Source organism: Camelus ferus, unplaced genomic scaffold, assembly GCF_009834535.1.
Source record: "Camelus ferus isolate YT-003-E unplaced genomic scaffold, BCGSAC_Cfer_1.0 contig385, whole genome shotgun sequence".
NCBI classification, from domain to species: Eukaryota; Metazoa; Chordata; class Mammalia; order Artiodactyla; family Camelidae; genus Camelus; species Camelus ferus.
This window is the reverse complement of record NW_022589126.1, coordinates 828058-899537: the sequence shown is the minus strand read 5'-3', so window position 1 is coordinate 899537 and position 71480 is coordinate 828058. Positions and strand designations below refer to the sequence as shown.

Sequence of the window (71480 nt, the reverse complement as noted above, 5' to 3'; positions counted from 1 at the left end):
GCACGCAGAGCCCACTGCAGGATTCTGGCTCCTGGCAGAATCCTCCAACCATGAAGCCCATGTATTTTATCATCTTCAGAATTGCCCGCAAATGGTGACCATAATAAGCAGCCTGACTTACACTCAGTTTCGTGTGCTGTTTAGTTTTCTACAGACGACACACCCGGTCGCCTCCATGTGTCCCAGGCACCCCCGCTGCCCTGCCCTGGTGCGACCTTGCAGGGGACCTGCTCCATATGGAGCATCCGCTAGGACGACCTCACAGGTCAGCTTTCCACTCCTCTCCCGGGTGAGCAGTGACCTTCAGCCCTGGGACTATGGATGACTTGAAAACCAACTTTTCCCTTCTCTTCACAGAGCCGCTCACCTCCATCAGTAACTGGGAGCAAGCAGGCTCATTATGTACTTCGACTGAAGTGTAGTTGATTGACAATATTGTGTTAGTTTCAAGTGCACAGCAAACTGATTCAGACACACACACACAGAATCTGAAAAATGCACGTAGAATATGTATGTATCACCTAATACACATTTTTTTCAGATTCCTTTCCATTATAGGTTATTAGAAGGTACTGAATACAGTTCCCTGGGTACAGGGTAAATCCTTGCTGTTTATCTATTTTATACATAGTAGTTTGTATCAGCTAATCCCAAACTCCTAATTTATCCCTCCCGTGATTTTCCCCCAGTAGCCTTAAGTTTGTTTTCTATGTCTATAAGTCTGTTTCTGTTTTGTAAATAAGTTCATTTGTATTCTTTTTTTTTTTTTTACATTCTACACAGAAGTGTTATCATGATATTTGTCTTTCTCTATCTGGCTGACTTCACTTAGAATGACAATCTCCAGGTCCATCCATGTTGCTGCAAATGGCATTATTTAATCATTTTTTATGGCCGAGTACTATTCCATTGTATAAATATACCACAGCTTCTTTATCCAGTCATCTTCAATGGACATTTAGGCTGTTTCCATGTCTTGGCTACTGTAAATAGCACTGCTGTGAACACTGGGGTGCAGGTGTCTTTTTGAAGTAGGGCTCCTTCTGGATATATGCCCAGGAGTGGGATTGCTGGAGCATAAGATAAGTCTACTTTTAGTTTTTTAAGTCATCTCCAATACTGTCCTCCACTGTGGCTGCACCAAACTGCATTCCCACCAGCAGTGTAGGAGGGCTCCCTTTTCTCCACAGCCTCTCCAGCATTTGTCACTTGTGGACTTTTGAATGATGGCCATTCTGACTGGTGTGAGGTGATAACTCACTGTAGTTTTGGTTTGCATTTCTCTGACCATCAGTGATACTGAGCATCTTTTCATGTGCCTGCTGGCCATTTGTATGTCTTCTTTGGAGAAATGTCTATTGAGGTCTTCTGCCCATTTTTGGATTGGGTTTCTTGTCTTTTCGATACTGAGCTGAGTGAGTTGTTTGTATGGAAAGCAGCCTGTCACGTGCTACTGACCGAGAAGGAAGACTCCTGCCCACCTCTACTCTGGCCAGGGACAGACTCGGCAAAGGTGGGCTGAACACTGACCTTGCAGACATCACTTCTGTTAACCAGGGGTTTTATAACCTGTAGAGGGGAGGGTACTTACTGAACACCTACCACGTTGCACGGGCTGTTGTCCCCTTTCTATGACAGTAAGTGGAAGCCCTGGTCCTCAAGGACCCCCGGCTAAGAACAGAGGGACGGTCTGGAGGTCCAGGCTGCAGGCCGCCTCCCTGACGAGCGGAGCCCACCCGGGGCAGGGGAAACCACGCAGCCCGCGCATCTCAACCCAAAGCTGCCCCTGCAAATGGCTCCAGGGCGGGGTGCAGGGTGCTGATTTAATCTACTAAGCTGCTCTCCAGCTCCAGGCCAGAGGCGCCACCCCACCCAGCAGGAGAGGTGCCAGGGCCCCATTACTCAGACGACTCCTCCCCGAGGAGGGAGCCGACAGCTGCCCCACTGGCCCGTGGGCAGCGTGGCCCGGGCCCCGGGTGCACACGGCTCCTCCGGGCCCTCTCACAGAGGCTGGGAAGGGATTGCGTGTGTGGGTGGGTTTCCCAGGGAATCACTGAGCCAGGCTCACTTTTCGCTGCTGGGATCCACGTGCCTTTGTCTGCTGGTCTGTGATTCTCTGGGGTACAGGCATCATGCAGCTCTGTGCCCCAGTTTCTATCAGTGCAGCTTATCTTCTCAAAAAAAAAAGATCAAAAAATGTCAAGTTGAATTCATTAAGTGGTTACTTTTTTCTGAAATGTGTCATTTGAGAACTCTGAACCCCTTTGCTCTGGCCTGAGGGTAAGTAATAACCCGCACCCCCCAGCATTTCAGTGTTTTCAGGTCATGGTTTGTAGCCATCCATACTCAGACCTGATGTGTGGAGTGAGATGCACACTGTCCGGGGGCCCCTCAATCAGCCAGTCACCCCACCAGGGCGCAGACCCTAAAAAGAGCCAGCGTGCTCTCAGAGAGTTCCCGGCCACAGAGCGAGCCGCGTCTGACCTCAGCTCCTGGGGCTGGCCATCTCTTGCTGGAAAGGAGCATTCTTGTCCCTAGCTCGCGGGGACTCCCTTGGCCTCCGCCAGCCTCCGCCAGCAGGCCCTGCGCGCGGCCGCCTCGGGCCCACCCGGCCTGGCGGCTCAGAGGGCAGCACCGGGCGGCCTGGGCCCCCTTGACCCCAGCGTCTGTTGTTACAGGGTTACCAACTGTAGATCTGAAACTCTGAGTTTCACATTTTGGCTGGAATAGGAAAACTGAGACCCTCCAGAGTGCATAGAGAAAAGCTGCGTTTTATATTCATTCTGGCAACTCCACTGTTACAGACAAGATAACACTTAAACAAAATAAAAACCCCTTCATTCTGTTCAAAAGCTGCCTTCACTTTGTTTATTGACAAGAAGGCATCCTTCAAGCAGAAGGTTAGATCCAGGTGACTGTCCCTGCAGGCTATGTTCACATCTAAATAGCACCACCATAAAATCACACCGACAACCGCTGAGACACTCCAGCAGCAAATGGTGGCTTTTTTTGAGGTAAGTAAGTTGGGAGAAGCGATCTGTTCCCTGGGAGGTGGGAGTTTCCTGTTTACTTTTCTCTCATTTTACCTGACGAAGTTTCATAGTCTCCCCAGCAAAAGTCCATTTTAAAAACATACATATAAAAACAGTTTTCTTAAAAACGTCTATTTAAAGTAGAAAACTCAGGTGCTGCAACATGCTGCCCCCACCTGCACACACTGGGTTCTGGCTGCCCCCCCCCCCAGGGTTCCCGCCGTCTGTCTGTCTGTCTGTCCGTCCAGACACAACCACACCGGCACTGGTGTGACTGAGTAAAACCACGGCTCCATTCCTGATTCTCACATCAGGGGCAGCAGAAGGTTTACACCCTTTTCTTATCTAGCTTCTTTCACAGGATAGTTCCAGGCGGCAGTTGGTTTCATCACTCGGAGAGTATTTTCATGACTCCACTGTGCTTCATTATTTCAGTGAGCCTTAATTTACTGAACCGCTGTTTATAACCGACGGCTGAGCATTTGGGATGTTTTCCGGGCATTTCCCACCACACAGAATTCTACAAGGAATGCGTGTGTCCCTCTGCACATGAGTGAGTCCTCAAAAGCGGAGGGTCTCAAAGGGGACCGTGTGTGTGTTCCACGTGGCTGGAACTTAAGGTACTGAAGGCTGGACAGAATGGCCAATGTCTCCAAATTGACAACAACTGGTGCCCGGTGTACTCTCACCTACTAAGCGCTCACGTCCAACGTCTTGTTTTCCAGTAACATCAAAGGAAGCTGCATTACCAAGGGCGTCGGTGTCTGCAGCCTGGGAGGAGAAGCACGCTGTTTTGTTTTTCCTACAGTTCCTTAATTACGCGCGAGTCTGGGTCGCTTAGCAAACCTTTGGGTCCCCCTTTCTGTGAGTGTTCCTGGCTCATTTTCTTTCTTTCTTTCTTTCTTTTTTTTTTTAATTAAAGTACAGTCAGTTTACAGTGTTGTGTCAGTTCCTTGTGCACTGCATCGTGTTTTGGTCATATCTACATACACGTATTCTTTTTCAGATTCTTTTCGTTATATGTTACTACAAGATAGTGACTGAAGTTCCCTGTGCTCTACAGTAGGGCCTTGTTGTTTATCTATTTTATATATAGTAGTTACTGTCTGCAAGTCTCAAACCCCAGTTTATCCCCTCCCACCCCCTTCCCCGGCTGGTAACCATAGGATTGTTTAGTATGTCTTCGAGTCTGTTTCTGCTTTGTGGATGAGTTCATAGTGTCCTTTTTTCTTTCTTTTTTCAGATTCCACATATGAGTGATATCCTATGGCATTTTTCTTTCTCTTTCTGGCTTAGTTCACTTAGAATGACATTCTCTAAGTCCACCCATGTTGCTGCAAGTGGCATTATATTATCATTTTTATGGCTGAGTAGTATTCCATTGTATAAACACACCATAACTTCTTTATCCAGTCACCTGTCGGTGGACATTTAGGCTGACTCCATGTCTTGGCTATTGTAAATAGTGCTGCTGTGAACATTGGGGTGCAGGTGTCCTTTTGAAGTAGGGTTCCTTCTGGATATATGCCCAGGAGTGGGATTGCTGGATCACAGGGTGAGTCTGTTTCAGTTTTCTGTCCTCCCTTTTCCTGTCCCCCATCCTCTGACTCTAATGATGCACCCACACACAGACCCTCCATCTCTCTTCTCCCCTTCTGCCACATCTGGTAGGAAAAGTCACAAAGTGCATTTTATTTGGTGAAAATGCACATATAAGAACTCCTTGCAGAGTGTTAGGAGTGGCAGGGTGGCAGGGTGCACAGCATCTCTCGCCTCTGCTCAGTGGAAGCATTTCAACTTTGTAAAGGTTCTGTTTGAAGCAGCCATACTTGTGGTCCTGGCCGAACATCAATGACAAGTCAAAGGAAGCTCTGGGAGGCAGTAGGAAGATGGTGCCAGACTGGGACCCCAGGACTGGAGCGAGAGCACCGTGGCAGGATGTCTGGTGCCCTCTCACCTGGTGGAAGGCTCCCCCCCCCACGGCCCCAGCAACAGAAGGTGGTCCAGGTGGGTGCGTTTCTCACCTGGACTGGACCAGAGACCCTCCCAGAACATCTGACAACCCACACACCACCCCCTGCTTCAGGGGCTGCCCTCTTCACCTCCTGGGCCAGAGCCCCCCTGTTGGAGACACCAGGGTGGGCAGGTGAGCGGAAGGTCCATTCACAGCAAGCAGCCTGGTCCCGGGATCCACTGTCCCCAGGCCCAAGCCCCGACATCGCTCAGACACTAGGGGGTGGCCGGCTGGTGGAGTCCTCCCGGAGGGCAGGCATCCCCTCCGCAGCCAGCACAAGAGGGACCAGCACAAACTGCGATTAAACCGAGGACGCCAACCAGCACGGAGAACACCAGGACTCCCACCAGAACCGCAGCCCACAGGCAGGCCAAGAGCTGCATGCTGACCCTGCCCGGGGGCTGCCTGGGCCCCAGAGCCTGCGTACATTACAGACACGATGCGCAGGGCACAACAGGCGTTCCCAGGGACCAGGAAAACCCCAGCTCGAGTGAGGAAAACGGCCCACCGACGCGTCCACCGCGACGAGTCAGCCCTTGGAACTGTCCACAGGACTGTCCCACAGCCCACGAAATAAAATGCTACAACGATCTATTGGAAATTGTCTTGAAAAATTTTTTTAAAAATAAAAGATCTCAGCAATGAAACAGAAGTTATTAACAAACAAATGGACAATAACAAAGAACCAGCTATGGGATGGGCTCGAGAAGGGGGGAGACACAGCAGAGGACAATGGCGGTGAAACGGGGGCCAGATCGATCAACTTCAGCCAAGCAGAACAACTTAGAGCAAAGAGACCGGGAGGGAACAGAGCCTCGGGGATCCGCGGGACGAAGCAGGGCCAAGCATCCAAACCGAAGGAGGCTCCGGAGAGGAGCGACAGCAGCCGGGGCAGAAAGAGAGGTTAAATAGCTGTTGGGGAAAGCGTCTCAAGTCTGGTGAGCAAGACAGACGTGCAGACGCAAGAAGCGAGCGAGCCCCCATAGGACAGACCCCGACAGATCCATGAATCCAGCCTAAATAAACTTCCGAGAGTGATCGGCAAAAGAAGACACCCTGAAGAAGCCGGGAGGGACAGCGCGGGGCTGCAGACGGAGCCCACGCGGCAGACGCTCCGCGTCCGGGAGCACCAGGACCAGGGGGCAGCGGAGCACATCTCAGAGGCTCGAAGAAAAGTATCGCCAACCACAAATTCCACCTCCAGGGAGAGGGCTCGGCAGGGGCTCAGGGAAAGAAAAGCCACTCAGACGAGGAAAGGACGAGACTGAGGGTCCAGCAGACACGCTCCTGAAGGTCGCCTGACGGGGGCTCTTCCATCAGAAAGGAGAGGATGCAAGACTCGGAGGCAAGGAAGGAAGGAAGACAGCGGGGCGTCGAGAAAGACGGGCGGCTTAGACGCGCCAGCGCTAACCTCGTGAGCTCCAGAACGGCTTTGGTGACGTGGATAATAACCACCACGTTCTACCTGATGCTCAGGGTAAGAAATTTAAAAGTGGGGAAGATAAACGGACCTCAGAGGAGTGCGGTTCCCAACTTCGCTGAGACGACAAAGTGCTGGTGCCGGGGGATGGTCCTCAGTCGGCCATAAGGATGTTGCAAACTCAAAACGGCCACTAGGAAAACTGCACAAAGAGGTGCATCCAGAAACACTACAAATCAACCACGATGCCTCCCTATTAAATGCTTACGAAGCCCGAAGAGAAGCAAGAAACAGAGGAATGAGACCAGAATAAGCAGAAAGCTGGTTGCAGAACGGCAGACTGCAAAGCTAACACTTCAGGAATTACTTTAAATATAAATCATCTACACACACCCATGTAAGGTAGAAATTAATGAAGTGGATAAAAAAGTGAGCCAACTGTATGTTTGCAAAAGCTGTTCCAATTCAGCAACATAGGTTAGTTGAAAATTAAAGGATAGAAAATATATGCCTTGCCAACGTTAAGGTTTTAAGAAGCAGGAGTGATGTTAATAACCACGGGGAGACACAGCCCTACCAGGCACACCTCAAACAGCGCAGCTCGAGTCCAGGAAGCAGAGCGGATGGAAACGAACAGAGAGACTGACAGCTCGGCGCCCGCGGCCCGAGGCACAGCACAGCCCTCTCGGCCGCTGACGGAGCTGCAGGCAGACGGGGCGCAGGACTGGAGCAGCACGACGGGTCCCGGGCTCCAGCTGGTGGTGAGGAGCGCCGCTCGGACACAGTGGGTCACTCGCAGGGGCCTGCGGAGCGTGACCAGGAGGGCCGCGCCCTGGCCCTGGACGACCCTCCACAAGTCTGCGGGGTGGAAGCGGTGCGCTGTGTCCTCTGAGCACAGCGGAACGGAACTACCGATTAACAGCGGCAGACAACAGAAGCTACTCGGAAATTAAACGATATTCTTCTGAATAATTCATGAGTAAAGAGAACGACTTAGGAGAAGCAGAAATATGAACTGTCCTGAATGACAATGAAAACACAGCTCGTCCAAGTGTGTGGGATGCGGCGGAGTCGAGCTGAGAAGGACGTTTACGGCGTTAACGGGAACGTTAGATGTGAGGACAGACCCTAAAGGAAGAATCTGAGCTCCTTCCTCAAGAAAAACAAGTGTGAAATAAACACAGAGCAAGTAAACCGAATAAAGAGGAAAAACAGAAATCAGCGAGATTGAAAATAGGACACACTAGAGAAGATCAGTTTAAAAAGCTGGTTCTCCCCCACATCAGTAAGACTGATCCTGCCAGCAGCAGGGACACAGAGGAAAAGAGAACACGCAGAGCACCGACGCCCAGAGCGGAACGGGGCAGCGCCGCCCGCACAAGACGGCGAAGGCAACCTGCAGGCCGCTCTGCGCTCGTAAACGCCGTCGCTTAGAGCAAATGAACCAGTTTTTTGAGAACCACGAATTACCAAACACAAGCGGGACGGAATGGAAACTCTAAATATGCTCGTAACCATTCAAGAAATCGAATTTATAATGAAAAGCTCCCGGGAAAGGTACTTCCGGGGCCAGATGGGTTCACTGGAGAGATCTGCCAGGCGTACAAATAAAAATTAACATGAAATTAAAAAAAATCTCTCCAGAAAAGAGCGGAGGAAGGGGTACTTGTCAGCTGGTTTTGTGAGGGGGAGCCGCCCAGGTGAGGCCAGCCAGAGCGAAGCGGGAGAGGGCGCAAGGGGAGGAAGAGGGAGGGCGAGAGAGGGAAGCGGCGGGAGAGGAGAGGCGACGGCCGCCGCGAGCACGGTCGCGGGTGAGCGGTGCTGCGGGGCTCGCGCGCACACGAGGGCTGCACCAGCACGTCGCTAACAGCAGGTTGCAGGGGTCGGGGCTGTCACCGTCAGGAAAGCCGTCCACAGACAGCAACAGAGAACACCTGGAGTGGACGCCGCGGCCTCGGATGAGCCAGCAACACCAGTGTAGACACAAGCTGCTTTTCTCGTCTGCATTTAAGTATTCCCTGTTCTAGTAGAAGCGTCCTGTCACGTACCATGGTGTACGCTGGTACCACGTTCTGTGCGTTATGGAAGGTCGCCGACACACACAGACGTGGAAATAAACATGAACGGTGCGCCTGTTTACTCACACCACGTCTGCGCGGCGGGCACACACGCGTACACACACAAGCGCGCACGCATCTCCTCGCCTCGCCCCCCATCTCCTCGCCTCGCCCCCCCGAGGAGTCCTGGGGAGGGGCACCCGGCCGCGGCAAACACCCACGACCAGACCGTCGTCTCTGTTAACCTGCTTTTCGATACACATTTTCAAATCAGTTTTGCATTTACGTACCAACTTACAAAGTTAATATATGTGAAAGCACCTTCTTTGTCAGTGTAGTGCGTCTCCACTCGAGGCGTTTAATACCTGCGATGCTGCTTTGTTGTACCCTATACAAGACACTGCAGATCTTTCAAACTCTCCAGAAGCGAGCTCCTGGGAACAGCAGCTTCTAGTTGCTGCTGTGCTGAGCGCCGTGTTGTTTTGCACGTTTGTTGCTGTTTTTTCATCTTGTGACTGTCACTGTGGTGGAAAAGTGCATTTGACTTTTGTATGTAAAGTATGTGTTTGGCAATCACACACACACACACACACACACACACACTAAGAGTGTGTTAGTCGATCAAACGCTGATCGCTGGAGCTGGCCAGCGCAGACACTTCCTCCAGACCACTTCACATACATCTGTGGGTGAAAACGCACGGTGCGTGTTACTGACACGACTCCTGAATTAGGCTGATTACATACGTGTGCACATAATGTACACACCACATCTGCACGTATGCATGTATGTGTGTGAGAGAGAGACTTGAAACTTGTATTTCTTATTTTATGATACGTTACGCTGGAGACGTTTAGTTGACACAAGTCACCCTCATTCTTCTCCGGCATTTGCTTGAGTTTCCATGGACCGTTTACCTAACGTGGACCGATTACCCTACACGCAGCCTTACGTGAGTCTGTAGGATGGAACGAAGCGGGGAGCCACAGATTCAAAGGGTTTCGTGTGTTCGCCTTGGACAGACATCAGCACACGGTCCCCTGAGCAGAGCAGCGAGAGTTTCTCTGTTGACCAGCGTGTGCTCAGACCCCTTCTCGACTCTGACGAGAACTGGATATTGTGTGTAAAGTGCCACCTTCGCTGAGATCGGTGAAGTAGAATTGGACTAATCTGACAGGTACAGAAAGACATATTCTTTTATATATGTTTTTTGTTGAAGTGCAGTCAGTTACAATGTGTCAGCTCCTGGTGCACAGCACACTGTCCCAGTCACGCAGGTACATACATATATTCATTTCCATGTTCTTTTTCATTAAAGGTTATTGCAAGATACTGAACGTAGTTCCCCGTGCTCTACAGAAAAATTTTGTTCTTTTAACCTACTTTTATGTAATAGTGGCTAACATTTGCAAATCTCAAACTCCCAAAAATATCCCTTCCCACCCCCTTTCCTCCAGCAACTGTAAGGTTGTTTACTGCGTCTGCAAGTCTGTTTCTGTTTCGCAGATGAGTTCATTGAACAGCCCAATCTGTGCCGTCTCTGAGGTCTCTCTTTGAAATGGCTGGCTCTCCTCGAATCGCTGGGCCAGCCGACCTCCTGGGTCCTCCAGCTCTGAGTCTGTGGACGTGTGGAGCTATTTCCACACAGTGCCCCCCTTCTGCCAAATACCTACAAATACCTATCTGAGTAAGAAAAAGATGCACCCAGCCTCCTCTGTGCCCCGTGAGTCCTCTGCAGGTCTCAACGAAGCCCGGGTAATGAGTGTGTTGGCTGATAAACATCATGTCAGAGCCAGCAAAGCCTCTCCACCCTGTGAGCCATGACTCTAGCACGGTGATGAGTTTCTCAGATTCACTCCGCCAGGTGTAGCAGTCCCCGGGGATTTTTGTTTTCCCCAGAAACGTGGAGGACAGGTGACACAGGACGGTGACTCAGCATTCAGTCACCACCGCTGACGTCACCCCCCGCTTCTGAGGACTTCCTTGAGGTTACTCCTGCCTCCCGGCGTGCGTAGTCCCCCTCTGGGGAGACACGCCTGTTCTGGAGCTCCTTCTCGACCGTCCTCTTTCGACACGCGACGTCCTTCTGAGGGCCACTTCAGGGGGATTGGCGGCAACGATGGTCGTATTTCTTGATGCTTGGGGCAGAAAGGTGTGATGGAATGGCTGTGATGCGCAATAAATGATCCTGTAGGTGTATGAATTTTTAAAAAACCCTTCCTTTAGGACTTGAAGAAGGAAAAAATGCCATACATGAAGACCACTAAATTAATACTCACAACACTCTGAGAAGAGAGGGGCTGAGTAACTGATGAAGCCCTGGGGACAAGTGAGCCTGATGCTCTGGGGCACTTACAAAGCGGAGAAGAAACTGGATCCGATTATCGAGAAACACACATACTTCAGTCACGGCTGGGGTTCAGAGGGCGTCATAGGAATTACAGGGATTGGTGAAGAATTGAGACAAACTCGGAGGCCCCCGAGCAGCTGAGGTCCCAGTGGTCCAGAGTGAGGCTCCCAGAAGCTGCAGGCAGACGTCTCCGGTGACCCCAAGCCCCCGCCTCCTGGGCCTAGGGCCAGCAGGCGGGCCCTCCCTTGGGTGGATGCTGGACACACCCGCACCGCATGGCAAGGTTTTAGGAGGCCACCTCGTGGTCAGGGTATAGAAGACTCCAGCTTGCCCCCTGCAAACAGCACCTCTCCATCACATTCTCGATTTCTGGCTTTGATGAAGCAGCTGCGGTGTTGGTGGCACCCAGCTGGCAGAGGACTGAGGGCGGCACCTGCCAGGAGCCGGCACAGAAGCAAATCTTGACAACAACCATGTGAGCTCAGAGGTGGGTCCCTGCCCAGGGAGCCTTCAGATGACCGCAGCTCCGCCAGCTCCTCGGCCTGGGACCTGGCGTGACCAAGCATCTCAGGGGGCCGAGGGCCGAGGGGAGCGACTGCGATGCAGGCCTTGCATTTTCATACCTGGGCCCGTCCCAGGAAAACCATCCCAGAGTGCCTTGGGCTGAGCGCAAGGCGAGATTTTCAAGGCTGAAACAGGGGAAGTCACAGGCAAACTCATATAAGCTGTTTTCCCTGTGCAGGGGACCCAGGGGAGACGTGTCTGGATTCCTGATCCACAGGAGCTGTGAGAGAACGACGCGTGACAGCAAAATTTCTGTGAAAATGTGCCTCCATTAAGAAGTGGTAAAACTTCAGCTTGGGAGTTTGAGATTAGCAGACCCCAGCTGCTGCACACAAAATAGACAGACGGCAAGGTCCCGCTGCGCAGCACAGGGACCTGCATTCCATATCCTGTAGTGACTTACAATGAGTGAGTATGGAAAGGAACACGTGCATGTGTACGTACGACTGAAATATGATGCTGTGCACCAGAAATTGACACAGCGTTGTAAATAATTTAAAAAAAAATTTAAGAACAATAAACAACAATTTTAAAAGTGGCAAAATTCAAGCTGGTACCTTTTATGAAATTGGCTTCATGCTGAAGCATTATTTCATCTTTCTCAAGGTCCGTACGTTTTCCATCCCCGTTTCAGAAACGGGGAGGACAAAGCTCACAAACGTGGAGGGCTGTGTCTGTGGTCACCCAGGCAGGTCTGGGCCTCAGTCTGTGGACGCTGATGAGGCGGACAGACAGACAGCAGAGTCCGTTTAGGACCGATGCAGCTGTCAGGTGCTGACCACGAGTGCAAGCGTATGGAATTAAACGTGCACACCAAGCGTCATACAGTGTCGGATGTGCAACAGATTTCAACTTAAAAAATGGCAAGAAATGTAATAATACTGCTGTATCATCAACTCATTAGCAGCTGTTTGCTGGTACAAAGCAAACTTGGTAAGTCCGCGCACTTGTGCCCCGTGGAATCTGTAGGAAAAATTCAGTTGAGTGGCTGCGTCATACAGCTTTTAAATTTCGATAGAAAATAATTCTAAATATTACAAAACATCTTAAATTTTGCTAACATGAGAGCTAAGACATGCCATCACATCCTTGTTTGAGTCTGACTGCTTTTTTAATTGAGTTCTTTATTTCATTTCTAAATTTTTTTTAAGTTGAAGCGTAGACAGTTACAACGCGGCGTCCATTTCGGTGCACAGCACCACGTTTCAGTCACGCACGTACGTTCGCATCTTCCGTTTCACACTCCTGTGCTGTGCAAGGAGGGAGCGCCAGTCTGTCTGCACGGTCTACCGCTGCCCGCATTCCGGGCACGTCCACGCGCTGCCGGGAGCGCGGCGTCGCGTGAGGGCTCAGAGCCCCTGCCCCCGCCTTTCTGGGTTTCGGAGGAGAGGCGCGTTTTCTAATTTCCTCCATTCTGTCACCCCTCTTTCCACGTTACAGAAGTACTGGCATTTAGTAAAGGTGTTCCCTTTGCTCCACATTTTTGTACCGACGTTTTCCTTTGTAGGAGGTTTAATTTTTCCCCCATATTCATGAGCAAGCACTGAACACCTCTGATTTGTAAAGTCAGGAGTATTTCAGCAGAAATCTGCCTGCTTTTTACCTCTAAGCCGACTAAACACTGCCTAGTAAGCACCTGCACTTCCTTTCAGTCACTCTTCTGTTCTTCCCATGGCTTGATGTGAGGGCGCAGAAGTGCACAGACAGAAGCCACGACGCTTCACTCACAGACCGCTTTCGCCCGTCTCCATTCTTTCAAAGGCACCTCCTTCAGGAACGCTCGGCACCTCCACGTGGGGCCACCTGGCCTCTTGGAGGGCGTTTGAGTGGGACAACACTGGCACCTAGTGGCACGTGTCATGGAAGGAAGAGCCTTCCAGAGAAAGTGCAAATCTCCTCTCGTCATCGGGGCTCGGGTCAATGACACACAATAGAGCGACACAAGTCACGGAATTCTGGGCCTCATACAACACTGGGAAGAGTGAAGACCACTGTGTTGGCTTTTCAGAACACCAGCGCTAGTTTACCAGTTTTACCGTCTGCAGGGCGGCGGGTGGGTGCCACGGGGAAAAAGCCGAGGGCTCTCTCTGTGGTCCGCACCACCTCTTCTGCAGTACTGGCGCGGACGCTGCGAGGAAAAGCGCCTCCCGAGACCCACAGCACTTCATGCCCGCGAAGAACTTAGGGCCTAGCCAGGATGGTAGTTGCCAGCTCCTGCCCTCAGAGCTGTGGCCCTCAGCCCGGCACCCAGCCCCCTCGCGTCTGCCACTTCGGGGCTTTCTGTGAGCGAGGGCAGCCGGGCTTCTCTCTCGGCCTCCCCAGGTGATAGAAACGCCAAGCACCTGTCCTGCCGTCAGGCCGCGTGAACGAGGTTCTGGCTGAGAGGGAGAAGCTATCATCACCAGAGGAGCCTGTGGCTTCCGTCAGCCCGACAGAAGCCCAGGAGGGAGAGCCAGCCCCCAGCCCGGCCAGAGGCCCGCCGGCCGGCGCGGCAGTGGGGCCCGCCCGGGCTGACGGTGCTGTGCGTGCTGGCAGCGCGCTCTGCAGCCCCCGGGTCAGCGTGCGCGGTGAGGCCAGGGTTCCAGGATCCAGGCCAAAGGAGTCCTCGGCCCCCTGAAGGGAGGCCCACAGATGTCCCCACCGTTAAGATGAGTCAAAGCTGGGTCCCCGCACCTCCTGAGGAAGGGGAGCGGCACCACACGTGGATGGCGTGAGGGGAACCAGACCCAGGAAAACGCCAAGGTGTCCCCAGGAAGCTCAGGGAGTGAGGGGGATTCAGCCTCGGGGGAGGGGGAGGGGGAGGGGAGGGTGGGAAGGTGGGGGGGTCCTTGAGAGAAACTCCTTTCCTCCTCCCTCGGAGGGGTTTCCAGCCACAGGTCTGAGGGCTCCAGGGTGTGGCTCTACCGCCCCCCGGTCCCCCCAGCCCAGGCCAGTCCAGTGGATGCCGGAGGAAGGTGGTGCCTGAAGACACAAGGCAGGGCCGGGCTGACTCGGTGCCCTCACTGAGCAACTAGTCGTCGGGGGAAGGACAGGCATCCGTGTGTGCCTGGCTGTCCCTCCCAGACAGTCCGTGGGGAGATGCAGACGCTGCGGTCACCAGCCCAGGCAGCGGTCAGCGGCCACACTCAGACACACACATACTCGGCAGGGCCTGATCTCTGACTTCCCTTCATCTTCAGATCCAGTCAGTCTGTCATCACCAGCCATCCAGTCTCCCTCCACCTGGCTTCTCAACTGCCCCCGGGTCTGCGGCCCCTCCGCGCGTCCCCAACCCTCCAGGGGGACTTGGAGGTCACCACGCCGGCCTCCCCAGCACCTCCTCCGCCTGACTTGGGCCCCTTGGCACTCCTCTCCCCATAGAGTGCATGGTGTTTCCAAAACCTGACCGCAAACGCCTGCGCCTAGACCTCACGGACCGCCCCTTGGTGCGTTTAGAGTCAAACTGAAGGGCTCACGGTGCCTCCGGGTCCCGCCTGGACGCACCCACTCTGACCTTCCTCCGTGGGCTGGCGCTTGCCCCGAGGATAGCCCGTCCTCCTCCCCGCAGAACTGTCCTTCCGCTTCCTGCTGACGCTCCTGTGTCCGCACGGGCCCCTGTTCCCACGCCCCTCCCACAAAGGCCCCTCGGCCGCTTCACGGAAAGCTGTCCTCCAGCCGCATCACCCTGCCGGTCCCGCCTCCCGCTCGCGCATCCTGTGGACCACGTCCTCTTCCTCACGCTTCCTGGGCACCTCCGCTATCGTGCCCCCAGTGTCGGGGGCCCAGGATAACCGTGTGCAGAGTAATGGAACACCCAGGCATCAGCAGCTCAGCAAGGGTCAGCGCCCAGCGTGCGGGCAGGTGCCTCTGCGCGCAGGGTCTGCAGGGCTCTGCGGAGTCATCAGGAAGCCAGGTGCTCCGGTGGCGAGGGACACACGCAGCCGGGGAAGAGGCAGAGGCCGATCAGTCCCCACGGAAAAGGACAAATCAATGGAAGACGGTTCTCAGGAGCAGTGACTCTGAGACGGCCACGTGGGTGGAGGGCACCCGAGGTGGGGGGGCATCTGCCCAGGTGGGGAGCTCCGCTAAGCTGGAGGTTGGGGAGGGGGCTTGAGCAGAGGTCCACTCGTCCCAGGGGAGGCTCTGGACAGCGTCGAAGGTCATCCTCAGACGCCGAGGAGAATGCCCGTCAGGACACGACCCTCAGTCACCCGGGCTTGGAGACCCAGTTACTGGCACCCGGGACGCTTTCAGATCAAAGCGGAGCAGGGGCGAGGATAGTACTTGCTGTGCAGACCCAGACACTGTGAGGGTGAAGGAGACGTTATCAGCGTCGCGCGGGGACCGCAGGCCAGCTCGGACCGGCGGGCGGGCTGGGAACTCAGACCCGGGGAAACACACAGCAGGAGCGGCACCCAGGGCATCCGCTCGGAGCCTGGGCGGGAATCTGCTGTTTTGTCGTATCCGGAGGGAGCCCGTCTCAGCACTCCCTCGTTCCTTCCCGAAGGTCGCCATTCTCTTGACCTCTGAAGCCCCTGTTTTGTAACTCTCTGTAAAGAGGGCTCTCCTTTGTGCCTGGCTTCTCTGACCCCATCCTGTGGCCGTGAGGTCCCCGCGTTACAGCCAGCGGCAGCTTCTGCTTCCCTGTTCCTGTCTGGTACTCCGACGTGCTCTGCGTATCTATCCAGTCTGCCTTAGGGGGACATTTGGGTTGCTTGGATTTGGTGGCCCTGCGAACGTCCCTGTAACGTGTTTTCGGTTCACAGTATTCATTTCTGTTGGGTGCACAGTTAGGGTGGGGACAGCAACCCGACACAACCCACCTCCAAGCTGCTGTGTGGGAGGACGCGCCCAGACGTCGGATTCAGGGCATCAGGCAATTAGCGCTTCAGTGCCCGGGCAGCGCAAGTGACCCCTCCCCTCCAGGTCGGGCCGACCCTTTGGCAGACTCTAAGCCCCGACCTGCGGACCTGTAGGAGTTCGGAGCTAGGCCTGCGGCCCCGTGACTCGAGGTGTGGGCCGCACACTCCTTTTTATTCACCTGCAAAATGTATTTATTCACAAACTTCGGTTTGCTCCTTTGTGAAACACACACGGTCGGCCGAGACAGCACCAATACCTACTTCAGCGTTTGGGACGAGGAGCTTTGCTTTGCAGGCCCCCGTTAGAGGGGGCTCACTACCGCACAGTGCAGACCACCCCACGCCCCAGAGCTGGCGTCATTCGCAGCCCTTTTGGGGGCCTGCAGTCTGTGTGTGTGTTGGAACTGCCCTCGAGCCCTGGCCTAACCCCTGGGCCCCACTGAGGAGTCTGGTTGGCATCGGGCTCCTCTAGGTCAGGAAAAATGCAAGAGCAGTGAGTAAACACGATAAAGCCGTTTTCCTTCCTAAAGTGTGCGCTCGATGCACTTTACTCTTCCAAATGAAAGTATTCACTGCTTCTCCTAGGTGACTGCCCCGGAACCCGGAGTCCCTCAGTTCAGAGGAAAGCTTCCCAGTCCGACGCTCGACTATCAGCAGGCAAAGGTGGGACAGGCTGCAATTACAGGGCGAGCGTGTGACGGTCCCTCTTATCAGGGCCTGACTTCGCCGCAGCTGTGTGCCTGCAAGGTGTCTGGAGGAAAAGGGAACCGTTCAATCGGCTGTCTAGGGGAGGCAGGTGGGTTGCGTGGCTTGGAGAATGACTTTCTTTGTGAGGATGGGGCATGGTTCCTGGTGTCCCGTGATGTTTATCCGGAGCTCCCAGGGCTGGAGCCAGTAGACGTGTGAGACCACACTTTTTTTTTTTAAGTTTTAATTTATTTACCTTTTTGGACACCTTAAGGGAGAAGTTCCCCTTTTCCAGGCCATGACACTAGACGGAGGGCTTAATGTTTCCACACGTTAGTTTTCTCACCTGTAATGTTTTTAATAATTAAAAATAATACAATAAAATTTAAAAATATTCAAAAGCAATGCTAACGAGGTATTTCTTCTCTCGTGTCCCCTAACCCCAAAGTTTTTTGCTTTTTTTGGTGGGAGGGGAGGTGATTAGGTTTACTTCTTTCTTTTGGTGAAGGCACCGGGGACTGAACCTGGGACCTCGTGCATGCTGAGCGCACGCCGTATGCGGAGCCGCACCACCCTGTCCCAGCCTTGCGCCAGTGGTGGAGGCGCGCCTCCTGCTGGGTAGATGAGAGATCTGATGCGAATGTGCTAATGCGGGCGCTGTCTATACTGGCTACAGAAAGCGTATTTTAATTTATTAAAAATCCATAAATTCATTAGACTGCATGGGCTACAGTGAGGAAAACTGAACTGCTGTTTCACTGAAAGGCATCCGGTTATCTTCTGAGTTAGCCGTGACACCATGATCCACTGTTTCGTGGTCCCGTGCGTGCGTGGCGGTCGGTCCCGTGCGCATCGTGCACTTGGAGAAGCCTGGGCTCATTTACCTCGCTCGCTGCTCTTCTAACCATCACTGAGCCGGCCTCCGCCCTCCGGGTCCTGCCTGGGACCAGGAAGGACGGCCTCTGTGACTTCTCTTGTCCCTGCCCCTCTGGCCTCTGATGTTTGGTCTGCTGGGGACCCTGGGACGGTACCAGAGATGCAGGAGAAGAGCCTGGTCCCTCCCTCCCTACCCCTGCCCCTCCTCCACACGGTGGCCGCAGGCCACCCCTCTGCCCTGGCGCCAGCCCTCCTGGGCTCCTTTACTGACCGGCCCTCTCAGACCTGGGTGATGACAGCTCTGCCGCTGATACTCCCAGGGGCTGCCGTCCTTTGTGTGGCTCTGCGGTCCCATCCCGATTCTCCTTTCAGTCTGCCCTGAAAACGCTGTCTCCTGCCGGGCCCTTGATGGAGGCCCACACACGGAGCACCGTCTGTTTACCAGATACTTTCTAAGTAGAAGGGACAGGGCGACACCTAAGCCCCGGCCCTGCTGTAGCTGGTATGTACATGAGGAGGGGAGACAGGCAGGGAAGGTGAACCCACAGGACGACGTGTCAGTAGTGAGGTGTCTGTGAAGGAGCAGTGCTTACACGTGGACGGAGCGGGGGCTGGACTGGCAAGCACCATGCAAGCTCAGGGATGCTGGGGGATGTTCAGTGATGCTCCGTGATGCTGGAGGATGCTAGGGTGTGCTGGGGTGTGCTGGGCGATGCTGGGGTGTGTTGGGGTGTGCTGGGGGATGCTAGGGGATGCTGGGGTGTGCTGGGGTGTGCTGGGGGATGCTGGGGTGTGCTGGGGTGCTGGTGCTGGGGATGCTGGGGGTTGTGCTGGGGATGCTGGGCTGTGCTGGGGTATGTGGGGGGATGCTGAGGTGTGCTGGGGGATGCTGGGGGATGCTGGGGGTGCTGGGGTGTGCTGGGGTGTGCTGGGGGATGCTGGGGTGTGTTGGGGGATGCTGGTGCAGCAGCAGGAACAGAAATGGTAGAAACCCTTTGATCTGAGGAAGCAGCTCATTGTGTGCCAGAGAGATCAATGAGACTTAACGGTCTGAGATGACACAGATAACTTCGAGTTATCTCAGTTCCCGAAAGGTTTCTCTGATGGCTCTCCCAGGGGAGCAGCCATGAGCGGAGGGGGTCAGAATCGGGGAGGCGGGGTGCATCCTTCCCTGGTGTTCATATGGCCTTTGACTGTCACAATAATTTAAGCAGATGAAACAAAAAGAAATATTTCCTTACAACGTAAATAACTGACTTAAAGCTAAATAGACTCCTCTGAAATATTTGGAAAATACGAATATACATCATAAAATGGCCACACACTACGTGTTTGAGAAGCGTTTTCCCTGAACTTAAGAAGCTCATGCTGGAATCATATCAATATCAATATCAATAAACTGAAGCCATATAACCGTCATACAATTGTGGGAGTGGGGACACGTGCATCAAAACAACGGGAGGAAAGAAAGTGCTGGTGGAAAAAAAAGATGACGACACAGTCTTTGTGAAGCGAGCTGCCTCTCACCTGGGTGTCTAGTTCCTTCATTTAATCATTTAGGGACGACAACACTAAGAGATGAAAGTTACAGAATAATCAGAATGTGTGACGTGATAGAGAACAGCAGATGATCAGACATTCTTGTTTACAGAACAAAATGAATGTGTTGGCCTCTCCCTTCACACAGAGGAACCCTGTGGATGTTGATGTTGGCGTAACGTAGCAAAACGGGAGACCATCTCAGGTCCTCTGGGGAAGGACGGCTTTGAGTCGGATTTGGAAGTTCCGGGTCATGGAACTCGGGAAGCAGCCAGTGTGCTTTGAACTGATGCTCCAGGTTTGACCTCGTGTGCTCATCACTAGCCAGGCCCGTGGAAAATGAGCATATGTGTCCTATTTTCTTTGTAATTGTGCCGGATGTTAGTACTGGGGCAATTGGAAGAAAGATATACAAGGTTTCTTTGTATTATTTCTGGTTTTTTTTTTTTTTTGATCGCAGTATAGTCAGTCACAATGTGTCAACTTCTGGTGCACAGCACAATGTCCCAGTCATGCATATACACACATATATTTGTTTTCATATTCTTTCTCACTAAATGTTATAACAAGACAAGGAATATAGTTCCCTGTGTCTACAGAAGACATTTGTTTTTCATCTATTTTTATATAAAGTGACTAACATTTGCAAATCTCGAACTCCCAGTGTATCCCTTCCCACCCCATTTCCCTGGAAACCATAAGATTGTTTACTGTGTCTGTGAGTCTGTTTCTGTTTTATGGATGAGTTCATTAGTGTCCTCGCTCTCTTTTTCAGATTCCACGTATGAGTGATATCACACGGTATTTAGAACTGTCTGACGCCGGGCAGACGGGCAAGGCATAGGTGGAGGAAAGCAAGAATTAACTCTTATCCTTGAAGATTCACCTCCAGAGTGTCATGACAGAATTCGCTCCCTCAAGGCCACCTTTATCTTACTTCCTAGGCTTATGATTTGCTGGAGAAAAACAGAAAAAAATCACTCAACTTTCAGGCGTAAGGACAAAGTTTTACCAAACACGAAGCGTCAGTTCCCCCAGCGGACACTGCAGACTTTCACACGGGAGCTGGGCAGCCCTCTCCATCTGCCATAGCTCGTTTGGGGGAGCGTGGGAGTTGGAAGAGAGGCTGGGGTGTGGGAGGCATTTGGGTCAATGTTGTATTAATTACGGGACTTCTGTCCACACACATCCTAAGTCCTGGGGGTGAACCACGACGGGGGTGCTTCTAAAGGATGAGAGGGAAGCTGACAGCAGAAAATCTTTGGCCCAGGTTCTTACAGGGGAGTCCGGGGGTGGGGGGGACGCCCCGGCAGGGTGCCCCCTGCAGACGAACGGAGGTGTGGCGCTCTCAGGCAGGCGGCAGGTTGGAGCCAGGGTTCTGAGAGGCATAGAAACATTCAGAACTGCCCGGGTCCCTGCAAAGGACCCAGAAACTCACTCCCAGCTTCCTGGGAGCTGCGTGCGGTTGGCCACTGCCACTCAGAGCGCTGTCACCACTTACCAGCCTCAGAGCCGCCTCCCAAGTGAGCAGAGCGAGCCTCCCCCGTCCCCTCCCCTCGGCCCCGGAGAGCCACCCGCACGCCTTTCTCCTGGCGCAGACCGAGGGGGACAGGCCTGGGGCTCCTAGGGCTGGGCTTCAAACTGATCCGATGTTGGCAAAAACGAGACTCCTCTCCCCCGGAAGAGACCGGCTGGCAGACCACTGACTGCCAACCCGGCCCTTCCGTCGCCGGGCCTCACAGCCCTCTTCCCTGACACGCAGTTTCCGAGGGCGGTTCGGCAGAAGGGGCAAGCGTGAAAGGGTGGGCTTGGTCGTCGTCTTGCTTTAAACGCAGGGTGCTGTCAATAAGTCAGTAGGCCTCTTGCAGGAGGACCCAGAGTACGGAAGCAAAATAAGAACCAGGGACAAAAACGCGCGCCTCGGCCCTTAATCACGTGCGCGGTGGGGCTTTGACTCGCAATCGCAAGTTTAGTGACGACACTCAAATACCGAACTCACTTCCCTGGCTTGACTGAATCAAAGCGTAGGTTTAGATGCTGCTCAAGACTTACGCGTGCAGTCTGGGTGGCAACAGTAAATAAGGCGGGGGGTTGAAAATAAAGTGCAAGGACTGATCAAAGGCGGTGAGAGCGATACGATGTCGGTAACTCTGGGGCTGAGGACGGGCGTGGGGGCTCACGTACTGTCGCTTTACTGCTGTGCACGTTCGGAAAGTCTTTATAGCAAAAGGTCAAAAAGTGACAAGTAAACATGCGGCTTTGGGGTCAATGCAAGAGGACAGCTTCTCTTAGTTTTAGGGAAGTTTATACAGAGAGGTTCAAGGGCGTCACGAAGCTACTTCTTGGAATTCAAGTTACTGTAAGACACCTGATTACTCCAAAATTAGAGAGAAACGCAAATCAACGAGACTAAAACAAAACTAAAAGTAGATAAAACAAAAAACCATCCAGTGAAGGTTCTTTCCAGGATGTGGTTCATTATTCCCAAATACAAACACTGGTTTTTCAAAAGACAGGCTTCTGAACGTTGTAACATGCTTTAGAAATGCCACATCTACAAACAAAAATAAGGGAAAAGTGGGGAACTTTCCAAGTGAGTCTGTCCACTTCTTGCTCAAAACGTTTTGACAATTTTCTGGTCCTCAGACCCCTTCGCCCCTAGACCACCAGGAACAGGAGCGGAGGGAGGACCGGAGGAGGCACGCGCGCCCACTGTGTTCACGCAGGGAGGACGTGGCATTTAAAGGAGCTTCCAGCTTCCCCCGGATCGAGCTCTGTGCCTTTGGACTCTGCTCTCGTTTATCCATGGAACATGACTTTTGATGTTTTACCAGAGCTTAACTGAGTTGTAGCAAACAAACAGTAAGCGAGCACAAGTTTGCCGTGTACAACTGGGTGAGACTGGACACCACCGCACAAGGAGCGTCCCCACCGCAGTCAGGACCGTGACGGCGTCCATCGCGGCACGACCTGCCTCCCTCCTGCCCCTCCGTGAGTCCCCCCTTCCGCCCAGAGCTTCCGCAGCCTGTCCCCAGACAACCCCCGCAGTCACTTCTGCCAGTGCACACGAGCTTCCGTCTTGTGGGATTTTTCATTAATGGAATTGTAGTGTGTGGCTCATTTCTGTCTGGCTTCTTTGACTCAACACAATCATCCTGAGACCCGTTCGTGATTCAGCCTGAGTCTGCGTCTGATGACACCGCAGCTGTCTACTCACTCACCTACTGACAGACATTTGAGTTGTCCCAGGTTACAAGCAGAGCTTCCCGCCTGCAAACGAGCAGCCGTGGCAATCCACGTGCGAATCTGTCATGAATACAGCCTTTCTGTTTTCTCAGGTAACCCCTAGCAGTGGAATAGCTAGATCATACAGCCGGTGTTTATCTTTTAAAGAAACTGCCAAACTGCTTTCCAAAGAGGCTGCACATTTTGCATTTCCATCACCAGCGTAAGAGAGTCGCAATTCGTCCACATCGTTAAAAATGTTGGCCACTTGGACAGATGTGTAGTGACATCTCACAGAGGTTTTAATTAGCATTTCCGTGATGGTTAATGGTATTAAGCATTTTTTATGCTTGTTTGCCATTCCTGTATCTTCTGCGGTGGAGTGTCTGTTCAAATCTTCCTTCAGTTTTAAAAACCTGTGCTGTTGGTTTGTTACTGAATTTCCAGAGCCCTTCGTGTATTCTGGATTCAAGTCTTTTTATCAGATACATACTTTGAAGATACTTTTTAACAGTATTTGGTGCAAAATAGGAATTTGTAATTATTTTTAATATGCATATACGATTATTTTAGCACCATTTGTGGGAAAGCCCACTCTCTTCCTTGGCACCTCTATCAAAACCAGCTGTGGGTGCACACGTGCGGCTGTTCTGGGATCTCTGTTCTCGTCCACTGACCCGGGTGTCTGTGTCTATGCCAACACTGCACCGCCTCGGTTGCTTCAGCTCTGTGTGCTTTGAAACCAAGCAGTGTTAGGCCCTCCAGTTTCGCCCTCTTTCAACATGGATTTGGCTACTCGGGGTCTCTGGCGCCAACAAAGCGCCACTACGTGGTGAACCAAATCCGCCCACCTATTTCTTCCTCGTCAGTATTTTAACCTGCTTTTGGCTCATTTGAGTATCAGAAATATTACACATCAGCTTGTCAATTAGATAATGTTGAGATTTCAGTTGAGAATGTATGAATTCTATAGACCAGTTTTTGGAGAATGAATATCTTTAAAGAATCTCTTCTGCGTAAATACAGTGTACTGGCATTTATTTAAATCTTCTTTTATATCTCTCAGTGAAGTTTGACACTTTTCCACGTGGACGTAGGACAATTTTTTTTAATAGATTTGACTTTTTGTGCTACTATAAGCAATGTATTTTTTGGAAATTTTTATTTTTGAACTTTAATAGAAGATTATTGATTTTTTTGTGAAAATCACTATTCTGGATCATTGCTAAACTCTCTTATAAATTCAAATAATTTAACTGTTGAATTTTTAGAAATTTCTGCCTATGCTTGATCAAATATCAATAAATAAATACATAAATATATATATATATGTGTGTATATATAATTGTTACCCATTCTGGACAGCAAAGAATATGGAGAAACACTCAGGGACACACGAGACCTTTACAAAAGAATCGATATTCCTGTCATCAGTCATGAAAGGACAGAGTAAATACAGTAGGGCTGAAAATGTACTCAAAAAAATAATGGCTGAAAACTTTGCAAATTTAGCAAAAGACATAAAATTATACATTTTAGAAAGATGCCAAACCCCAAACAGGATAAACCAAAAGAAATCCTCACCAGGACATCATACGGTCAAACTCCTGAAAACTAGAGGCTACGTATTTCAACATTTCAAGCACTGAAAAAAAAGAAGAAGAAGAAGAAGAATTCTGACCCAAGGTACTGTAGCTGGGAAAGAAGTAGCCCAGACTTCCCCAGATGATGAGAGGCTAAGAGAACGTGTCACCAGGAGATGTACCCTAACAGAAGAAAGAGGATCTCTAAACAGAAAAGAAATGAAAAAAGACGGTGTCTGGGAACACTAGGAAAGAAGAAAGAATTATAGAAAGAGTAAGAATAATCTTACATAAAATAAGTTTCTTAAACTGAAGTTTGAAGCAAAAGTTATAACACAGTCTGGCGCAGCAGTGAGAGTATTTAAGGTGCATGACAGACGGTGCAGGGCGTCCCATAGGAAGAGAGGTAAGGTTTCTGCACTTCAGCTGGTAAAATGACGCCACTGGTGGACTATGAAAAATTAGGGCTACAGAATGTGATGCCTAGAGTAACCATAAAAAGCTGTGCAAGGAGATACCTTCAAAATCAGTAGAGGTAAATTAAAAAAAAAAGCCAGACTTCATTTCTTCATGTTCAAAGCGTTTCATTTGTAGGTCTTGCTCTATACTTTTAAAAATTCTAAAATTAACCACATCTGTGACTCATTTGAAAATGTTTGTTATTACAGTCACTTAGGAAGTAGGGCAGCTTTGAGTTTTTGTTGCCAAGAAACCTTACAAGTCACTGTTTCAAAACGGGTACAGACGAGAATGCTCACATCTGATACTTTTACACTAGAAGACAGAGCGTGAGTCCAGCTGTGGCATCAGGGACCCGGTCAGTGCGGTGCATGTGGTTTGTGGGGCACAGGCCACTGTTTCCTCACACAGTGCTTTGCCACTGGAAACCACAGCTGTACACAGCACCATTCAGTTTTCCCTGTGGGTACCAGCTGGCTTATTTTGGTCTTAATCCACACATGAGGGAACAAAAGACCAGGAAAGAAGTGGGGAAAAAAAAAAAAGCCAGCCTGAGTCCACGCAGGTAGTGCGCAACACGTCCAGGGCGCACGCGCGGGTCTCCTGGTTCTCAGTGCAGACCTTTCAACACCACCGCCTCACTCCACTGTTTGGTCGAAACGGTGCTTTACAAATCTCTCTGAGCGCTTGGACTAGAACTGAAAGCTTCTTCCTGATTAATAAAAGGCACCAAAAGAAAACCCCTCTCTCTCTGTTACGCCAAACCAAGTATTACATGTGCATTTTCAAGCAGCAGTAGAAACATTCTCATTAGTCAAAGGAAAGACAATGATGTGTGTGATTACTTTTTTTTTTTTTTTTACTGTTGCTCAGTTGTGCCCAGTGCAGGAGGAGAGGACGGCCCTGTGAGAGGCTTCCTAATCAGCACATGTAAGGATTGCACAAAACAGGAACATGTATGAAGACGAATCTTTCACATGAATGCTAAGCAGGTGTTAAAGGGAGGCGATGGAAGAGGCTGGAGAAAAGGGAAGCAGAGACGCGGAGGGTGAGTGATGCTGCCTCCCAGCTTGCAGTCTCTGATGAGTCCTGGGGACCTTCGCCTTCTGCCTTGAGGAGGTTTGAAGAAGAGAAGATAGTATTTGCAGCCCGCCCATGTTTGAAGGATTTCATGACAAGACTCATGCACAGGTGTGTACTCGTGGAGAACGGCACCTTCCTTCCACATGAAGATGAATAAGAAGTGAACCATCCTGAAGGCAGAGGCAGCGCAGATCCTTGTCTGTGTGAGCTTCCTGCCAGAGGTAAGACAAACGTGTGCTGAGAGCACACGTTCACAGTCCGGGCATCGTGGAGACACGCGTCTGGATGCACGCTGTGTGGGAAAGTTACCTGGATGCTTCCCTGGTGGCCAGCCCTGGAAAGTACAAGAGAGAAACCGTCTCTGGTAGAAGGAAGCTTCCACCCGCAATGCAGTGATGTCTCACGAACACAAAACCATGCCACCGAAGGCGAAGCCAGGAAAACCAAGACAGAATGAAATGCCCAAATCTCAAGATTCTGGAAGCACTCATGTAGGAGAAATGCGTTCAAAGAACTAAAAGAGAAATTTAAATAGATGAGCAAGGAGCCAAAAAACCATAAAGACCAAGAAGACAGGAAAACACAAAGGATGGATAAAATAACGTATTAGAAAGAGAAAAGGAGAGCGATTGTGGACTGGAAGAAAAAGGGAAGGAATCATATGAAATGCAGCCCCCAGAGAGCCCAAGAGAAGAAAAATAAGAAGAGAGACTCTGACAAGAAAGGACTGAGTGAGAAGGTAGAGCATAGGTTTAACTGGACAGAAGGAAAACGATAAAAGAAAAAGAAGAATCCAGGACTGACCCCTCTTCAGCTCCTGTAGCGAAGCCGCACCGCCCTAGTCACAGCCGCCGGTGAAAGGCTGCGGGAAGGGCAAGTCTTCTCACCCATCAAGTCCCGAAAACCTGCACTGGCCGCTGCTGGTACTTCATGGTTCTGTGTCTAAAACAAAATCTCACTGGGCTGTCGGCTCCGTATCTAACCTATAGATCCACGTAAGGGTGATTCACATCTTCATACACTGACTTTTCTGATCGTGTAGCATGAATACACATATGTACATAGATGTTATATGTGTGTTTATTCGTGTATGCAGTGAGTTTCATACACACAGACTGAATGGAGAGGAATTCTTAAGTCTCCCTGAAACTTCACAGGCTTACCATTCTCCTTTGGTGGTATTTATTCCAAGACATTTGGTACTTTTGATGCTGTAGGAAACAGTGTATTTCTACTCATTAACATTCAGGCGCATTTTGCTCTAAGAAAATTACAGTGTCAACAGACAGGCCACACTCTGTCTACGGAACGTGTAAGCTCTAAATAAACTTGTTTTCACTTTACAAAAAAACACAGTGTTAATATTAAAATCTCACCAGCAACACTTTACTGTACACCTGAAACTAACTTATTGCAAATCAACCATACTTCAATAAAAAGAAATCTCATTCAGCAAAATTACTTACTAATTCTAATAATTGAACCACAGGTTTTGGGGATTCTCCAGACATATATTTATAATGTATGAAAATATTGAATGTTTTATTTCATTACTGATAATTTGTGAATCTTTCATTACTTTTTCCTGTCTTATTGCACAGGAATGTTTTTCTAGGATAGAGTTGAATACATTGGTGTAGGCAAGTATCCTTGTCTTGTATCCCACAAAAAGGAAAATTTTATACATTTCGTATCACACAATGTTTACGATAGACCATTTATCATAAAATGGTCTTTCCATTAGCTAAAGGTATTTTTAATTTAAAAAATGGGTGTTTAATTATATCATCTGCTTCCTATGCATCAACTTAGATAATATTTTCTTGAATTTGTTATTTGGCAAATCGTATTGTTTGATTTCATAACATTAAAATAACCTTTCATCCATCAAATCTATATAACTTGTTATTTTTTTTTTATCCTTTAAGGAGCCAGAATTGTAAATAATTATTTATATGTATACAAATGTGCAAACTAACCGATAGCTGAGCCTTCTCATAATATCCTTTCCATTTTTGACATCTAAGTCGCTCTGTCTCACAGCATTTGGGAAGTCTTCCACACGTTCCTGTTCTGTGTGACAGTTTATAGAAGATCAGGGTTATTTCTCCCTCAAGTACACGGCCGAGTATGCCATGGAGGGCAGCTAGTCCGATCTGCAGGAACTACCCTAATCACTGATTAATACACATAATAGAAACTGAGCTACTTAGATATTTTGTTTCTTGTGTCTAGTTTCAACAATTGCATTTTTTCCTGAACTTGTCCTTTTTGTTAGATGTTTAAAGTTACTGACTTAACATTTGTCATGACGGCTTATTATGTTTCCAGTGTCAACAGCATTTGTAGTGATTTTCCTTCCTGACATGGTTATTTTTTATTTTTGTCTCTTTTTTTTCCTGGATAAAACTCACCAAAGATTATTAACTGATTATTCTTTAAAAGAACAAATAGTGGGTTTTTAAAAATCATTTCTATTGTTAGTTTTTCATTTCAACCCTTTCTAAGCTTTTGTTTGTCACTTTTATCCTCTAATTTTCATAAATTAATGTTGCTGCTTCTATTATATTAAGTTCTAGCCTTTCATCTTTTCTAAATTTACATGTGTCCTCTAAACAAGTTTTGCTATTTCTTAGGAATTTTGTGATGTAGCATTTTGTATGTCAGTTGACTGAAAATATTTCAGATTTCTATTTTGACTTCTTCACTGATCTATGTGATATTTAAAACTGTATTCTTCAAATTCCAAACATATGTTTTCCTTGTTCTTTTTTTTTAATTATGAATTTATAGCTGTGCTGGTTTTGCAAATTAGGGTCAGGCTCTGGATTGACTCCTCCAAGAGGAAGTTCGCTGACGTGAAGTGGAAATGATCTCCAGGGGGTCACGGGTCTGCCTGCGCTCAAATTCCAAGCTGGGATTTGTGAGTTCGTGCCCTTGGCGTGTTCGTTAACCTCCCCGTGTTCCAACTTGTTACCACGTACCTCACCCAGAAGGGGAAACTGAGGTTCCTGGTCTCCAGAGGCTGGAGAAGAGGGGCAGTGTGGGACCCTTCCCTTCCGACATGCCCACACCCGTCAGCACACAAACCTACTCTTCACACGCTTTTACAGGAGGTTGCTGGGCGGTGAACTTTTCTAACAAAATGTCCAATATTTTTTTTTCCCTGACCTAATTTCAAACTTCCTGGAAATTTCGATTTTCCATAAAGCTGCTCTGGAAAGATAAGTGTAATTAAAACAACAACAAACAACAACCAAAGGAAAAACATAAAATAAACTTCAGTCCCGTCCAATCTTTCCCTCGGTACCTTTAGTCATAAGCTAGAAGGCCCTTTGAAGTCTGTGAGACTCCAACAGCCAGACTTGCTTGGCAGTTCTCCCCGTGAGTTACTGGTTTCCTTGGCGTTTTCTGACACTTTCGGCAGTGATTGCTTTCAAATCCCCCGTAAAGGTCCTGAGACGCCTTGGGCCATTGTCACTGGAGATGATCACAGAATTATTTTAAGACAGCAACTGGACTGTGTTGTGAAGGTTTCTGAAGATGGAGCCCAGATGCTCAGCGGTGGCCTGAGCTCAGATCTGGGCTGCGAATGTGGTGGACGACAGCCCCAGCGTCGCCATGCGTCCCCACACTCATGTGCACCAAGACGCTAATGCAGCAAAATAGAGAGCCCAGAAATGAACCCACACTTACATGGGCAATTAATTTGCGACAAAAGATGCAAGCATATACAATGGGGAAAAGATGGCCTCTTCATTAAATGCTACTGGGAAAACTGGACAGCTACCAGCAAAAGGATCAAACTGGGCTATTTCCTCTCACCATTAAAAAAAAAAGCTCAAAAATAGATTAAAGACTTCAGTGTAAACCCTGAAACCATAAAACTTCTAGAAGAAAACCTAGGCAGCATGCTCTTGGACATTAGTCTTAATATTTCGGAGGGGGGTGTACACTCTCCAGCAAAGGAAACAAACGCAAAAATAAACGAATGGGATTACATCAAGCTAAAAAGCTTTTGCACGGCAAAGGAATCTCTCTACAAAATGAAGAAGCAGCTTACTGACTGGGAGAAGACATTTGCAAATGATGTATCTGGTGAGGGGGTCAATGCTTGAAATACACAAAGAACCCACACAACTCAACTCAACTCAACAAGAAAAAAAAAAAACCCTAAATACCTAATTTAAAATGAGCAGAGCCAAAAAAATAACAACTAACAGACACTGACTTGGATGTAGAGAAAAGGAAAGCTCGTATTCTGCTTGTGGGAATAAAAATTAGTGCAGCCACTACAGAAACAGCATGGAGGCTCCTCAAGAAACTAACAACAGAACTACTACATGACCTAGAAATTTCACTACCAAGGATGTACCTGAAGAAAATGAAAACACTGATCTGAAAAGACACCTGCACCCCAATGTTCACAGCAGCACAGTTTACAACAGCCAAGACAGGGAAGCAGCCTAAATGTCCATTGACAGATGACTGGCTAAAGAAGCTGTGGTGTATTTATACAATGGAATACTACTCAGCCATGAAAAGGGATGAAATAATGCCATTTGCAGCAACATGGATGGACCTGGAGATCATCATTCTAAGTGAAGTAAGTCAGACAAAGGAAAATACCATTTGATATCACTCATACGTGGAATCTAAAAAAAAAGGCACAAATGAACTTATTTACAAAACAGAAACAGACTCACAGACACAGCAAACAAACTAGTGGTTACCCATGTAGAGAGGTCTGGGAGAAGGGACAAGACAGGGCTGGGGGTTAAGAAGTACAAACTATTATGTATAAAATAAATAAAATACAAGGATGATCACAGCACAGGGAGTAAAGCCAGTATTTCACAACAGCTGTAAGTGGAGTGCAACCTACAGAAGTACTGAATCACTTTGCTGCACATCTGAAACTAACGCAGTACTGAAAATCAGACATTCTTCAATAAAAAAATGGGCAGAGGCCTTAAACAGACAATTTTCCAAAGAAGACACGCAGATGGCCAACAGGCATCACTCATCATCAGGGAAGTGCAATCAAGTCCACAATGAGATGCCACCGCACACCTGTCAGAATGGCTATTATCAAAAAGACAAGCAACAAGTGTTGGCGAGGACGTGCAGAAAAGGGAACCCTCGTGCTCTGTTGGTGGGAACGTAAATGGATATAGTCACTATGGAAAACAGTATGGTGATTCCCCTCAAAATTAAAAACAGAACTACCATACAGTCTAGGGTTCCCCTTCTGGACATTCACCAACACAAAGTAAAAGCATTAGTTCAAAAAGATTTCTGTATAGAAGCCAAGACATGGAAGCAACCTAAATGTCCATTTGTAAATGACTGGATAAAGACTATTATATACATCCAGTAAAGATAATTATAGATGTATTTGGAATATATAACTGTATATAATGAAACGTTACTGAGTCATGAAACAGAATGAGATCTTGCCATTTGCGACAACACGGACGGCTGTAGAGGGCATTACGCTAAGTGACATTAGTCAGGGAAAGGCAAATACTGTATGGTTTCACTTGTAGGCGGAATCCAAAATACAAAGCAAGCAAACATAACCAAACAGAAACAGAGTCCTAGATACAGAGAACAAACAGGTGGCTGCCGGGGGCAGGGGCAGGGGAGGAGAGAAGTAGGTGAGAGAGTTTCGGAGGTTCGAACTTCCAGTTACAAAGTACGTGAGTCACAGGGATGAAGCGTACAGCTCGGGGAAGACAGTCGGTAAATCTCTGTGTGGAGACAGAGGACGGCAGACTTATCAGGGTGATCATTCTGAAATGTTTAGAAAAACTGAGTCACCATGTTGTGGACCAGGAACAAACATCGTGTCGGCCAGTTATACTTCAGAAACAAACAAACTGAAAGAGAGACCAGATGTGTGGTACGGGCAGGGAGAACTGGGTGAAGGCGGCCAGGACGGACAAATTCCCATTACAAGGTAAGTAAGTCCTGGGCGAATGTCACGTGCAGCTCGAAGAAGACGACACTGCTGCACATGGTGAATGCAGGTTAGGCAGGTCCGAGGAGTTTTCATCACATGCGAAAACCAGTCCTAAATCTGTTTCTTTAATGTGGTGTGTACGTGAGATGACAGTGTTTGCGGCATGTATTGTGGCGACTGTCTCATGGCGTGTGTAAGTTGAGTCATTGCTCTGCAAACCTCGGGCTTCTGCAGAGCTGCAGCTCAAGTGTATCTCAGGGAAGCTGGAAGAAGGCAAGGAGGAAACCTGGGCTTCCAACCCCACCCAGAAATAAGCCGCTCTCTGCCCTCCTTCCCTCGCGTGGTGCCGAAGGCAGCCGGCCCAAGCCCAGGGTCTTACCTGGGTTCATGTGAGATCAGTCCCAGGTGCTCGGTTTCTCTACGTTTATGATTTCACTACTCTGGGGAATAGGAACACAAGTCTGCTGGGGTGTGAACCTTGCCTTGCTACTGGCATTTATTTTTCTGAGTAGCTCCCTTGCTTCATTCTGTCCTTGGTTCTGCTTGTTTCTCTTTAATTCCTCATGAAAATGAAATTATTTTTCATTTTATTAAAATGACAATGAAACTAGGGTAATCTGTTCTGTCTTAATACACAGAAAATGTTTTACATGCATGATTTCTTCTTCTGGCAACTACTGGGTGGTTTTTGTGATTCTAAGACATTTTTGACAGAAACTAAAATAACTATTTGTGTCGTTTCACTTTTGAGTACCTCGCAGACCACGGGTTTGCTCCGAGATCTTTTTTCTTTTCTATACATGCATTCAGTGCTGTAAGTTCCCCTCTGAGCACGGCTTTTACTCTATCCCACACGTTTTGATCACTTATATTTTCATTTTACTAGAGTCAAAATACTTGAAAGCTTCTATTAAGACTTTGACTCGTGTGTTTCTGAAGTTTGAATCCGATTATGCCAGTGAAAAGGCTGTGCCTGTGGATGTCTTTCCTGCCTGGTATCTTCCGCGCTCCCTGGGTCTGTGGTTTTGTGTGCCATTATTTGAAAAACTCCTCAGCCAGCATCACTTCATTTCCCCCCATTGCTCCCTCTTTCCTCCCTCTGACACTCCCAGGAGGCACACACCACACCTTTGGAACCTGCCTCACACGTTGCCCTCTCTGCTCCTTGTTCCTCGTTCTTTCCCCTTTGACTCTCGATTTTGGAAATTTCTATTAACAGATCTGCAAGCTCGCTCGTCCCTTCCTTAGCTGCACATGAGCTGTTGATGAGACCAATAGAGACATTCTTCATTTCTGTTCGATGTTTCATTATTTTCAGCATTTTTCTTTTCATTCTTTCTCAGGGTTTCTGCTTACACTTCCCGTCTTTTTTTGTTCTGTCAACCATGTGTTAAATTCACTTGTATTTTAACGTCTGTTCTCACCCTTGAGGTTGAGCAGAGGTTTTCAGAAATGTCGTCACCACCTGCTGACCGAATTTTCCACAGTTTTAACTCTACTCAATTAGGTCTCCAGCGTGGGCTTTTAATTCTGCGTTGCAATGTGACACAGACCCTCCTTGGTCGGTGTCCGCACTCGCTGTGGTGCCGCGCTGTCTTCGTCACTGCAGAACTGCAGTGGGTGTGAACGGCACGCCCACTCTTCCACTCAGTATTCCCTCGAAAATTTCGCCTTTATTTTTGGTGTGCGCTTTTAGAATCAGGATGAGGGTTTCTAGTAAAAACGTGTCTGCTGGGGTTTTGTTTGGGGCCGTATGTGGAGCTTTTGCGCTGAATTTGGCTGCTGCTGCAGTCGTGCCCTCGCCGTCACCCTGTGCTGTCATCTTAGGTGTGCGTGATGCAGAAACGGTGACCGCTTTCTGGTCCTCCTAGAACCTCAGACTTCTGCCAGTCCTTGACCTCGTCCCCAGTTTTGCCTTACGTTGGCACCAGAGTCAACTAGTGCCGGTGTAAACTTCTGGAACGCCATATTCGTGCTGCCCAGTTAAGTCTTCGTTGGTACTTACCCACGTGTTTCCTGTCCCACTGTTCTGAGAAGTCAGCTTAAGGTTGATTGTTATACATTTTAAAATAATGTGTCCTTTTTTTCCCCCTCCAGTTACTTTACCCCTTTTCTCTTGCTTTTCTTTTCAATAATTTGACTTTGGTGTACACTTCTTTCCTGTATCTTGTTTGGGCACATTAAGCTTCTCAAACGTGTCATCAGGTTGGGGGAATTCTTCGCCAGTTTTTAAAACTATTAATTGTATCTCATTCTCCCTGTAGTCTTCATCGATCACAGGAATGTTACCCCTCTTGACTGTGGTCTACATAATTCTATTCTGCTGTGTGATTCTTTTCTTAATCCCTTCTCTCTGTATATACGTATTTCTGTTTGCGTGTTTTCTGTCAGTGTGATGTCTACGTTACCACCCCTCCATTTATCTGCAGCCAGTCTTCTGTTCAACTCATAAACTCATGAGTCCTTAGCCTCAGATACTGGTTTTCAGTTGTGGAATTCGCATTGTACCCTATTTCATAAATCAACATTTTTGCTGCAGTTCCTCCTCTTTTCATTTATTTTACACGTCTTTCTCTTTCCTTTAAAATAGTCATCGTAAGTCTCAGAACATAATGCCCCAAATATGCGTATTTCAGTCCAAAACCACTTGTCACGCAAAGAAGCAGGGAAGTCGGAGGCGGTCTGAGGGCAGACGTCGCAGACTCTCTGTTCTCTGAGCTCTGTCAAGACGCTTCATGGCCCAGAATGCTGTCTGTCTCGGTGGCTGCTCCAGGTGACCTCGAGAGAAATACGAATTCTGTCTGCAGATGTCAGTCTTATCCAGGTGATTGATGTGGTGTTGAGTTCAGCTCTGTTCTCACTGGTTTTCTGTCTGCTTCATCTTTTTTTGTTTTTTAAGTTTCAGTTCTAAATATGTCTTTTTCACTAGCATGTAGTCAGTTTACAGCGTTGTCTTCACATTTCCATTTTACAGGGTCCTGCAGCCTCCAGCTGTGATGGTGGCCCGTCCGCTTCTCTTGGTGGTTCTGTCAGTTTTCGCCCAGGTACTTTGACACCATATCGTTAGGTCCATGCACTTTAGCGATTTCGGAAAATTGCCCCCTTTACCATGGCAGACACCCTTTTCAATCCCTGGTAACTTTCCTCACTTTGTCAGAAACTGGTAAAGCTACTCCTGCTTTCCTTTGGTTAGTGTTAACTGGTGCATTTTTCTCCATACACTTACTTTTAATCTATTTGTGTCTCTGTTTAGAGTGGGTTTCTTCTGGACAGAAACAGGGCCACACACGGGGAGAAAAGATGTGAGGCCAGAGCAGTATCTTCTCAGACGGTGTAGAAAGATGCAGAGAGAGAGAGACAGATAGACGGACTATAGCGAGGTAGACAGGTAGATGATAGATACAGAGAGAGAGCGCAGACCGAACTGTGGGTGGACGTGTGTCCGTCCCTGTCCACGGCGGAGGAGCCGGCTGCTCAATGGTTGCTCAGTCCCCGCGTCTCGGCCTCACAGCACTGGCCACGCCTGCAGTCACCCCCCCGCGCTGCGAGCCCCCGAGGGAAGCGAGGACCTCGCTCTCATTCACTCGCTGTTCCTCTGGGCCCAGGACGGAGATGCACTTGGTGGACATCTGCAGAGCAATGAATGCACGCGCACGCAGGTGCGCGCAGGTGTGCCGGAGCTGCTCTGAGCGGCGGGAGGGCGCCTGCGGGCCCCGCCCCTTCGGCCCCGGGGGCGCCACCTTACGGGCCTCTGGGGGACCCCCTCCAGAAGGGGTGCTTGGAGCGAACTAGAAGCCCCCTGCGCTGGACGCTGCTTTGGGATCCCTTCTGGCTGCGGGAAGCCAGCCCAGCCCACGGAGCGCTCTGCTGAAAGGCTGGACCGTTTTCAGACGTTAAGTGAACCCAGCGCTTTTACGAGAGTTCTAGAAAAGAAAAGGTGACTCGCAGCGGCGAGCGCCTTCCCACGGGGCCCCAGCCTCCCCTCGCGCGGGTTGGCCTCGGCGCCCCAGTTCCTGAGGGGCAAGTGCGGGCGGGGGTGCTTCACCGGCCGAGCGTGCGCGCCCGGCCCCGGGAACCTGCGGCCCGCTCGCCCTCTCCATCCGCGAGCCGCGAGTAGAGGGGCCGCCGGGCCCCCGGGTCTTCGTGGTCGCTGGCAGAGACACAGCACGTTTATGTAGGATGTCACTCGCCGAGTTTAGGAGCCGAGGACTGAAAAGCCCTTGAGTTCGTAGGTCGGCCTGTCTAGTTTCTCTTCCTTCACTTTTCGAAATGGCATTCATTGTTTCTGCACAAATTGCCCCCCGCCCCCCACCCCGCCCCGCCGGTGACGACGAGCGATCAGGGCCCGTGTATCAGCCTGTGTTTGGAAAATTCAGTTGTTCAGGAGTTATTCTCATGAGATACTAAATCTTTTTTTGCCACGTCTTAAAAACGGATCCTCTGAAGGCACTCAGAGTCAGAGAGCAGATCTCCCCCGCCCGCGAGCTCCGCAGACACCGGGGACAGCGCGCGCCTCTCGCCAGCCCCACCTGACGTCCGCCACGGCCTGGACAAGCTGGAACCACCCGCGCGGGGAGCCCGCGCCTGCAAATACAGCCCACTTTGCCACTGCATCTAGTGGAAATCCTGGCCCGGCCGCCCAGCGTCTCCCACAGACCGGCAGGAGCGGAGCGAGGCGTGGCACGGTTCTGCCGGGTTCTGCCCAGGACTCGGACCGAGGTGCTGGAACTGGCCGGCTGTCCAGTCCTCCAGGCACAGCTAGCTCATTCCGTTCTTGGGTTCAACTCGCACACGCATCTTTGGCTTCTAACACGTAATCAAGTGTCATTTCTGCTGGGCCTTCCTTGCTTCCCAAGGGTTCCCAGGAATCCACTCTTCTGCCCGGTGCTGTGCCTGGAGTCAGCCGCTCGGGCAGCCGGTGTGTAGGTTCCACAAGTCACAGAGACCCCCGAGGGGGGCTCAGCCACACACCCCGACAAAGTGGACAGGGCGAGCTGGTGCACGACGGCTCCGCGGGGCGGGCACTGTGTCCCCGAGCTGCTCACCAGTCAAGCGACACCGAGAACCAGTGCCTGCCTTCCACCGCCAGCCTGTGCTTAGCTGTGGTCTCCAGGAAGAGCGTGCTTATTTCTGGATGTGCGGGGATTCTCCTGTTGAATACAAATTAATAAACAGTAATGACAAAGCTAATCGTGATGAGCAGTGTGTCAAAACCTGTAAAGAACTGGCATCAATATTATCGACTTGGAAAGTGAAACTCTAGAAACACATTTTTTTTCTTAGTTGCATAAAGTGTAGGTTTTCCTTCCTGAGCATATGTTCTCTTAAAGCAAGGCAAATATAGTCAAAAACAGAAAAATAGACACTTCAAAGACGCAGAGACATTTGTGACGGATGGGTTACCTCCAAGGAAAATCGCGTCACCTGAGGGGGAGGGGGAGACCCACAGATCTAATCTTTAAGATACAGCCTTGCAAACGGGGCTTTCTTCCCTGTAGCCGCTGCACTGACTGGCGCTGTGCCAGGAGCTCTGAGCCCTGCAGATGTGCGCTGGCTCATCCAGAGCCCCTCGACAAATAGCAGTAATCTTAATAGCACTAACAGCAGTGTTACCAAGGGACAGCGCAGCCCGCTCGGTCCTCACAGACCCAGCAACTTGGGCCAAACATCATTCTCGGTGTTTTACGAGGAAGCAAAAAACGACCCTCAAATAAGTGTAACAAGATGTTAAAATGGAACTTCTGGCTGAAACCTGGTAGGTATCAGATTCCAAAGTTCTTGGTCTGACAAGATTTACAGGATATGTGGCCAAGACGTGGTTGGATGAGTCTTAATTCAGAAGCTTGTGGGGCAGAATCTGTGTGTGTGTGTGTGTGTGTGTGTGTGTGTGTGTGTGTGTTCCTGTGCTACACACGTGCTGGAAAAGGTTAAACCAGCTGAGGGCTTTACGAACAAATCCCAATCTGCATGTGGGGTGAGGAGAGGGTCGCCTGGGGGACTGTGGGGATCGGAGCTGACTGCACTCATGCGATGCCCCAGTCCTCGGGGTCTCTGTTTCTGCAGGGGGCTGAGTCAGGGCAGAGGGAAACTAACCAGGTCTTCTATTTTCTGTGTTTCTGATGCTTTGACATCTCGGGACCTTGCTGACCCCGGAGGGACAGGGTCACCATCCTCCTGTTCTCACCACCCCCGGGCAGGTACCAGACAGCCAGGGGCAACCCCCCTGCCCCAGGGCCACTGAGATCATTCAAACAAGCCAATCAGCAGCCTGCTCACCCTTCTTCTGGCAGAAGACACAGGAAAGGGTCCTGCCCACCTTTCCCCCTCCGTCTCCCCCTGCTGAGCCTGGTGCTGTCCTGTGTGCCCTCCACCCGACGTGGTGGTCCCTCGCCCTAGGAACTGTGAGTGGCACATTCTCTGACCTGCTGGCCTTACTGGAACTCAAATTTTCTGTTAATACATCACTGTTTAAAGCAGATAAGTAACAGACCACTTGCCGTCTGCATCCACTGGAATGAGCAAGTCCTGAACCCGGGGCTTCTAGCTCTCTAAACTGACCTGCCTCTGGGGGGGGGGGGTGAAGCAGCCCCAAATACACACGGGGAGTGGGATCATCTCTAAGCCCACATGGTTACCTTAGTGAAGCCCCAGCTTAGAGCTCAGGACACTTTTTTCTAAGAAATACCAAATACCTGCTCACTTCTCTCTTCTATATACATTCTTCCTTGTTTGCAATTGCAGAAATCTTGAATTATCGGTTTTGAAAACCCACAGTTTTTCATTTTTTGAGATGCTTTCATTTTCTAGGATTTTCACCCTCTGTTAATTGTCAGATCACGTATCCATCTGGAAACCCACGGCAAGAGCCAACCAGGCCTTCACTGAGGGTTACTCTGTGTCTTCCCCGAACTCGGGCTTCACTCGCCCACCTGAGCCCTGGCTTCACCCCTTCCGTTCAGCAGCCCCATTGCTGGAGGACACAGGACCCCGCTGGGAGCTCTCGGGCTCCGTCAGCTCCCCGAGGGCGCCTCTGGCCTTCCCGCACGTTGCCATCCCATTAGCAGGCCGCAGCACCCCACAGGTCCTATGGGACTCCGTCCTCCCCCAGCCGCTTCCGCGTGAGGACTCATCCCTGTTGGGGGACCTGGGAACCACTCTCGTCCCTTCCCCCTTACACTAGGAACGCCCAGCAAAGGGTGCAGACAAAGAGTGGGAAGAAGGCTTCAGGAAGGTGAACGGGAAGACGTGAGAGTGGACTAGCCCAGAGTGATGCCCCGTGTGGACGTCTGCAGATTTCCCACGTCCCGTGGTTTATGCAGCTCTTCAGCACGAGTGAAAGAGGCAAGCGGAGACTGAACCCAAGGTCACTGGGAACCAGAGACACTTAATTCCTGGTCACTGCTTTTCTCAAATAGAACACATAATGACCATTCAACAATTCCACATGCCTCGAATGAACTAGAAACAACTTGTGATGAATTAATAGAGAGGAAGGAACAAGCGATTTGACCACAGACGCCCTGGAGTCAGCCCCTCTCTCTTGCTTGCAAGAGACTCAAATGTCTTTACAGAAAATGGAAAACAACCCCAGCCTGCCTGCAGGGTGAGGGCTGGGTAATGAGGTAGCAGAGGCAAACTGGAGTTGTTCTCTGAGAAGCTCCTGCAAAGGAGAGGGTAAAACCTTAATTTTACAGGAAACCAAGACTGATACCAGTGGTGTGCAAACACGGTTAATAATGCGAACCCCTCTGAAGCAGGCCCACCACGTGGCGCTCGAAACAGGCGTGTTTGCTCCAGCGGGTCGACTCAGAAGTAGGGGGGACGTGGCCTCCAGCTTAGCCAGAAGAAGCAGGGTGGTGACGGACTAGCAGTAACAGTGACAATGAAACGCACGCTCAGGAGAACCGTCTGCTGGGCCGTCCAAAAGGAACATCGTGTTTTCCCTCAATCAGCTCTTGTCGCTGCTTCTCTCATCAGGAGACAGAATCGTTGAGGACATATAGCTTCTTGGACACCCTCAAAACTCGCTCCGCTGCCGGGCATTATTTGCAGAGGGAAAAATGGACTATCCGGAGGTTACATATGCAGTCAATCAAAGATCACGTTCACAGCCTCCTCTAACTTCCGCAGGGAATCACTGCAGGCTGTTTCCACGGGTCGGGGCGCACGCTCAGACAGGGCTGTGCGGGCTTCGTTCCCGCTCGGCGGACGGGGGGCCAGACAGGGCATCACTTGGAAACAAGCCATGGTTTCCTTTCTTTAGGGTAAAGGAAATTTAATACAGATACAGCACGTGCCCAGCAAAGCGTGACTGCGCTCTTAGTGGTCATTTGGGTACATCTTTGGCCAAACAGAGAGCAATGTGCTTATCATAGTTAAAATGGCTAATTTCTGCCTTCCTGAGTCCCAGCCCCCACCATGCATCTCGTCCGTTTGTCCAGTAAATAATGCTGTGTGTGTGTGCGCGTGCGCCCACGCGTGTGCACGCCGCGGCATCTGAGTCCGAACCCTGCTCTCTCCTCCTGGTTTTGCTGCAAGTGTTGTATGTGAGTGTGAGTGAGTAAGTTGTGTATACATGACTGTCTGTTACCGTTATTCCTTTAAACTGAAGTGGAAATCTGGGAACTGGAAAAAATTCCCTGACTCTAGCCAAGCGGGTTGGGTTTTGCAAAAGCAGCGAGCAGAGGAGTTTGAGCTTCTCTTCCTGTGCCTCTGAGGCTTAGGCGACCTGCCTGGGCTCTCAAGGGAAAAGCAGCGTCGTGTGAGCTGCGACTGTCAGGGACGCGGCCTCCAGTGCCCGAGGCACTCTGCCTGCCCTTGAGGGCCCCGCAGGCAGATTGGCAGACACCCAAACCTGGGCACAACGCCTGACGCGCTGTATATGCAGTCATATTTGGGGGAAAAAAGTTATATTTAAACACCCTTCCCACCTGTATTTCCTGCATTTCATTCAGTGCATCCCAACTTTATCTTACGCTACAAAGAAATGGACGCGTAGGTAAAATTCTTCCATGTAGATGCACTGAATTCTCTCATACAAATTAGAACAGCAAGGATTTCTCAGTGGGGTGGGCAAATGATGTGTTTGCACATGGAAAAGTAAACTGCAGAACGTTTGTCCCCAAAAAGTGAAAAGTGCAGGATAATTAGCTGAAGCATCACCCACCCCCTTGTCCTAGGACACTGACCACTGGCGTTCAGACTAAATTTTTTAAACGAAATTTATTTTTAGGATAATTTTAGATTTATACAGAAATCGCAGGGGAGCACAGATGCGTCCCATGTGCTCTACGCCCCCTTCCCCTGCTGCCAACAGCTGCATTAAGGTGGTGCACGTGACGCAGTCCAAGGACAAGTGTCGCCACATCAGTATGAACCACAGTCTGCAGTTGGTTCGGATCTCCGCGGTTTTCCCCGATTCCCTTGCCTGTGCCCTCTCGTCCCAGGCACTCCCTGCATCTCTTTAGGCTCCTCCGGGCAGGAGCAGCTTCCTGGACTTCCCTTGTATTTTGTGCGTTTGACAGTTTTGAGGAGGTCTGGTCAGGACTTCTGCAGAATATTCCCACACTGGGGTTTAGCTGGTTTTTCCCTGATGAAGCTGAGCATGAAGGTGACAGAGGGCAAAGTCCCCTTCAGTGTCACTCATCTCCATGACCTGTGCCTGCGGATCCGTGACCCTGACCGCCTGGCTCAGGTAGTGTTTCTCTCCTGCAAATCGCTCTCCTTCTCCCTCTCAAAGCTGTGGTCTTTGGGAAGAGGTCCCCATGCCCAGCCTGCACTCAAGGAGAGGGGACACGTTACATTTCTAGAAGGAAAAAAATCCAGAGTAATGTTGAGGTTAGTGGTCATAAGTACTTCTGCAAAACCTGCTTTTATTCACTGAAAGGCGTAGACCCCTGTGCCTTATTTTGAAATACTCAGCTTGATACCGACCACTGCTGGCAATGAGAATGGAGAGGTGGTGGCTGGGTACTGTCCAGCCTCCCTGATGAAGTCATGACAGCCCGTCCTCCTTGTCAGCCTGCACGCACTGCTAAGCACAGATGCGCCCGGGGCAGCCCCGGGGTTCACTGTACTCTCTTCCCCGGATTGCCTGCATGGCAGTGACAACCCCTTGCCAGCTTTGGTGCTCCCATCTGCCCGTCACTGGGTGTCCCAGCAGGGTGGCTGGGGCTGGGGCACTCGCTCACTAGAGGTGTGTGCACTTGAGCAGACAGAATGTTCTGCTCACGTTCTCTCAGGCTTCCTGTTTTGCACTTTACCAAACATTTGGCTTAATAACTGCTCTTGTATAATCAAGCAACCCTGGATGCAGACAGAGTGTCTGCTTCAGGGTTTACATGTATGGATGTATATCCTCAAACACTTGCCTGAAAGACAGTTTCTTAATCTCTGCCTAAATATTTCCACGTAAAGAAATTTATTTTTTATCAGAAATGTCCAGCCCAACTTCAGACAATTCTGTCACTTGGATATTTAATGCTTTTGGCTAATTAGCAGTTGCCTTTGACAATAGTGATGGTGATAATGGAGATGATGGTGGTGGTGATGATGGTGGTGATGGTGATAATGGAGATGATGGTGGTGATAATGGTGATGATGGTGGTGGTGATGGTGATAATGGTAGCAATGGTGATGACAGTGATTGGGATGATGATGGTGATGATGATGATGTGGTGGTGGTGATGGTGATGCTGGTGGTAGTGGTGACGGTGATAACGATGGTAGTGGTGATGAAGCTGACTACCAGTGGTGGGGTGGCAGTGGCAGTATTTTGTATTTTCACTACCTTTAAAAATATCATCAGGTGTAACCAATTTAAAGGTAAAAATTTAAACCACTGATTTTTAGGTATCTAATGGATATGTAAGCTTGCTAAATAGATTATATTCTGGTAGAAACTACTAGAATTTTTTAAAATTAAATTAGGATTTTTATTTTGAGATAATTATAGATTCACAGGAACGTGTAAGAAACAATGCAAAGAGATCTCTGCACTGTTTATCCAGTTCCCCCGATAGTCACGTCTTGCAAAACTACAGCAGAGTCTGTCAGCCAGGATACTAACCCCAGCACAGTCAAGACGCAGGGCTCCCTGTCATCCCAAGGGTCCCGCAGGAGGCCCTCTTATAACCTCACACACTTCCTTCACACCTCCCAGCTCTCAGGAGACCAGTCACCTGCTTCCCATGTCTACAGTTCTGTCATTCGAAGTGCAATCAAATCTCATGTGAGTGGAATCATACGGCACGTCACCGCCTGGGATGGGCTTTTTCTTCAGTCAGTTAATTCTCTAGAGACTCATCGTGTGGTTCCATCCGTGAGCATCGAGTTCTCGTTGTGGACTGCTCTCTGCGGCAAAGGCGGACCCTGGTTTGCAGAAGGGTTCACCCAGCGTGGGGTACCTGGCTTGCTTCCGGCTTTTGGCCTTATGGAGTGAAAGTTCTGTGCGTGTTCATGCATGGGTTTCTGCGTGAACGTGCGCCTTTATGTCTCTGGGACAAACGCCAGGAGTGCCTTTGGTGAGTCGTGTGGCAGTTCCCTGCGTTGTTTCTAAAGAAATTGCCAAACTCTTTTTCCACCGTGGCTGCACCATTTACATTCTGCCCACGATGTGCGAGTGACTCGGCTCCACCACGTGCTTGCTGGCGCTTGGTGTGGTCGCTGTTTTTCGTCCGAGCCGTCCTGAGACGTGTGCATGGCTGGAGGAGCGCCGCACACCGGTAAATGTGCTCACTTGCCGTCTGAAGGGCCTCTCCATGCCTCGGCCCTGTTCCTCACAGGGTTGTTCCTTACTGCTGAGCTTTGAAAGTGTTTTGTAAGCTCCAGACACGAGCTCTCTGCTGGATATGTCGTTTCCAAACAGTTTCTCCCAGTCTGTGGATTTTATTCCCACCCTCTCAACAGGGTTTTAGCAGAGCAAAAATTTTAATTTTGTTCTACTCCGATTTGCCATGTTTTTTCCTTTTATAGATTGTACTTTTGTTATCTGGTCTACGAATTCTACTTAGCCTGCGGTCCTGGAGATTTTCCCCCAGAGCCTACAGTCGCATACTGTACGTTTAATCTATGATCTGTTTTGAATTAATCTTTGTATAAAGTATGAAATTTAGGTCAAAGTTCTTTTTGGGGGGGGAGTCTGGATGCCCAATTACTTCATTTGTTGGAGTCCAATTGTACCATCCTTTGTGGCAAAACCAGGTGGGAGTCCTTCCCTGGGTCTCCTGGATCCTCTGTGCTGCTCTGCTGATCCGTGTGTCTCCATCTGACAGTAGCACCCAGCCCTGACCACGGCGGCTACACGATGCTCAATCCACATAGATGAATTCCTTGCACTTTATTCCTCTTTCTCAAAGAAGTTTTAGTGATTTTCATTCCTTTGCCTTTCCATATACATTTAAAACAATCTAGTCTACATCTACGAAAAATCTTGTCGAATTTTGATTGGGTTTGCAATAAATTTGTTTATCAGTTTGGGAAGAATTGGCATCTTTACTGCATCATCCTCTGATCAGGGCTGGCTCTCCATTTATTTTGATTTTTTTTTTTAATTTCTCCCATAAGCTTTGAGGTTTTCAGGACACAAATCCTAAACATTTTGTTAGACTTACACATAAGTATTTCATTTTTTCATCAATCTTTAAATGTATTGCATTGAAAATGTTGATGTTCACATGTTCATTGCTGGTTTATAGAAATACTAGTGACTTTTTTGGGGGTTAACGTGTTTCCTGTGTACTTCCTGAATTTGTGTATTAGTTCTAGGAGTTTTGGGGGGATTTTTGCTTTTTTTGTGTTTTTTTTAGACTCCTTAGGGATTTTCTACACGGACAATGAAGGCGTCTGCAAACTGGGGTCATTTCACTTCTTTTCCAATCTACGTGTTTAATTAATTTTTCTTGCCAGAACTTCCAGTAATACCTCGAATAAGAGCAATGAAATAATGACAGAGACGCCCTCTTCTTGATCTTAGGAGGGAAATCCGTCCCCACCGAGCACGATGCTTGCTGTCGATTTTCTGTTCATGTTCTTGCCCAAGTTGAGGGGGTTCTGTCTATTCTTACATTTCTGGGAGATGTTTCACGAACGAGGGCAGAATCTTGGACAACTGATTTTTTCCCACCTCAACTGATTTCCTCGTGGAACTCCGTTTTGGTCTCACTGGGGTGAACCACAGCGGTACTCAGACACCAGCCTTGCCTCCGCGGGATAAGCCCCATTAAGTCACACTGTGTGATTCTTTGCGTCTATCACTGGATTTTACTGCCAACACTGTGCTATGAATGCCTGCATCCGATTTACAAGTGACACTGATCTGTAGTTTTCGGTTTTGTGTTACCTTGTCTGGTTTTAGCATCGGGGATGCAGGTTCACAGGACGCGGCGGGAAGAGTCCCCGCCCCTTCCAACGCCAGGAAGGCGTCGTGTGCCGCTGAGATCAGTTATTCCTCAGTGGTTCACAGAATTCTCCACCGAAAGCATTTGGGCCTGGAGACTTGCCTTTGGGGAGGGTTAATATTATAAATTCGACTTCCTTAGCTTGACAGGGCTGTTCCACATTCGGGGAGCTGAGGTCCTTTGTTCTTTTTGGGGAACTGGTCCATTTTATGGAAGTTGTCTAAACTGTGTCCATGGGGACGTTTGCAGCATTTCTTTGTTGTTTTTTGACGTCTGCAATAATTTTTTGTTTCATTCCTGGCCGCAGCATTGTGCTTTCTCCCCTGTTTATGAAACCTGCTGGAAGCTTCTCAGCGTTACTGCTGTTTTTGTCTCACTGATTTTTCATACGTTTTCTGTGTTTAATTTCCTTCACTCCTGCTTTTATATTACTTTCCCCCCTCTTCTGCTTGCTCCAGGTTTACGCTGGCCTTTGGTCTCGGGGGGCGTTTGGCTGCTGACCTGAGGCTCCCCTGCGCAAGGCGGGCCTTCAGCGCTGTAACGCGCCTCCTCTGCTGGGTCCCTGTCTGCCCCTTGGTCTCCTGCACATTCGGTCGCCCTGCGAGCGAGCGCTGTCAGGGTGGCTGCCTCAGACCTTGTCAGAGGGACTCGGCACCTCCAGCATCTTACCTTCTAGCACCTGTTGGTTTACTTTTTCATCCAGGTTGTTCTTTGTTCCTGGAGCGACCACGCTTTTTCTGTTGAAATTGAGACGTTTCTGCTGTCATGTTATGAAACTCAGCTCTTACTTGCTCAGTTCTGTCTTTCAGTGGCTTCATCTGAAGCTTCTCCAGCTGGAAAAGTGGGCCACTGCGCCCCAGCTGCCAGGCGGGGCGGAAGGCCAGGCTCCCACCAGCGGGGGGTGGGCTCCCGGTTTTGCTGGGTGGGGGAGGGTCCCGGTACGCGCCCTGCTCACTCCACAGTCGTCAGCTGTGTTTAGCAGGCAGCGTGCCCCCCCCCTACTGGCCTGGAAGCCCCTGACAGTGGTCCCTTCCTGCCTCGCCCTCTGCCACGTGGGGACCCAGACAGCAGCCGCTCTGGGACAGCGGGGAACAGCGACGCCGCCTGCCCGACACGCCTCTCCCCGGACCCCGTGTCCCGGCACGTGGCTCCTCACCGGGCGCAGGCGTCGCTCACAGACGCGGCCTCTGGCCCGGGGCATTCAGCCCTCTCAGGGCAGCGACGGTCTAATTATCCTCGACTCTCCCAGCTCACACTCAGCCAAAGGCCTGAGGCCTTTCCCGTGAACTTCTAAGCTTTCCTGAGTCCTTGGTCTTGCAGAGTTGTGGGGCCTCGGGGACAAGTGGCGCTTTGTTGTGTTAGCTTGGTCCACAGTGTCTCCAGCGGGGTGTTCACTCCTGCGAGGCCCCGTCGGTTAGAAGTGTAGTCCGTCTCGGCTCGGAGCTTCAGCGGGGAGTTTGCGGATAATCACACCCGGTGTCTTACTAACAGCAGCACATACAGAGGACAGAGATTCACCTCCGTGTCTAAAAATCTGAAGAAACTTTTCCTTGTGAGGTTCAAAGATCTTTAATTTTTACCATTTCATTAAAGTACAATTGACAGGAAAACTCTTTCCATAGGGTGATAGTTCCCATTCCGCGGACGCGACATTGTAAAATCCAAACTCAAAACTGAGTTTCTCTGTTGCGTAGCCCCCAAAAGGCACCCCTGACCTCCTGTACCAGTTAATGACAACTTGCACTTCTTAGAGCCTTTACACTTGCAAAAGTAATCCCACATCTGTTTTTTGTTTTTTACATTTTTGTTTTGTTTTTATTTGGGTCGGGGAGTGGTAATTAGTTGTGTTTATTTGTCTATTGGAGGCACTGGGGAAGGAGCCCAGGACCTGGTGCGTGCGAAGCACACGCTCCACCACTGAGCTGTCCTCTCCCCACCACGTGGACTTTCCAGAGCCGCCCTCAGTGCATCTGAGACCTGCCATTCACACGGCTGTCATTTGTTGGCGGCCTGTGTGAGGCTGGTGGCTGCGCTGCCCGGCAGCGGGTTGCTTACATGATTTTGTTCACATGCCTACGGCCACTGGCAGGTGACCCTGCAGACGTGAAGGCAAACATGGGACGAGGCTGTGGGTCGGGAGGTGGCCCTCGGGCGCTGGCCACTTCCTCCCCAGGTGCTTCCTCAGCAGAGGGGGCGCTCAGGTCAGAGGACCCCGGGTCAGGGTCTGTTCCGGATTCCTGGGTTCGAAACTCGAATCTTCTCCGTGTGCCAGAGCAGACCTGCCCCTCGGAAGGCAGGCTTCCTTTAGCAAAGACTGAAAGAGCCTGGCGCGTTCTGAGCACCACATGCTGAAACTCTGAGCTCCTCCCACGCCTCTGGGGGGCCAGTCCTGCGGGGAAGGATTGGGCCGGGACCGTCCACTTCATTCCTGTCCAGCAAACACCGTCCTCCCGTCTCCCAGCCGCTCCTGGAGGCACAGCCCTCGCTGGGAGAAGGCGGTGTTCCTGCCCCGCCAGCCCCCACGTCCGCCCCCACACCGCCGTCCCTCTCCCCGGGCTGATTCTGCCTCCTGAGTGGTCTCAGAGGTCCGTCTCGTGCTGACCCTTCTCCTTCTCCAGTTTGCCCAGTTCAAGCTCTGTCGCTACTTCTGTGGTCACGAGGCAACCTCCTAAATGGTTCTTTCCCTCCAAATCCTCTTGCTCTAACCCTGCGTTGTCCCATTCAACAGCCTCTGGCCACAGGTGGTGACCACCGAGCGCTGGCAGTGGGACTGGCGCCGGCAAGTGGCTACCGTTTCAATGTCAACATCTTCAAATGTAAAAGGCTGGTGCTGCGTTCGGTTCGTGCACCTGAGCTCCCTGGGGCCAGCGTCCAGTTCTCGCCCACACTGAGTCCCCCGGGGGCACCGTTGGGGGTGGCGGGAGTGGCTGTTGGCTTGATGGACACAGCACCGTTTGTTTACTGATGCGACAGGCAACATTTTTCATCCACATGTGGCTGCTAGAAAAATTTGAAGTTGCACGTGTGGCTGTTTCTAATGACGGTCTCAGTTCAGCGCGTCTCCACCTGCCAGCAGCAGGGCCACTACCGGACTCGTAGTCAACACGTCCTCTTTAAGGATGCGCCCACGCCTTCAGAAGGTGCAATCCAGCCTCGACGTCCTGAGGTCTGTCCTGCGTTTTCTCGGGAGGTTTTGTAATGCTGCACCCGAGCCACTGACCGCGGATGTGAATTTACATCGAAGTGACACTCACACTTCATAATGAGCTTGTCCCACGGTGAAATGAGTCTTCACAGCTCTCGATTTAAAAAAAAGATTGTTTAAATGCTTAAAATCGTGTTTTCTGGTTCGTAAGACAAACGTTAAGCCTTAGCAAAGTTTGCTGTCTTCCTCATAAAGTCTGCTCGGCATGGGCTTCGTTGCTGGGAGCTCAGACTTCGTGCCTGGGCCACAGACACGCCTTTGTTCGCATAAACTTTGTCCTCCGGACACGAGCAGCAAAGCGCTGGGCGGCGGCGGCAGAGAGGCAGCTCCCTCCCCAGGGAGGGCAGCATCCGAGCCCTCTTAGGACGGCGTCCAGGGGAGGTAAAACCCGAAGCGCAGTAAACATTTACTTGTTTGTATTCTCCTCCCCCGCAGTTACCACAGTGACCCGTTGCCTGATGGAAACGTCAGCGGAGCGGGGAGAACACGGACCTCAGCTGCTCTCAGCCACCGGCACGCAAGGGCCTGTCCGCGGGGGTCGCCGGCCTGCAGCCTCTTCACGTGGACTCGCTCGGCGCGGCCGGCTCGGGGAGGCGCAAGCAGCACCACTCAGCCGGAGAAACTCATCTCCAGGCGCTTTGACACTTTGCAGAGCCTCCTGTTTACCATCTGCTGTCGCACTTCCCAGTTTTGTGCTCAGGCGTCTTTCCGGGTGCCGCTTTAAGGTCCTGGGGGTTGAAGCTCCTCGCGGGCTGTGTGACCCCCACAACAGGTGGCCCGGGCTTCCTGATAAGGGAGCTCTGCCCTTCGTGAAGCGCGCACCGTCCAAACGGGACCCCCTTCCTCCTCCGCAGCTGCACTGGCATCGGGTCGGCACCCTCGCCCTCACCAGTCTGCGTCCTGCCGCTCGCGTCAGCAAACCCCACAGCCCCGGGTGACCCACGAGGCTTGACGAAACAGACTGCCGGGCCGATGGACCCAGGTGGGGCCTCAGGGCTGGCCCGGCGACGCGTTTGGGGACCCACCCCCGCACAGCAGCCCTCTCCAGGGAGCAGGATGTGCAGCTCGGAGGGCGTCTGGGCCCTGTTCTGCGAGCTGCTCTCCAGAGTCCGGGCCGGGCCGCCCTGGCACTGCTGAGAGGTCAGACATCCGGAGAGGTTTTCAGCTGGAAAGAGCAGGTGAGAGACGGGTTTTCCGCGGTCCGTCTTGTGTATACTTTACAGCAACCCTGGGGCGTCCCTTTCCCTCCCTGTACACCTGGGTGAAGGGGAAACGCCACCTGGGCTCTTTCGGGTCAGACACGTTCCGCTCTGACCCGAAAGCCACGCACAGCCCCCGGACACCGCCCCCCAGACCCCCATCTCCTGCTGGGAAATGCTGCAGACCTGCCCGGGTCCACTCAGATAAACACTCTCGCAAGCTTTATTTTTGAACGCAGATGACGGTCAGGTAAATTCTTCTTGCACAGGTGAGACCCATCGCCCACCCTCCCGCCCCCTCACTCCTGGATTCCCGTGATCACTCACTCAAGGAAGAGGACTGGCTCCCTGCTCGCGGGCAGCACAGCGGGGCTCTGGTGCTCTAACGTGAGCAGCAGACTCCTCACTCGCACTTGCCAGGTTTGAGCGTGCGTGCCTTTACGCTTCCTCTGAGCTCCGGGTCTTAACGATTCTGACCTTTGGAGCGGAGCCGTCGGGTTAGATCTCGGGCTCGCCGTTCAGCGAGATGAAGCTTAGCGACGTGGCCTCCTCGCGTGTTTGCTCCAAGGGTGCACGGTCTGAGCAGGAGTGAAGACCCGCAGACCCTCTGGGAGGCCAGCGGCCCCCTGGTCCCCTTCCACCCCGTCTCGGTCAGCGCCGTTGTGTGGCACCATGTTTCCACACATGCGACGGCGATTAAATTCATAACAGCCCGTCCCTTCACCTCCGAGGTATCCCGAACATCTGTGTTTAAAACCCTGGCAAGGCGAATGGTCCGGCCCCTGCCGTCTGCCTTGTCCCGACACGAGAAAGACCGCGATGGTCCTGCCTCACCAGCAGGTGACGCGGGCGCGTTACCGGTGGTTCTCGTTAAACATGTGTTTTCTCCTGTCCTAAACCAAGCTGCCAAAGGCTCTCATTCTAAATCCACGAGGCACCGACATGAAGCTTCCCTGCTCACAGCTCCCAGCATCCAGACATCCAGCGCTCCCTCATTTGGAAAATTCAGCGTGATCCACAGCGATGGCCGGTCCTGGTTTTGCTCTGTAGTTCAGCCGGGACAGAAAGAGCTACGACCACAACAGCAGGGGCTCTGCACCTCACAGCGCGCCCACTGCGGCTGTCCCTCCTCGCAGCACCGTGCGTCTGCTGCTTTCTGTTTCTCCCCAGGGAGGTGACTTGGTCAGAACACACGGCAGGGGGACAGCCAAGCGTGGACGGCCCGGTCTTCCCGCCCCAGGTCCTGCACTCGCTCAGAGGAGTAAATAGAGCAGGGTCAGACCTCTGCTTCATTCCAGCTCTGAGAAGCCGTGAGTGGAATGAACTTGAGCTGAGGGACTGGGACACCAGTCACCTCATCTTTTATTTTTGTTTTTGTTTTTATTTTTCCTCACAGATGTTTATTATTTATTTCATCATTTTGCCAAACCAAGCCAAGGGTTCCTTAAAACCAAGATACATTTCCTTGGTCTCAAATAAAAAAAAAGCCAAATAATACCATTTTATATAAATAATGGATTTGGAATGCTTCAGATTGGACCACTTGCCAGAATCATAAATCAGAAAATAATGGTCTTTTTATTACTTTAAAAATTAAACTAACATCCAGGCTATTTAACTATGAATAAAAATAAAAATGAGTTTGGAAGGGTTGGAGTTTATGTCAGATAAACATCTTTTTTTTTTAAACTTTGATCCAGAGCCAGTCTGTCTCCAGCAGGAGGCCTGCCCTGCGCTCAGCGCTGGGTTTCCTGCAAAGCCGGGTCTCTTCCTGTTTACTCTCGGGGGAGCCTGCGCCTGGCGACCCATCAGCACTAAGGCTTCCCCCTGTTGGTCCCAGAAGACTGACTGGCAGGAGAAAGACGAAATGGCCCAAAGGGTTTTCAGTCCCAGGTGGTTCAAATTCAAGACACGTCATCTCCACAAACGGGCGACTTTCTGAAGCTCTGTTTACCTGGGAATTTTTGTAAATGCAATGACAGAACTTCTTTCCTGTAAACGGTGTGTAGTTTCTTCGATTCTGTGGCTTTCTCAGAAGTAATAGAATGTTCTTGGCCTGGCGGAGGCTCCTGTATTTTTGGTGTGAGTGATAGCGTTCCCGCAGGCCTGTTCAGTCCGGGGTCTGAGTCTGCTCTGAATCCAGGCTCTGGCAGTGATGGTTAAACTCTCCCACCAGCGACATCAGAACAGACTCTCAAAGCCCTCTGAGTAAAGACATATCTTTTCTTTTCTTTTCTTTTTGCATTTTTAAAAATTTTATCTTGTTGAGTTGTAGTCAGTTTACAATCTTGTGTCAAATTCCAGTGCAGAGCACAAGTTTTCAGTCATACACGAACATGCGTATGTTCATTGTCACATTCTTTTTCACTGTGAGCTGCCACAAGATATTGAATACAGTTCCCCGTGCTCTTCAGTGTCATCCTGTTTATCTGTTCTGCATGTGCCTGTCAGTGTCTACAAATCTCAAACTCCCAGTCTGTCCCTTCCCACCCCCCTCTCCCCAGCAACCACAAGTTTGTGTTCTGTGTAGAGACATAGCTTTAATGTTTCCCATCACAGCGGCCAGGCCGTATTTCTTACTGTAGAGGTCGTCTGGTGAGATGGGGACAGTCCTCTTCAAACGCAAGAACAGAGAGGAGGCATTTCAATCCCCCGTGAGAGTGGGGACGCAACCCCAAATCCAGTTTGCTCTCGCATCTGGGAGTCCCTTCACCACGTACGAGGTCCTGAAGGAACCTTCGTTTTCGCCTTCAGAACAAGCACCCATCACAGAAAATTAGAAAACACACAGGCTCTGCGACCAGTTTCAATGTAGAAAGAATGCCATTTCAGAATTAAAACAGAGACAGGTAAACCTCATCACACAGACACCAAAAACGAGTCTCATGCTGTGGAGCATGCCTGGTGCAAAAAAAAAAAAAAAAAACCTGACATTTGGATATGCAGTGAAATATTTGAAAATAGAGTTTATGTTACAGTTTAAAATATATATAATTCAGATTCCTAACTGCCGTGTGAAAGTGACCAGTCGAGGGTGTCTGTCTGTCCACTTGGCTTGGGCTTGTGCTGCTGTTTGCTGTCTGTCTGCTTCCCCCGGGAAGCCGGTATCCGTGCATGTGGGGGACGGGGGCTACTCCAGGCCTTGCCCGCGAGCCCTTATCTCAGGGCTGGGCCCTCACCTGACGAGTCAGAGTGTCCCTGATCCTGGGCACCTTTTTCCGTGGACGTTCTGTGAGCCTTACCTCGGAGCAGCTGCGGGGGTGAGAGGGCAGACCTGGCCTCCAGGAGGTTCCCACCACGCTTCCTGGAGGCTCCGGGTCAGGGACACTCAGCCCCCAAGGAGAAGAACCCGGGCTGCCTCTGGTGACACCTCCACTGACTGTCCCCGAGAAGCCCCCCTCCCCATCGCTCCTGCCGAATTGCTGTGTTTAGCGCGTGCGCATTTCTTCGTGTATTTTTTAGGGTTTTAATAAAGCAATTTATTTTCCTAAATAGGTAACGTTTACATGTCGTGGGCTGGAAGTATTTTCCAAAAACTGGAGAATTTTATATTCAACAAGTTGCAGCAGATACGATGTGGGTTATGTAAACTGTATGCTGTGTGTATATTCAGAACCTTAACTGCAACCTTTGTAAGATATTTTGAGGTAACACACGTGAAGTGTCTGCACATAGCAGCTTGTCTCCACTGCGCTCAAGGCCGCAGTGCCTCTGTTTCTTTGTGGGTGGTTTTCTGTGTCAGAGAAGCAAAGCCGCGAATGGAGACTTGCGGTCGTGTTCATGGTTGCTCCAGGTTTAGTAAAGTCTTAGCACCGTTATTTAATAAAGCACACATCTCTGAGGCCGGAGGGAGGGGGCAGGGCGCAGCCATTCAAGGACCCAAACAGCCATCAGCCCTGAGATGGCGGGAGACTCAGCTCCCAGCGGCCTTGAGCGTCATTACACACTCATGTGATATATTAACATGGTAAATGGCCCTGCCACAGGTGCCAGGACAGCTCCCAGGCTGCCCATAAAAGGTCAAAAAGTGGGCGGTGGCCCAGGTCCTGGCAATCCCCGCCCCTTCCCCAAGGTAGCGGGAATAACCCTGCCACTTGTTAGCACATGAATCCACCCAGCCCATAAAAACCAACCACCCAGCACCTCCTGGCCTTTCTCTTGCCATCTGAGTGAGATGAGATGGCCCGCACTCTGTGGAGCATGTATCTCTCTGAATAAATCCACCTTCACTCAGTTGTGTCTCGCTCTTGAAGCCGCGTGAAGCCCAGGACCCTCACGTGGTGGGGCACATCCCAGGGGCTCGGCAGAGGCCTGGGGCACAGCCCTCCTCTCGCCCCACTTTCCTGCATCACAAGGGCGCCCTGTGGGCAGGGGGCCGTCTGTGCTTCACAAGCATTAACTGGTCTTATCCTCTCAGCAGCCCCATGAGGTATGTGCTGTTGTCTCCACTTCAAAGGAGGGAACCAGAAACTCAGAGAGGGTGGGTTTGGACTCAGCCTGTCCTGACTCTCCAGGGGCACCGTGAGGGGCCATGTGACTGAGGCTGGATCCACCCACTTAAAGTGATGCTTCACAGCCGAACTGTCCATCGACAGAGGACTGGATAGAGAAGATGTGGTGTATTTATATAATGGAATACTACTCAACCATGAAAAAGAGTGAAATCCTGCCATTTGCAGCAACATGGATGGACCTGGAGATAATCATTCTAAGTAAAGTCAGTCAGACAGAGAAAGGCAAATATCGTATGATATCACTTATATGTTGAATCTAAAAACAAAATGTTACAAATTCTATTTACAAACCAAAAACAGACTCATGAACATAGAAAACAAACTACAGTTACCAAAAGGGAAAGGCTGGGGAGGGATAAATTAGGGGCTGGGGATTAGCAGACACACACTGCTGTCTATAAAACAGGTAAACAACAAGGACCTACCGTACAGCACAGGGAACTGTATTCAATTTCTTATAATAACATATAATGGGAAAGAATCTGAAAATAAAAAACATATGTATGTGTATGTATAACTGAATCACTCTGCTGTACACCTGAAACTGACATTGTAAATCAACCACACTGCAATACAAATTTTTTTAAAAGGCTATTATTACAGTAATGACAATAATGGTGCCTCAGGGCAGAGGAGAGCATGTGCACTGAAATGCACACGTGGCCTGTGAAATTGTTTTCACTTAAACGTCTGCATGTTGAGAAATGTGAACAACAGCAAAAGGCTTTGCTCAACTCCGTGTTCTGCTTGTCTGGTTTGTCCTGATTTTGCAGCCTTTAGATTGCATGCTCCGCACGAGACTGAGACTGAAAGCTCTCTTTTGATTAAATTGCACTCCTGTCACACTTGTGGAGATTAAAACCCTGAGAGGTAGGAATGACAGCTTCCACGGTCTCGGCAATTTCAGGAAGGCAGACCCCAAGTGGTCAGGTATACTTAGAGCTGGAGAGATGGTTCATCCACCTTGAACTTCTTCCATTCAAAGGAGCTGCCCATTCACTCATTCATTCAGAGCCTTCATTCATTCATTCATTCATTCATCGCTGGGCTCTCCCCACGTGTCAGGTCTGGATGGGGCACAAGTCAGGCCGGGGGCCCTCTGGAGGGGAATCAGAAGAACAAATTCACATTCAGGCAAAGGCCAGATGAGACGGGGTTAGTGGACAAATCAGAGTCTGGATCAAAGTCAGAAAGAGAATAGTAACTGTCTCTGTGACTGTGCGTCTGTGGGACGCCGGCTTTCAACTGCATCCACTCCATCACCGAGACCGCAGACCAGCCCCGGTTCGCAGAGGCAGAAACTGAAGCGTAGAGCAGCAGGTAAGCGATGAGCCCAAATCCACACCTTTGCTCTGTGGCCACGCCAGGATCCACGTCCAATCTCACGCCCATTCCGGCTGTCCCCACCAACTGGTGCTCCTTCCTCAAAGGGGGCCTCCGGGCCGGGCCACCAGGAGGGGAGCCCAGGGCGAGAGCCGTGGAGAGCAGGCCGGGAACCAGCAGTCCGAGGCTGGGCAACGTCAGGTGCGTGTCGATGGACCCGGTCCTCTGGGTTACTGCGGTGGAGCTCGCGTGGGCAGTCTCCGGTGGCGCGGGCTGGGGTGAGTCAGGCAGACGGGGACCTCACAGCGGCCTGAGGATTAACGTCTAAAAGCCCAAACCAAACCACCCGGTCTCTCACCAGCGTGAGCGGGGGAAACGCCTTCTGAGCGGCGGAAGCTCGGCCGGGAGCTACGGGCGGACCGAGAGCACACTCTGCGTCTCTGAGAAAGAGAGCCCCGGACAGCTGGACGCTGGACTGGAGAGAGGCGGAGGGGCGGGGGAGAGGTCGGTTAGGGTGGGTCTAGACCACACGGGCGGGCGGGCGGGCCTGAGAGGTGAGGGGGAACAGAGCCAGGGACAGGGCGGCGGGCGTGAGACAGACAGATTCCCGCCAAAGGAGCAAAAGAGTCAATGCATTCGTGGGGGAGAGAGAAATCAGCTCACAGGCACGCGACTGCATTTATGGTTTGGGGAACGGGAGGGGCGATGCCGCCTGGAAGTGGAAGAAGGAAGGTAAGGCGGGCGTGAGAGCTGCAGGGGCCACGCGCAGAAGAGCCTGGTTAACGGGTGAGCAACGGGTGGCCTGCTCACGCGTCATGTCCCGGTAAACATGGTGGCAGCGGCCAGCTCCTGTGCTCCGGCCGTGAGGTCAGCCTGGCCGAGTTCAGTCCTGCTTCGTCACAGCTGCCTTCCTCACACACATTCCCCGTTACGGGGCATAAAATGTGACGTTAGGCAACAAAGTGATTCACATCACATCAAGATGGAAATCCGCGTTCACTTGTGAAGCTGTTTTTGTTTGGGGGGCAGGTAAATAGGGTTACTTATTTAATTTTTAGAGGAGCTACTGGGGGTTGAAGCCAGGACCTCGTGCACGCTAAGCTCGCGCTCTGCCTCTGAGCTGTACCCTCCCCCCTTGTAAAACTGTTTTGATAAGAGTGCACGTCCGTCTCGGGACAGGACACAGAACAAGAAAGAACAGTGAGGAAGCTGCTAGGTCCCAAGGCCAACACCCGCAGCAGTTTCACTGCTGGACGCGTGTTCACAGCAGTCACAGGAAAAGCGCGGAGCATCTGAGACCCCAGCCCCGGGGCCCGCGTCTCACCGACCTGCTGCTTGCTCTGGGCAGTAATAGTTCTCCCTTTGACTTTCATGGAAGGACAGTGATCAGGGGTTCACATGCCTGTGTGTTGGGTCACCCCGCGCACGCAGGGGCTGTAAGATTCCTGGCGTTGGTAGCTTGAGGGCTGGAGCTTCAACATCGATGGTAATGTGAAGGCAAGCCCGAGGGAGGAACCGACAAATGGACGGAACTGAAAATCTGGAATTTGATGGAGGTAAGTCTGCAATGACTAGATTTGTGTACGCCCGTCTGCAAAGGCTTAGTCCAATGTCCTCTTTCTAGGTAAAATTAAGAAATGCACAAATGCACACGTCTCTTTTTAAAAATGCCCGGTTTCTCAGTCCACACAGACGTGAACCCCGAAGAGTCTGGTTCTCCCAGGCGTGCTGCTCAGGCTGTGCTTTGAATGAAGGGCTGGCAGGGTTGGTGGGGTGGAATGCAGAATTTTCCCCTCCACCAAGCAAGGGCAGAGGTCAGCCAAGAGACTCCTCTGATCCCAAGGCAGGTGAAACTGGCAGAGTGTGACCAGTATTTCAAATATCCATTATTTAAAGAAAAAATGCTATCCATCTGTTCTAATCTTACTTTCTGAAGATGCTAAATTTATGTCCATAAAGACAAGTTGCACAACCCAGACGCTGCGGTCTGCGGTAGCTCTAATGTTCTCGTTCTTCTGCGTACAAAGCCATCCAGTCCCCGGTGAATAAGACCTCCATGGCCCACAGGAAAAGCCTGTGCCCTTGAGCTCTCCTCCAAAGAGCGGTGACAGAACTGCACTCTATGATGAGATAATGGAGTCGTCCTGGCTTCCCCAGCAGGCGTGGTGACCTGGCCAAGGGCGCACACTGCACAGAGAAGGCCCCAGCCACCGCTTTCTGGGGGCACAGCGTTTCCCTCCCAGGCCCTCTGGAGTCCTCACGCAGCACATTCCCGGTGATTCTCCCTCTGCCCAGGGAAACAGACCCACAAGGTCGCAGAACGCCCCTGTTCCATGGACAGCACCTCCAGGAAAACAGTGATTCTATTAAGGACATGTCAAGGAAGAGAGATGAGTTCATTTTGGAACAAAGAGATCCAGATATTTCAGACTAACTCTTCTTTCTTGCCCTCATACAAAGGAAAACAAAAGAGCCATGAAGAATTGCGATGCTCTGATTTCCTTCATGGAGAACGTCTTGGCAGTGGTAAACCTAACGCATTTGTGTCATAATTAAAACCGATTTTCTTACTTTCCGTCAGCTTTTCCACTGAAAGCACCTGCGGGCTGGACCTGGTTGGGCCACTGAGATGCAAGGACCGAAGTCAGATTCTTTTGGGCACAGTTAGGGTCCACACAGAGCTCACAGGCCCCCAGGCCTGGGCTCATGAAGGTGAGTGACTTTCCATGTATTTACACGCACCGCACACACAGACACGCCACACACATGCGGGACTTGCTTTGGGTAACAAAGTGTGGCTGAGCAAGGGCCTGTTCCACATCCCAGAGGACACTTTAAAGATCTTTGCGCACCTTCTATTTTGCCCTTTTCCTTTCTGCCCCAAGAAGAGCCAGTCTCAGACACGCCTGGGTCCCCTAGCAGGGCAGGCGCGTAGCAAAGAACGGAAGCTGCCAATTTAGAATGTGAGTAAGAAACAATCCTTTAATGCGTTAGGCCCTTGAGGCTTTGGAGTGTTTGTTACCAAAATCAAGCAGATTTCTTTCTCTTTTAATTTTTATGCATCTATTTATTTTTCAGTTGAAGCATAGTGAGTTACAATGTGCCAATTTCTGATTACAGCATCATAGTTCATTCACACATATATGTATGTATTCATTTTCGTATTCTTTTTCACCGTAAGTTACTATAAGATACCGAATAGAATTCCCTGTGCTACACAGTATATACTTGCTGTTAATCTGTTTTATATGTAGTACTTAGTATCTGCAAATCTCGAATTCCCGATTTATCCCTTCACCCCTTTACCCCTGGTGACCATAAGTTTGTTTTCATTCTAAGAGGATTTCTTAAATACTCTAATTTCTAATCTGTCTGAGGGGTTGATGACCTGTGTTTGAAGTTTTCTTATTCCCTGTATAGTTTACTTTCTTTGCATTGTTGTCTTTTTTCTTCCTGTGCATTTCCGTTTATTTCCATAGTTCATGTTTCATAATTTTAATGCAGTTGAAGTCACATTGGAAATGGTCACCAGAAAGGTGACCTAGTGTGTCCTGGACGAGTAACACTGTCTACTTCCCAGAGGACCTCAGACGCGTCTCCCTTGAGTTGGTCAGATTTCACAAGGACGTGCCTGCTCATTTCCTGCCTGAATAGGTCAGGTGCCACCAGCACCCTGGGACATGGAGGGGACACAGAAGCCCAAGGATGCCGACCTCGGTAATTTCCGACTTGAACGCACCTCAATTTCCGTGTGATGTCCCCACGCTCAGTTCTGCCCGATCCCTGCACCCCCTTGTGTCACGCCCCCAAGATGGCGTAGAAGCATTTCCTGGCTTTGGGGGAAACCAGGACTGGCTGAGACGCCACTGACGTCCAGCTTGAGGTCTGAGGTGCACCCGGGGCTGCTTCCAGGCCTCCCCTGCTGGCTACGGACTCTGACTTCTCTCGCCTCCCAAGTGTGTCCAGCTGCTCCTGTGACTTGGTGCCTGTTCTCCTTCCAAGATGCGGGCATTTCCCCAAGATGAATAAAGCTTAAGTAAACGTTACACATTTGGTGAGGGATAAAGGGCTCTTATCTGAGGTCTGTCAACTAAATAATGACATAATCTGGCCCCAGGATGACCGCCTTCTCCAAGCACATGATCTCATTTGACTTCAGGGTCTCCCTCCCCTCCCCTCGGGCTCCACCCGGGCCACCTGCTAGCACCTGGGGTCACCAGATGCACTTTCCTCGGTCATGCTGCACCCAACTCTGCAGCTCTGCCTGCTGTGGGAGGGGAAGGAAGGGCAAAAGGAAAGGGTAACTTATGCCTGTTTACTCCGGAACTCCAGGCTGCACACAGGTCACTTCGGCGAGTGTAGCCGGATCGCAGTGTAGACAGGTTAAGGGATGAGGGCTGGTTGCGGTGAGAGCCGGCCAGACCACGGTGGCGGCGGCCCAGGGGTGTCCATCTGCATTGCTGCTTCCCCATGTCCCGGGGGCCACGCCGCCGGGGCCCCAGTCACAGCAGAAGTCAATGCCCCAGTCCGCCTCTAGCAGGAGGAGCCCTGAAAACAAAGTCACTCAAGGAGGTTTATGCACAAAGGGTTTATTCACAAGGGCGCAGGGGTGGGAGAACCGCAGGGTCCAGCCTCCAGAACCTCCGGAGCCTCGGTGGGCTCGAGTGGGCCCCGGAGAGGGGGCGTCCCCGTGCGGGCTCTTCGCCGAGGACACTGACGGCCGGGGGGCCTCTGCAGGGAGACGGCAGGGGCTTCAAACCCCACACCTCGCCTCCCTTGTGGCCACACCTGCGGGGGACAGCCACGGGAGCGTGGGGCACCTCACAGTACCAGGGGAGGGCTGTTCTCCAGCAGGGCCAGCCAGAGGGAGCCTCACGCGAGGAGGGCGACATCGGGGTGAGGACTGGAGGGTGCACGGGCGCGGCCCCCATGGCCCCTGGCGCGGGGAGCGGCGGTGGAGGGAGGGCCCGGGGGCCGGCGCGGGGAAGAGCACGGGGTCTGTCCCGGCGCGGGATGCTCACAGGGGCGCCACGGCGACGAGCCTGGTGCTAGGACTTCCCGAAGCCCCGGGAATCGAGCACCCGGAGAAAGAGCTGACCCCGTCCGGAACCCTGATCCAATTGCTCACCCAGCCCTACTGCCTGTCCTTCCAAGTCTTCATTCATGCCTTTTCCTAAAAGTGAGTCGCGTTCGAGCCCGTGGCCCCTGAAAGGCCTGCTTCCTCCTGCTGCTCAGCCCGGGGGAAGGGGAAGGTGTCGGCAGCACTGGTGTGGGCGGTGGCGAGGCGGGCAGGGCCCCAGGCGGCCCCTGCGTCCTCGTCCAGGGGCTCGTCGGCGACCCGGCGGCACCCGCCCACATCCAGGGGCCGTCGCGAGTGCGGGCCCGGCTGAGATAGCAGTGTCCCCAGGGCCCTGCGGGGCCCCAGCCCCCTGCTGAGCTCAGTGCCAGAACCGCCAGAACTGGGCTCCGTGTAGGAGGCAGTCTGTGCGCGTCAGAGAATGCGGAGGGGCAGACATCACATGAACAACTCGCTTGGCACCCGTGTCCTGGTGTGGACAGGTCGTCATGCTCTCAGAACCAGGGTCGCACTGGGGAAATCGAGCTCCAGCCCTGCCCCGGGAGACAGGGTTCAGAGCCGAAGGCACAGCAGGGACAGCACGGGAGGGCCGCCGCCCTGAAGAGGGTGCTGGGCGCGCTCGGAGCACAGAAGTGAGCCTCACGTCGCAGGCGGGCAGTGGGGGCTTCAGAAGAGACGCCTGTGCTGGATCCTGGGGACGAAGGACACTCCAGGCAGACCAGGGAAGGGTGGGCATCGCAGACACACAGAAGGAGCCTGAGAAGTATGGATGCAAGAACGGGAGTGATGTGTTTTTCGTGAATGTATCTGTAACGAAGCACCACAAACAGAAATCTATCCCGTCGCAGTCTTGGGGCCAGAGCCCAGGATCGAGGAGTTGGCAGGGCTCGGTCCTGCTGCAGGCTGTGCACGCCTCTCCCCTGGCCCTGGGGTTTCCTGGCATGTTTGGGGGCCTCGGCGTCTGGAAGCGTCACCTGGCCTCCGATGTCACGTTCACGTGGCGTCCTTCCCGAGCTCACGCGTGCCCTGTGTCCTGATTTTCTGTTTATGAAGACACCAGGCGTACTGGATTAGGACTCACCCCAATGGCCTCTTTTCATCATACGTTACTGCAAGACACTGGTTGTAGTTCCCTGTGCTGCACAGGAGGCCCTGGTTGTGTATCTATTTTATATACAGCAGTGTGTATCTGCTAATCTCAAACTCCCAGTTTATCCCTCCCCCCCTTCCCCGGTAACCATGAGTTTGTTTCCTACGTCTGTGAGTCTGTCTCTCGCTTTATAAATAAGGCCCTGTGTCCTTTCTTTAGAGTCCGCATGTAATTGATGACACGCGTTTATCTCTCTCTCTTTCCACTACTTCACTCGCACTTTTTAGAGACGGCGCTTCAGAGCTGATGCTCGACTCCCTGCTCTGTCTTCTCTCTCTGGCAAGAACCCACCACCTTTCATCTCCAGGTGCTCGGAAGAAAGTCAAAACCTAAAAATTAAAATTTAAAAAAGAAAGTTAAAGAGCACATGTGTTTGGGTCCGAGAGCTATTCCAATGCCTGTCGTGGTCCAGGCGCAGGGTGGGTCCTCAGTGAACACCTGTGGAATTCGCAGCCTTGGAGTCGAGCAGGTTGCCTCTGAGGTCACTTTGGGTTACGACATTCCAGAATTTTTTATGTCAAAGTCATGGCAAAACCTTCCTATACCATAGTTAGAGGCAGGGGAACGCCCAGCAACCAGGGTTCTAGTTCAGTATTTATTTAACTTCTTAAAACTAGCTATCCCCATGGAGTCTGAGAAAAAGCTCTCTGGAGCGTTCTTCTTATTTATTAAGCAAACAAATGAGTCACTACAAAGGGCTGACTAGTGAATCACCTGAATGCAAGCACTTACAATAACTGTGGAAGTAGAAGAGCTGATGGAAAGTCCAGGATTGGAGGTCCCAGGGTTCACACAGGCAACAAGTTTTTGAATTTGCAGAAGAAAGAGTCACCCATTTCTGAAGGCTTTATTACGAAATGAAGGACCTAGTACATGAGTCGGAAAATTAAGTGAGTGTGTAAGGCTTCCGTAATAATTTTGCCTCTGAGCTCTCTCAGACTCTGAGGTCTTCTCTGCAGAGATGAAGACCCGTGCGGAGAGGCTTTGCCTGAGCAGCCACGCTGCGCACGGAGGGCTTCTCCCTCCTCTCTCAGGCCGTGCAGGCATCCCCACCCCACTCCACTCCCCGGGACCCAGGCCCTTAGTGTCTCCCACGTTTTGTCTTGTTAGCAATGAAAACTGGTTTTGCAGTTACATAAATTTAAAAATATCAAACAGCATGTTAAGATAAAAAGTTAAAAACCGGCTTGAGATAATTACCGTAAGTATGTTTGCGATCAGTTATTCAGGCTCTCAGAAACATCTTCATATAATGCCTCTTTTTTTTAATCTCGGATGTTTTCCACTTTTCCTGGCATTGACCCTCTCTGTCCTCTCAGCTCCTCTATGAATACTTCCAAACCCCTAGGTAAACAGCGTGAACAGCACAGTGCACCCTTCCATACAGTTCTTCATCAAATGAGTACGCAGTATGCACTGCTTTTTGTTTGTTGTTGCCACACTGTCAGCCTGCAATGTGTGTCCATGTCTGGTGCACAGAACAATGGTTCAGTCACACCTAACACGTATATATTCATTTTCATATTCTTTTTCATTACAGCTTCGTAATTTTTCCTCATTTCCTTAAAAAATAAAACAGAATATCACAAGAATTCTCAAAGCTCAAGATGAAAAAACAACCCAATTTAAAAACGGGCAAAAATTTAGATCACTCACTCACCAGAGAAGATATTCGGGTGGTAAACAAATTCAGGCTCGTGAAAATGACAACCTGTGTCATGAGTCACTAAGGAAATATAAAGAAAAATCAGAATCACACACCGGTCAGAATGGCTGAATTTGGAAAGGCTGACCCCAACGATTGTCGGTGGAAGCGCAACCTGGCGGTGCTACTCACGGAAGGCAGTTCGGTAGTTCCCTACCAAGTTAAGCACACACCCACAGTACGATTGCGTCTTTCCCCTCATGGGTGTTTACCCAAGGAGATGAAAACATAAGCCACACAAGGATGTGTCCATGGATGTTCACAGCAGGTCTGTAATGGTCAGAAACTGGAAACAGTTGCCCGTCCACAAGCGAATGGGGAAACTCACTGGGCTGTAGCCGCACAACGGGAAGCTCCGCCATCAGAAGAGGTGCTCTCTGACGCAAGCTGCAGGGATGGGTCTCCAGAAAATTAAGACGAGGGGCGTGAGCAGGACAGGAGAACCGCTGTCGCAGGAGCCCATCCCTATGAAGTTCCAGGCATGTGAGTTAATCCATAGGGGGGAGAAAGCAGACTCCAGCTCGCTTGGGGATAGGCGGGGGTGGGTGAGGGCAAGAGGGAGGAATCAGAAAGGCAAGGAGGGACGTTTAGGGGTGAAGGACGGGCTCACGGTCTCTGTGTACTGGTTTCTTGTCTGCTTGTTTTGTTTCTTAATGGAGGTCCTGGGGATTAAACCCAGGACCTTGCTCATGTTAGGCACGCGCTCCACCACTGAGCTACACCCTCCCCTGAAATGAACTTTTAATCCCTCGAAAGATAACACTTCAAAACAAGTTTGCCAGCCAGAAGGGTGTAGAGCAGTGCAGCATTACGACCTTGGTCTGCACGCAGCTGGAAGCCAGTCGCCAGGAGCAAACGTGTGTGTGTGTTGGGCGCACGGACTGTTGCCTTACTGGTCCCCAGCTGCATTCTGTGTCCATAACCCTACGCAGCCGTTTGACCGTTTTGAAGAATCGGCTTGTATGGGTTTGTCACACGTCGCACAGCAATAGTTCATTAATCTGTACATTTCAGATCTTTTCCCAAACCCCATACTTTGTTACTGATTTCGCTGTGGTATAATTTTCCATAATATTTTAAATGTTACATAGTAAAATATGTGTACATTTAAAAATAGTATTTTAAAAGTTTCTTATCTTGATGTGAAATATTTTGATAGGCACAGAGGATAAAAAGGCTGTAACTGAAACTGCCCAGGGGGGAGGGTGTAGCTCAGGGGCACATCTCGCGCTTAGCTCCAGGTCCTGGGTTCGATCCCCGGTGCCGTCTCTAAAAATAAACACATAAACCTAGTTACCCCCCAAAGCACCCCAAAATAAATAAATAAATAAATATAAATAAATAAATTCACCTAGAAAATGTAAAAAAATAAATATTAGAAGCAGTTAGAATGGTTTAAAAACCGCCCACACACCTTGTGAGGGAACACTGGGTGCGGAATGGACTGCCCGTGATAAACATGTGATTTTACAGCTTTGACTCCCCTGTGGCTTTAATTATTTTGTGTTTTCATTACAATTATTTAGTCTGACATCCAGAGATAAACCTGGAAGTTGCTTTTTCTTGAATCCATAGCCAAACTTTAAAAAGCGATGAAACCCTTACGGATAATTTTAACAGGAATGATCTACCTGAAAATAGAAAAAAAAAAAAAAAAAAAAAAACCTATATAGTCTTGTTAGAGCACAAAAAAAAAAAAAAGAAGTGAATACATGAGAAGGTCTAGTGTTTTCTCATAAAAGATTTACTAAATTTTATTTTAAATGTGATATACAAATTAAATTTTACATAAATCAAAATAGAGTCACAGTTTCAATGACAGGCTATTTTTTTAATTGAATAAAAAGATCTTAACTGAAGAGAGAGCAAAAGCCTTATTCTCCCCGAGTGCATCCGTGTGTGGGGTGACAGAGGCCCTCACCCTCCTGGTCAGTAAAACGTGGCCCAAGCCCGGAGGAGAGGAGGCCGTGGGGCTAGCGACCTCAGAGACACACGACAGTGGATGAGGAGCCAGACACGGGGTGGAGTCTCTGCAAACACACAGCACACGACGAAGTGCTGTTTCAGTGTTTGAAATACTGTAGGGCTCACCAGGAAGAAAAGTAAGTCGCCTTTCCTGCCTCATCCCGTCAACGAAAGTGACGTGTCCGATACATTCCTCACTTGTCCTTTCCCCTGGATTCCTCACCAGCCGAACATCCTCAGGTGCAAAACAACTGAAACCAGTAGCAACGGCACAAACGTGGGTTTCGATGTCGGCGAGACCTGGGCTCAGATTTCAGACGTCTCATCTCACACGTAGAGACTAGAGGAGGTTGTGTGGGGCCTCCCAAAGGCCTCCCTGGGCTAGACAGAGAGGAGACGCTTACTGCACAGGGCGCTGAGGGACACGAAGTTTAGTCACATCGAGAAGAAACTGGTCATGTTTGTTACAGAGTGTGCAGACAATGAATATCATTCCACACGGCCGGGTCCGCTTGCAGATTTGACGCCACGCCCACCCCTCCCAGGGCAGGCTTAGCGCCTCCTTCCAGGGAGTTCAGTCCCTGGTCCCTGGCCTTGGTGTCACACGGACCGCCACCCCAGGACGATTTCCTCGTGCGGACATACGTTCCCTGAGTTTCTGGATGAACCTTCATCTCTCTCTTCCTTCTTTGCCCAAAGCCGCGAGTCGCACACCGCATGACTCTGGACAGAGGCTGAGATGTTCTGCATCCCACAAAGGAGCCAGATGGCTTTCCCTTTGCCTTGCAGGTGTGCTGGCTCAAGGGCACAGGCGACAGGTTCCATCAAGCAGAGGTCAGGGTCGTATCCACCAGGATCACGTAGTTGCCAGAACAGTCACCTTCCTCTGGTTCCAAGAGGGAGTCAAGCAGAGAATGGAAGGGATTTAAACAGGTCGGGACGCCTCAAGTCAGGCAGTGTTTGAGCGTGCATTTCTCAACAGCGAGGTTAGCGTCTCCTTCCCCAGAAAAAGACTTTCTGCTGATCCGGATCCCACCAGAGAGTCCGCTTTCTCATGATCCTGATCAGAGCACACTGGTGCACGTCTAAGCGAGGCACAGAGCGCAGGACTTCGCCGACCATGTTTTCGCCTTTGTATAATGAGTGTAAATTGCTGGGCTTGGGGACAGTACTTCTACCCTGTGCTGTTTCTTAGAAATGTTAGCAGCTTTTAAAACTCAGGGAGAATGTCAGTGGAGATCGTCGACACGACTCTAAAGACCCTGACTAATCGCACGTCAGCCACAGACCGCGGGTCTGGCCCGGTTACCGTTTTTCAGGAATGCTTTGTAAAACCGTAACAGGGTTTCCGACGACCGTTTAAGAATCCACGCTGTATAAAGAAAAAGGGTTATCTGTAATTACAGGCTGGATTTCTTATCCCGCCTTCAGGTAGCCGACCGAAGCTGTTCACAGAAAGCCAGGTGAACAGAGTGGTTTTCTCCCATGTTCCTACTTTGCTGTGCAGAGGAAATTTGGTTTTTATCTACCTTTTTATATAGGATCTGTTTTTTTTTTAATCTATTTTCAACATGTGCAAAGGGAACTATATTCAATATCTTGTAATAACCTTTAATGAAAAAGAATGTATCTATTTGAGAGTATGTATGACTGAAACACAATTCTGTGCACCGGAAACTGACACATTGTGACTGACTGTACTTCATTAAAAAAAAAGAAAAAGGAAAAACGAGTGCGTGTATCCCAGACTTGTCGGCCAGGCACCGAACGTGCTCCTTTTAGTGAGCGAGTGGCAGGGTATGTTCACTTCCTCGGATCTACAGAAATCGTTTTTTAATGTGTCTTCCAGCTTAACAAGACTTGATCCTGTCAGAGACAAACACTTCTTTATGGCTCCTTATTAAGTTCCCATGGGAAGCCCGCAGGTCAAGTCCAGGCCGTAAGCACGGGCGCGCCACCCCCACGCAGCAGAGGAGGGAGTAAAAGTCCCTCGTCCTCGCCGTGAACTCGCGCGACCTGGGCCTGAACTCGGGCGGCACGGGCCTCAGCCCTGCCTTGTCTCTGCTTCTCCCCGCTCTGCCTCCCTGGTCAGAGCCAGGTGTCCATGAGCCGGGGTTTCTAGCCCAGAGCTGTGTCCTCCGGGTCTTTGAGCCAAATGCAAACAGGGAAGTGCCTTGGCCAGGTTTTACGAGGTTTCGCCTGACACCCCGCTGGCTGAGTTTAGGAAACTGTCCACACAAGTCTTTCTGGGTTTGCAGAGGACGCGTTGCGTCTCGGCGGTGCCGGCTAGGTTCTAGCGCAGCTTCCTGGGCCGCTGGCGTGGCCGGGCCCGGCACCCAGCCTTTCAGCCATGGGGCCCCCACGTGCGCTTCCCGCCGCACCTTGGGCTGTCTGCCCGCCCGCTGGGCCGTCCGAGTCGCACCTCGGGGAATACGCCTAAAGACCTTCCACACACAAGCTGGTGAACCGTCCTGCGTCTGTGCCCAAGTGTCCTGCCCCGCCGGGAGCCACAGGCCAGCGCCTTCAGACCCCGCCTCTGTGGGAAGTTGGGCGGCGTGTCTTCCCCTGCCCGGACGCTGCCCCATGGTCTCTGCGGCCGGGATGCCTCTGAGAGCAGGGGCTGCGGGGCAGCTGGGGGGCTGCCGAGTTCTCTGGGGAGAGGAGCACAGGACGACAGAGGGAAATCGGGCTGGTGAGACTGTCGCACGCAGCCCTGTGTGACCTGCAGGCCGGGGCCAGGTGGGGGGCCATTCGCTGAAACACGGGGCCGCCCGCCTCCAATGGCCGCGGTGAGCCCGTGGATAGAGTCCGCGGGCAGAGAAGGGGGAGGCCCAGGGTTTGATGTTTCCGGCCTGTGTCCAGGGGACACTGATGCGTGAGAAATCGGACACCCAGGGCTGTGATCGTGGCGGGGATCTGCACTTGAGCTGGGACCCGGGACCGGTCAGTTCGGAGGAAGCAGCTGAAGCCATGGGGGGCGGGGAGAAGGCCCCACCCGCGGAGTCCCCGCACATGCAGAGGCCGGGGACCGCAGGCCACGCCTTCCACTGGAGCTTGCGAGGGTCTGTGTGAGTCACACGTCATCCCCTGTCTGCATCTTTTGGTTTTGCCCTGTTGTCTTTTGGAGGACTCCGCTAATAAGTGCTCAGCAGCTATAACACTCAAGTAGAGGCCGTGGTTCTAAGCGTGTATTAGCTCGCCCCAAACCCTGTGAGTCGGGTGTTTGTTTTGTTTGTTTGTTTTTTATTTTACAAAAGTGGAAACCGAGGTGCAGAGATTAAAGCCGAAAATCAAACAAAACGTGTGAGCTCCAGGACTCCAACCTGAACTCTTGCCCCAAATCGGGGTGGCCAGCCACCCCGCGAGCTGCCTCGTCCCACGTGTCTTCACGCGTCTCGGGCCCTTCCCAGGGCGCTTAGCCATCAGGGGCTGTGGAAGAGTGTGCGTTGGGGTCGGGGGAGGAGAGAGATGGTGCCACAACCCGGTGGCCGGAATACCTTCCCTAAAGGACAGCCTGTCAAAAAAACCAGCTAAATAAAACTCAGAGCAGCAGCTATCGACTGGGTGTATTTGGCCGCCGGGAGAAGCACCTTCCTTCCTGTCCTGGTAACCTGGTCCCACATCATCCTGCCTCGTTCACTTGTGTGGCTCATCCCAGAACCCACCCTTCCCTTGCAAAGAGCCACACATTCGTCTGCTTTCTCCTTTCCCCGAGGTGTTGTATCCTTTTCTTATGTCTCTCTATAGACTAGCCTAGCTGTCAGAAAAGCTGCTACATTTCATTTTATTTTGATGGAGGGATGGGGCTGGAACCCAGGACCTCCTGCCTGCTAAGCATGTGCTCTGCCCCTGAGCTACACCCTCCCCCCGCTAAATTTAAAATGTGTTTCCTTAGCCCCCAACCTGCATCCGGGTCTCCCCTCCTCTGAGCTTCCATCGTCTTTTGCTTTTCTCACAAGCTGTTTATTTTGACCTATGATGGATACATAGATAGACAGGTTGATCGGACGGATGGACAGGCATACAGACAGACAGATGGTAGACAGCCAGACTGTTGGAATAACTGGCAGGAGCCGGAATGAATGTACTTCTCTTTCCTTTTCTTGGTCCTGGGTAGCTCCTGTCTCAGGAAAGCACGGGCAGGGGCTCAGACGTGCCTGTCGGCACCATCCTGGGCATGGAGCAGGGAGGCCCAGCTAGGGCCCCTGCTGACTCGGAGGGTGTGGCTCTGAAAGCATCAGAGTCTGAGCCGGTGTGCCGGCGCGGTGAGTCAGCGCAGACCGCTGACGTGTCCTGCAGGCCAAGCCCAGTTTCCCGGGCACCTAACGAGGCCGGAATGCAGAGCTGACCCGGGGCAGTGGTGCGCGCTTCCACGTCCCAAGCGCTGGCTTATCAGTGGCTGAAGGTTTCCCTTCAGCCAGCACAGGCTTACTGAAGACAAGGCACAGCCAGCGCCCTGCACTCAGGCCTGCAGTGACCCCCACACCTGGTGTGAGTGACCTGCTCCCGCCCTGGCCTGCCCGCTGTCCCCGATCAGCCCTGAGGCCACTGACGCCTCACTTTATCAGAAGGAAGGGCAGTTTCCTTATCATCTTGAAAAACACTTAAATCTATTCCTTTATTAGCATTTAAACAACGCCCATCTGAAATTTAAACGCCTGTTAATAACTAGACATTGTGCAACCAGGGAAACCAAGTGCGCCCCTGAACTAAGTCTCCACGCACCGCTTGTGTGCCAAGCCGAGCACGCCGCGCCATTTCAGCTCTTTGGGCAGGAGGTGTGAGGACACCTTGGAGGCTGAGCTTGTGGCATAAAACACGAGCAGGTAAGTGAAATGGCGCGCAGACGCCTCAGCGTGTAGAAAGCTGGGGAAAAACGGTGCCTCAAGTCCAGAGATGCATGCAGGTCCTGCAGAGGCATTTCAGAGGCTTCACCGTTGGACACAGTTTGCACGGTTTCAGCCGTGCAGTTCGCAGATGAAGAAACCGCCCCAGGAAGGAGGAATCGCCCACCGCCCTCCGGGGAGTCAGCACCAAAGTTGCAATTTCGCCCGAGCACTCCAGCCCATTTAGTGTGGACTGCGTCAGCGGGCCTCAGTTCCCTGCTCATTGCGCCTGCAAATCAGCTTTTCAAAGAATACGCATCGTAGCATTGTAAAAATGCTCCCTGCTTCCCTTTTTTAGAGAAGGATATGCCTGTTCGGCAGGCACTCTGCTCCAGGTTTACCGTGTATGATGAGCTTACAGGCGGCAATCCTTGGCTTTTGGGGAGACCTCAGAACTCTGATGAGACACTGGGTCCTCTCCTTAGACACATAAGGGTTCGTGGACACACTCAGTACTTCCTGCTACTTCCAGGGGAGAGACGGGAGTCTCAAGCTGAGAAACTAAGGCAGTCATCAGCATGTCGGTGTTCTTTGAAATTGTTGCTGGGGAAAGTGGGCACGCTGCACTGAGATGATGAAAACTAAGGTCTGGAGCACAGGGGCTGAGGGGTGAACAAGTCTGCAGTGTTTAGGAGGCTCCATCAGAGCTCCTGGTGATTCAGCCCAGGCTTGCAGGGTATTTCTTAGCTCCCTGTTTCTGGTGTTAGTGGGTGAGGCGTGCCTATAATTTCCAAACATAAGGCTTGCAGGCCTGACATCTGGGATCTCCACTAGGGACTCACATCTCTAGCAAGCACAGACTTGAAGCCCCAACGGAATGTGAGCACTGGCTTTTAGACACGTGGAAACACAAGTGCACTGTGATCTCTGTGCGTCTGTGCAATCCTGAGTCTCAGATGCAGAAGAACCTCCCTCCTCATGGTCGATTCATTCTGTCTTGAAGCTGGGACTTGCTCGGATGTGTGGCATTTTAGTATTTCCAACTCCTGGTTCACGCTCTTCCCCCAGGATTAGGGCAAAAATTTCTTCTGAGGGGCCATGAAGACAGGCCCCCACCCCGTCGCTTACGAGGGCGCTGCCCCCTCGTCCTGGCCTCCGCCCCTCTGCTCCGTTTCTCCGGGGCTTCCTCTTCCCTGGGTGTGACAGCAGCCCTCTCCCAACCAGCGGTTAGAATTGGGAATGCTTCTCCACTTCTCAAAGCCTTCGCATCACCTGAAATTACTATGCTACATGCCTCACAGGAGGATGGCGGACACCTCGTGAAGTAAGGCGGCCAGAGCTGCCGACAGCGATGAGGACAGAGTCGCCTTCTGTCAGGCAACGCTTCCTGGACATCCTTCGAGCCTCCCTCTCTTGCTGAAGTC

General features: G+C 50.9%; 1 long non-coding RNA gene across 1 annotated transcript; it reads left to right on the top strand.

Moving 5' to 3' along the window:
* The first annotated feature begins 31386 nt into the window (after positions 1–31386).
* LOC116662587 lies at positions 31387–51495 on the top strand. Its single transcript, XR_004318571.1, has 3 exons — positions 31387–31692; positions 48733–49475; positions 49766–51495. It is a non-coding gene; the product is annotated as an uncharacterized LOC116662587 (long non-coding RNA).
* The last annotated feature ends 19985 nt before the right edge of the window (positions 51496–71480 follow it).